This window comes from Ambystoma mexicanum, chromosome 13, assembly GCF_040938575.1.
Source record: "Ambystoma mexicanum isolate Mex_15411 chromosome 13, UKY_AmexF1_1, whole genome shotgun sequence".
NCBI classification, from domain to species: domain Eukaryota; kingdom Metazoa; phylum Chordata; class Amphibia; order Caudata; family Ambystomatidae; genus Ambystoma; species Ambystoma mexicanum.
In genome coordinates, this window is record NC_090938.1 from 679,133,472 (window position 1) to 679,205,560 (window position 72,089).

At 48.8% G+C, this 72,089-nt stretch overlaps 1 protein-coding gene across 1 annotated transcript; it reads left to right on the forward strand.

Moving 5' to 3' along the window:
- Nucleotides 1-19,765: 19,765 nt before the first annotated feature.
- LOC138521697 (P43 5S RNA-binding protein-like) lies at nucleotides 19,766-52,177 on the forward strand. The gene is made up of 9 exons (XM_069634712.1): nucleotides 19,766-20,136; nucleotides 29,352-29,452; nucleotides 30,672-30,756; nucleotides 30,989-31,080; nucleotides 48,473-48,546; nucleotides 49,073-49,153; nucleotides 50,061-50,290; nucleotides 50,790-50,843; nucleotides 51,510-52,177. Exons 1-9 carry the CDS (start codon nucleotides 20,002-20,004, stop codon nucleotides 51,759-51,761), a joined length of 1,104 nt encoding a protein of 367 aa, XP_069490813.1. The 5' UTR covers nucleotides 19,766-20,001; the 3' UTR covers nucleotides 51,762-52,177.
- Nucleotides 52,178-72,089: the final 19,912 nt, after the last annotated feature.

Below are 72,089 nucleotides of genomic sequence, written 5' to 3' on the forward strand. Positions count from 1 at the left end.
GTTGCTCCGAGCCACCAGTACTGCGTAAGGGCATGTGGCCCATTGGCGATCGTCCCATAAGATCATAATGCTGCTCCACTGATTAACACGAAGCAGCAGGTGTCGGGAGTAAAATCCATCTGCAGGAGTGGCATACAGATGGCAGTGGCAAAAGGGGAGGAGATACCTGTCAACCAAAAGAAAAGAAAAAGAACAGAATGGCCATCAGAACTACATTCCAACTACTCACTTCAATGATCACACGAAATCCACAGCCATATGCATGCTAGCCCAACCAAAAGGATCATCACCACCCCAAAACCACTTGCGACTCATAACCATCTATATCGAGGTGCAAACACCATCACAAACGAGTGTACCTGTGCATGCGTCTGTCAAAACAGATTCCATCAGATGGGAATGTTAACGTGCATGGACACAAGTGTCTGAGGGCGCCTCGAGACAGGGAGGGCTCAACAAGGCCAGATGGACGATGGTCCCACAATGGCAGCCCTGCATCACATAGCGTAGGGGAGGCGGATAGATCCCAAGAAGCCCTGTACATGGCAAACTCTGTATCAAATCACCTGCCCATGCATCCATCCATCATTCCCTCATCCCGGGATCAAAATGCCTGAATAATTACTCACATAACATTAGAAACATCCATTGAGTCCGTGCGTTATGCAGCCTGCTAAATCCACAGTGCCCCAGCCCGTAATTCCAGTGTTGTGAAGTAACATGTTTTTGGGAACGGACGGCCTCATCGCCCACGTAGCTATTGCGCATCCCAAACTATTCATATCAATCATTGCTCCCTCGCCATGGGCCCTGTCTCAAGGACATAGAACAATAGAACGTTACATTTGCAGTCAGACCTGTGGGCATCTCCTCGCCGCTAGCTGGAAACCGAAAGCGCCGCCCCTCGAATTCCTCATTTGCAACATCACGTCGAAAAGGCATCTGTGGCCGTTTGAAATCACTAATTATTCCATCGAGTGCGGCTGTGTGTGAAAATGGCAACTGCCTTCACCCACGAATGGGACGCCCCGCCCGTCGTTGAACCTCGGTGCAGTGATGCATGAGGGTCCACCGTTACTCGAGTACTACGTTCCACTGACCCCTCACAAGTCAGTTCGCGACTGCACAGATAGTATGTGAAACAATGGGACCACAGCAGAATGAACATATCAACCAATCTTACACGGCCATCGGGTACAAATACATGATTGCAATAGCAAGATACAATTCCCCGAATTGCAGCGTTGTGCGCGGGACGTGCTCGGCCAAAGGGGAGAGCAGTTTGCACAGGTGGAATCAATCACCACAGGTGGAGGCCATACAGCCTGAAAACACATAAATTGCACAGCCAGTCTCCTCCCACAACCACACCGAAATGCTACCGGCAGGACTCGCGATGTTGGCCCTGGGGGACCTGATAGCACTGCAAGCGCTCCGACTCCAAGAAGAAGACGAACACCAACTACAACCAGCCGCACGGAGGAGACGCAGGAGGAGGAGGAGGCCAAGGCAGGTCCAGCAAGGGCTGCCAGCACAGCCACTACCACCACGCAGGCAGCCCGCAATCCCACGCCTCCGAGCACATCCGTTCAACCTCACTGATGAGCAGATCCACACCCTCTACCGTCTGGACCGGGACACCATAACCGCCATTGTGGACATGACACAGACTGACCTTGTCAGCATGATAGATAGCCCAACCGCCATCCCACCCCTACTGAAGGTGGTGTCTGTACTCCACTTCCTGGCCACAGGCACCTACCAGCACACAGTCGGACAGTTGCATGGCATTTCTCAGCCACTGTTCTCACGGACACTATTGCAAGTGCTCGATGCCCTCCTGAAGCACGCAGACGACTACATCTCTCTACCACGCTCGGAGCAGGAAATAACCAACACAAAAGTGGGATTCCATGCACTTGCCGGCATACCGGGTTGCATTGGTGCCATCGACTGCACCCATGTTGAATTGGTCGTCCCACATGCCATGGAGGCCCAGTACCGCAACCGAAAACAATTTCATTCCCTGAATGTACAGATGGTGTGTGACTCCAACAGGATCATTACACATTGTTGTGCCCGATTCCCTGGATCAACCCATGATTCGATGGTCTTGAGGAACTCTACAATACCACGCTACATGGAGCGACACGCAGGGAACAGATCCTGGCTACTCGGTGAGTCTCATTACATGCATGATGATGTGGGGTATGTGAATTGGCATTGACCTGCCAGGAAGGGGGGGGGGGTGTGCGTACGTATCAATGGCATTCCACATCATACGTTTCTCGTCCACATACAGGTGATGCTGGATATCCACTGAAGAGATGGCTCCTCACACCAGTCCGGAACCCACGGGACCAGCATGAGGAGGACTACAACCATGCCCACTCACGTACCCGTGTAGTCATTGAACAGGCATTCGGCCTACTGAAGACCCGTTTCCGCTGCCTCAGCAGGTCTGGCGGGGCACTCCTGTACCGCCATGAGAAGGTTGCAAAGATGGTGATGGCATGTGTCATGCTCCACAACATGTGCGTACGTAGAAATGTGCCCATGCCCCCTGACGCAGAACTGCAAGCACCTGATGATGGTCATGATGAGGGTGGGGATGTGGCAGCACCTCATGGAGTCTGCGAGGCACCGGAGGCCCGTGACATTCGTCAGCATCTCATTGATGTATGCTTCTAGCACTCACGCCTGGTGGCTGATACATGGACACGGGACTCGTGGCACTGCGTGTGTCTGGGACATGCACAATATGGACTGTACGCCTATGATGGCCTAGTACACAAAGATCAATGTCCACACTTCTCATTGGTTGATCGTGCACTTTTTATGGCATATGTGATATCATGTTGAACACCCTATCGACCCGCCACCCAAGTGAGCCCAACACACCCCCTCCACCCTCCTACCTCCCCCCCGAACACCAGTGCCCAAAGATGCTCATTGTAAGTGGGCTGTCGCTATTGCATGCCCCCTCTGCGGGTATCAGGGGCACCCCTGCCTGTGGAGCGCAGGTTCCTCCCAGATCTACGTTGGGGGCTGCCCTGGACGGAACTTGCAACGGATGATGTGTCTGCCTGCTCACGTCCATGCATGTCCCTAAGGGTTTGCGAGAGCTCAGTGAGCACACGGCGCACTGCGGCAAGTTCGGCACATACGTCTTTGGACGTCGCATGCAGTTCCCCCCTCAGGCTCTCGGTGCTTCTCTCAATTTGTGCCCTTAGCGTCTCTGTACCTCTCTCCATTTCTGCCCTAAGTGTCTCAGTTGATGTTTCTATGTCTGCCTTAGTGCCCCCACATTCATCGGCATGGTCCTTGAGGAGTGTGGCCAGTTGCTGCTGTTGTTCGATCAACTGGTCGAGGGACTGTTGCCTCTGCTGGGCCATGGCCATTTGCGGGGGTGTCACAGAGGGGCTGTTGTCCTCATGTTGCCTTGCCACAGGGCTTGTGGGGGATGGCCAGTCGTCGTCTGGTGGGTGCCCCTGCGTGGTATCCTCATGTTGTACGGGATGGAACAGACAGGGGGATTGGGACAGGTCATGGATGGATCTGACTTCGGCATCCCCGTTTTCTGTGTCCGAGCATGCTGCCATCAATGGGGTGTCACCTATGGTGCTGCTGCCACCAGAGGCAGTGCCTTCTGTGGCATCCATTGGGGGGACCTGTGGTGGTGGTGTTGTGGGCATGCTGGCTGCTGGGGTGCCTGTTGATGTTCCCTCCTCTGTGCTGCCACCTGATTTGTGCTGCTGCCGTGTCTTGATGCGTGCAGCTGAGGTGGAGGGTCTCTGGCCGTTGGTCTTGGCCCTCTTTGCAGGTGTGCTGGTAGGGGTGTCCTGTAGCTCGTCGTTTGGATCGGACCCTGTGGTGGAGTAAAGGAGGGCGAGGGTTATTGATGGGTCTGTGGGAATTGGAATGGCATTGTATCACATGCATTGGGGTGGTACCTGAGGGTGATTTGGGTCGGGGCCTTGGAGGTGCTTTGATTTGTGTGTGGAGTGAGGGTGCAGTTGTCTGGCAGCCTGCAGTTAGGGTGTGCCTGCTGCACGTGTAGTGCGTGTATTAGGGGTTTTTAATTATTTATGTATTTATTGTGGGTTTTAACGTGCGCTTGCAGGCCGATGTGTGTGGACGTTCTCCTGGACATGTGTTTCTGTTGCACTATGTGGACGCATGGTACTTCACATGGATGGACTGTGTGGATTTGGCATTGTTTTATCTGGCCCACCTACCTGAATCTTCGGATGTCTGCACTCCTTTCTCCATCCCTCCGACTCCCTCTATGCTCTCCATTCCGATGGTGGAGGCACAGATTTCTTCCCAGGGGGTCAACTTGATGGGTGATTCAGGACCTCCCCCGGTGGCTGTGGCAATGTTGCGGTTGGCAGAGAGTATGCTGCGGACGCGTATCCGCAGGTCGTCCCATCGCTTGCGGCATTGCTGTGGGGTGCGGGGTGCGGTCCCCACCGCACTTACCCGCTGTGCCACCAGAGCCCATATGGCCTTCTTGTTTGCAAGTGCCGTCCTGGTCATTTGCGTGCAGAAGACGACGGCAGCATTCTCCTGGAGGGTCTCTGTTAGCACGGTGAGTTCCTCACGGGAGAAGTGGACCTGCCGCTTGCGGTCGCACGCTTTCTTCGCTACTTTTCCCATTTTTCTTGGTTTCGCTAGGGTGGTTGACGGGTTGGGGTGTGTTTCAGGGTAGTGATTTTAGTGGTTGTGTGGTTTTAGTGTATTTATAGGTGTACGCCGGGATGTTTCCCGTTCCGGGCCCATGTTTTAACTTCCGTTTCCGTATATTTCCGGCCACCGTACTTTCCGGTAGGCGCACACTGCGGTGACCGCTAAGAGGGGTGGCGGTATTGCACCTAGGGCGCCGTACGGCGGCGGTGTGGGCCGTTTTGGGGTCATTTCCGCCATCGCGGACTTTGCACTTCCGCCATGCCGTGGTGCTCGTGCCCGATGGGTCGGAATGGGCCGCACTTTGCTCCTTCGTGCAATGGCGGAAACGCTATTTACGCTGTGGCGCTCCGGTCAGTCGCTTTCCGCCAGGGTCGTAATGAGGGCCACTGTGTGTTATTGGAGGATGGTTGTAATCCCCCTGTAATTTTATGGGGTGCCTTTGTTAACTATCTCACCCCTTTAGATAGTCCATTAAAGTTGGCCGGCTTGCCCACTTGATGCTGTCCTTCACGGAAAGAGATTCCTTTTCTTTGTTTGCTGATCCGCTTACAGCTTCCTGGGTCTCAGATTGTAGTGCAGTTCTTCTGTTGGTCCAACAATGTCTTTGGGTTCACTGGTTTTACAAAGGTCACTAGTCTCACCACCAGGAGGGGGCTTTTTGATCTCCTTACCAGGCAATGTACTATCCACAAGGGCAGGCAAAAAGAGGGAAGGTGCACACTTCACATGACTGGAGAGGATCCAGATTTTGTGGCCACTCTACTTCACAGCAGTCTGAATAGTTAGCAGCACATGCGCTGGTCCTTTCCACCTGGGCTGCAACCCAGACGTTGACTGGAAATTATTTATGCAGATCCAGTCACCTGGTTGGATGCTGGGTCCGAGCCCCTCCAGTGGTTTTGGCAATTTATCAGTGACCTGTTTGCGGAGAACAGATAATGTTTTAGTCAGCTCCTTACAGTAATCTGTCAACAGAGGATAAGGTACAGTACTCAAGAGTTTAGAATCTGGCACACCCCACCCATTAGCTGGGCTGCCCATCACCACTTCATAAGGAGACAATGCAACACCTGAATGCATAATATTTCTCATTGAGGATAATGCTAGTGGGAGTGCATCTACCCAACCCAAGGTGCTACTCGCACATGTTTTTTCCAATTTATTCTTTACAGTAGAATTCATTCTTTCTACTATTCCGGCTGCTTGTGGATGGTAAATAGCGTGAAATGTCTGCCTGATGCCTAATCCCTTACATACCAAATCCATTGTAGTATTAACAAGATGAACACTGTTATCACTCCAAACTGTGTGTAGCAACTCAAATCGGGGCAAATATTATTTAACTAACACCTTAGCTGTGCTTAAAGCAGTATTATCTTTTAATGGGAATGCCTCTACCCATTTGCTGAACATACATACTATTACTAATACATATTTCTTTCCTTGACATGGACGCAATTCAATGAAGTCCATTTGTAGGGCTTCAAAAGGGAACTCTGGAGGTCTAAAATGTCCTTTTGGTGCAGCTTTTCCTTTGCTCCTTTGCTAATATTATGAACAGCACAAACATGACAATTTCTTCAATACACAATTGATGCTTGCCTTAATTTAGCATTGCTCCATACTGTAGTTAGCTAACTAAACATGCCAGCTGCTCCTTCATGAGATGGACCATGGGCATGAGACAACATTAAAGGAATGTATTTTTTTGGCAACTTCCATCTCTGCTCATCCCGTGAATCCACCCAACATCCATCTATGCATTCCCCATGTAATTTCCAATCCTGAAGCTCTTGTTCAGTGGCCACAGCCTGTACAGTTCGCACTGTTTCAATGGTATTATCAAATATGATATTTTCGGGCTGCATCATATATGTAATATACCTATGTGATACAGGAGACTGTGCGGTTGCCTTTGCAATTTGGTGTCACACGCTGACAGAGCTGCCACTTGTTGAAGCCCTTGAGGTTCGGCCACCATTAGAAGCACACAGCACGCTTCACTGAAACGTGCAGTGCTGGTATAGTGCTCCGACTGTCATGGCCGACTACTGCACCCATAAATATATAGCACTGCAGTCAACCGGCACGTTGCAACCCTTCGAACTGCGCTCTGTTGCATTTGGGTATTATGCTGCCTGTTCCTTCTCGATTTTCCTGCTGCTTCACCGGCCCTCTGCCGGCCTGCCTTCCTTTTTTCTCTTTCTGCCTGTGCTTGTGGCCTCGTTACTGCTTTTCCCTCTCTGCGCATGGTGCAGTGGCTGCTTCCTACTTTGGAGCCTTCCTCTTTCGCGGTGCACCTGTCATCTCTCCCGGTGGCTCCTCTGCTCTACTCTTGTGGGTCAGCCACTCCTTCATCCTTCTTTCCTTGCTTTCCTCTGGGGTTTCCGTCTCCGACGCCCCCCCTTCCTCCTACTTACCTGCTAGGAGACGTTTGTGCTTACCTGGAGAATTCTGCCTACTGGATTCTTACCTGCTTCTTCAAGGGAGTCTCATTCTCTTGGATTTGCCACAAGATCAAGCAGAGATCCCTGCCGGCATCATCCGGACACCTGCTCTTCATGCTAACTACAGTAGCCAGACTGCCAAGAGGTTTTTTCTGCCTTGCCGGCTTTTTCCTCTCTTTTGGCTTTCTCTGGAAGATGCCCATAGCCGGCTTCTTTTCAGGAAGCAGGCACATTGGATTCTCACTGAGGGAGTCCATACCTCTTCAAGACAAACACACTCAACAGAAGGAGACAAAAGAACAAGGACATCTCTTCTACATCTGAGGAATCAGATAAGGAGGAAATGGGGTTGTCAGACCTAAGCGAGGAAGAAGGAGTGTGTGATATTTGGTCAGCTAATACGTTACCTTTCCCTATGTAATTTACAATGGCCTTATGGGCAGCACATTTTATGATGGCCAATTTCTTTGGCAGGGTCAATGCCTACAATACATTTGAAATTAATGTACCATGCTGTAATACAATGCTGTATTTTTGCTCCATCTGATGTGCCAATTGTGTGAAAATACTTTTTGTATTTCTGCCTCTGTTCAGAAAATAACTTTAAGGCAAAATGAAACACCAGAACAGAATGTTGTCTGCAGCTATCTCCACATGGTCGTACAATCTGCCATGTGAACCACCTGCCCTCTCATTATCTGCCCGTGTCTGCCCTCCCTTATTCAAAAGGAGAGCATTTATACATTTTACAGCTAGTGTTATCTTACAAAAGGTCTTTGACCCAGGCTAAATCTGCACTCCGGCCAGGGCGTCAACTTACTCTCTTGCAGCTGTTCCTAGGCTATCCAACATGCTAAACTTGTTCTGTAAGCACAGATTGGCAGCTGAATCCATACATAGGCATTCACTGTTAATGCAGACTCAGAATTTCGAGAGCAAAACATGTTCACTGTTTTTCTGTTTAAGAGAACCTATGTCAAAAACAGCTTCTAAAGCCTACAATATTTAATACACAGCTCACAGCCTGTGATTGTCTGGCTTCTTTGAGCAATGATATATTTTAGTCCTGGAACAAAAGGTGGTGAAGGCCCTCGTGGTGTAATTATTCCTGTACTGTGAACTGTTTGCATTCAGGTACGAACACAGCACATTGGCTTGCTGTTTCCTTCCTGTTGAACATTTTGGCTTTGCCTGACCCTAACATGGCAGAATCAGGCACATCAGTGCTTGAGATGGGATGCAAAGTCGAGGGGTCTAAAAAGGGGTGTGTGGCCTAAGTGCTGGCCATGGCCTAAACTGGCTGTGGTCTGATCCAAACACTGCATCATGAGGCCTTGAAAACATGTATTTTGTGTCACCCTGCATTTTCTCTGGCGGTCTTGTTTGTATTCAGTGTGCATATTGTGAGTACAGGTTCTTTGTCTGTAGGCTGCCAGTTTAAGGCCGTATACTAAAAAGACTAGGTTTTTTAGGGTAATTTGTTGAAGCCTTGAACCATCAGGCAAACGGGCTGAACCCCCATCCCCACCTTCTCCTGCGTGGGTGAGATTTACTTAAAAGTGGGGGTTCCACTGCGACCCCTCCTTTCACTCTTCCCTTCTCCCTCCTTCCTCCCTTTCTCACTACATACAGAATGCCCCCTCCCCCACATACACACATAGTGCTCCTTCCCCCACGTATATACACAGCACACCCTCTCCCCAAATACATATATATATATATATACATATATATATATATACATACACGCAAACCCATGTGTGCACAATTTACCTGGTGTCGTTCTTCTTCCACAGACTGTTTGGGACTGCCAGCTCCTGCAGGCACTCGTGTGCAGTGTGGGGTGGAGTTTGGCCGATTTAGTGATCTGTGGTCTTTAGTATGCTCCTTCTTTTAACCGCCATCTTTAGATTGCAGGCAAAAGAGGATGTACCAAATACACATCTCTGGATTTATTTAAACAAATTGCTGTCTACAGATAAATCACTATCTAGGTAAATTAATAATTTAATCAGTAAGTAAATCACTTTCAAATTGTAAATCAATCACCTATGGGAAAGGGAGGATACATAGACCAATAGCACAAATGTGTATTCCTGACTTTTTTTTGCATAATTTAAAAGCATGTTTTATGAATATAGGAATGACAATAGATTTTTGTATAGATTTGAAAAAGATGGTTGTGATTTTGATTCAAGCATGAACTCCTTCTGAGCATGCAATACACAATGTGATTGGTGCTTAATTCACATGGCACAGCACTCGCTCTAACATTAAAATGTCTACAAACCATGAGCTATGCATACTTTCTTGGACAGGCACAGTTTTTGAGGCTTGACTGCCTCGCTTGAGGAAAGGACGATTTCTCATTTTTAAAAACGCTTGCCTCTTACACTGTGTAAATGCATTGCGCATCCCTGCAATTCAAAATTGCCGTTGTGCAATTGTATGCTGGCCGCGTGCAGGCCGCGCTTAAGCACCACACGGAGCCAAACCACGGTACAACCTTTCTTTATTAATACAAGGCGGCAACTGCAGCTAACTCCCCTGGCCCCTCCCTAACCCAACGTCATGTCCCTTTTGACTTCCGCGCACGTGAGCCCATATTAGGCCACGCCCATTTAACGATGTGGACTCGCAGACATCTCCCCCCTTTTTAGCATCAGCGTCCTTACCCCATTTCTTCTATGAGGCGGAGTGGCTTCACACGGCTCCTCTGTGGGCGCCTTGAGTTTCTAGGGGTTGTCCATTCCCTCGCTGATGGTTCAGTGTCCCGTTCATCTTCGGACTCTTCTCCATCTCCTTGATATGGTTCGTCTTGCATTCTTTCTTCCTCCGGTTCATTGTTCAGTTCCCTTGTCCTTCCTGTGTTGGGTGCCACCTGTTTGAAGTATGACGCATTTCGTGTCACTGACGAGCAGTCACTTCCTAGTGCAGTGACCATGGTGCCTTTTTGTGTGTCACGATGAGTGGGGTAGATGCAAAGGTGGCATCTTCTTTTCTCGTTTTCGGTTGTCGAAGCCACACTTCATCTCCCAGCTGCACAGGCGTTTCCTGGGCTCTTCTTTTGCGGTCTGCAACCTCTTTCATTTTGGCCTTGACTCTCTCATCGTTCTCTTTGGCTTCCTGTTCAAGTGTTGTCAGTGCCGGTGTCCTCGGATCTTCTGGTAATCTCGTTTTGATTGGCCTTCGAAACATGAGGTCCGCAGGGCATATCCCCGTCGTGCTGTGGGGTGTGTGCCGGTATTCCCTCAGCAATTGGTTGAAGGCTTGCTCGAAAGATTTGTTCTGGATGCTGGCTATCTGGAGAGTTCTTTTGATGCTGGCCATGAATCTTTCGACCATGCCGTTTGCATGTGGCCATCATGGTGTGATCTTGCGGTGTTGGAACCCCATGTATTTGGCAAAGTTGTGAAAGTCATGACTTGCGAATGTGGGGCCGTTGTTCGTTTTTATGATTTTGGCGATCCTGTATGCCGACAGCATTCTGTCTAGAGCTGGTATGACACTGGCCGTTGCGCTGCTTTCCACTATCTGTGCGTCTGGGAAGCGTGAGTGTTCGTCCATGAGGACCACTACATGGGTTCCATCTCGGAGGGGTCCAAATAGGTCCACTGCTAGCTCCTCCCACACCTGCTTGGGCAATGGTGACATTTGTAGTGGGTTGGAGTGTGGGGGTGGCACTACCTGTGCGCAGATGTGACATTCCCCCACAACGTTGTCTACCAGCTTGTCCAGTTGGGGGAACCAGACTTTTTGACGGAGGAGGCGCTTGGTAGCTACCACTCCTCTGTGGCCTTTGTGGGCAGGTGCACTGTCCTTTCCCGGAGTTCCTTCGAGATCACTACTTTGCATCCTTTGAGTACTACGTGATCCTCGACCACTGTAAGTTCGCCGCATATCTGATCAAGCCATTTGATGTCTTCCCGTACTGTTTCGGCTTCGTCCTTGGCCTGTTGTCTCATGAGTGCTTTCCTGTTGGACTGTAGGCAGTGCCTCACGATTCGAAGGGCTGGTTCCTGTTCAGAGTGTGTGATCAATTCCGGCCACCCTACCGGCAGTGGCTGTAGGTGATGTATTATATAGTTTATGTAGGCATCTGCTATGGAAGGCTGTGAGTCTGCTGGTCCCGTCGGGTGTCGGAACAGGTAATCTGTGGAATTTTCGTCCTTCCCCGGGCTATGTACCAATGTGAACTTGTAATCCTGGAGGCGTAGACCCCACCTGGCTATCCTCGGGGGCATGCGTGCTCTTGGATCACCGTAGATAGTCAGTAGTGCTTGGTGATCTGTGACTATTGTGAATTGCTTGCCAAACAAGAACAGGTGGAAGTATTCACACGCCCACACTACCACCAAGCTCTCTTTCTCTGCTTGGGAGTATGCTTGTTCTGTGGCGGTGAGGCTCCTGCTGGCATAGGCCACGATGTAGATGTTGGATGGGTCCATGGGGTCTTTCTGGGTGAGTATGGCACCCAGTCCTACTGGGCTGGCATCGACGATAAGTTCCGTGTCCCTCCGGGCGTCAAAGTACGCCATGTCTTCCGCACGTGATATGGTGTTTCTGATGTTCTTGAATGCCGTCTGACACTCCGTGGACCAGGTGAAAGGGGCGTCTTTGTGGGTGAGGAGACGTAGTGGGTTGCTTATGGTGGCGTAGTTATTTAGATATCTGGAACAGTAGCTGGCTAGACCCAAAAATGAGCGTAGGTCTGACGTGTTCTTGCGGGGTGGGGCTGAGTTTAGTGCTTCGACCTTGTCCGGGTCTGGTCTCATCCCTTTTTCGGAAAAGATGTGACCGAAGAACTTCAGCGCTCCTTTGGAGAATTCACACTTTATTTTATTTAGAGTAAGTCCTGCTTCCTCCAAGGCCTGACACACCCTGTGCAATGCTCTATCATGTTCCTCCTGTGTTTTCCCATATACGAGTACATTGTCTGACTAGTTCAGGCAGTTGGGGACGTGTCTGATCACCCTGTGTATCTCCTCCTGGAATATCTTGGCTGCCGACGAGATGCCGAAGCTCAGTCGTTTATACTGGAATAGACCGAGATGTGTCACGAATGTGGTGATGTATCTGGATTCTGGGGCTATTTCAATCTGGTGGTATCCTTTTGTTAGGTCCAGTTTTGAGAAGACTCTTGCCCCGTGTAAGAGGTGGATCATGTCAGTTATCCGAGGTGACTGGTGTCTTTCTCTTTCAATGGCTACGTTAGCCCTGCGCATGTCGACGCACAGATGTATGGATCCATCTGGGGATTTTTTTGGGACGGGGACGATGGGTGAAACCCAGGGTGTGGGGCCAGAGAGGGGCTCGATCACATTCATTTTGATGAGTTTGTCCAATTCCTCCTCCACTTGTCTCTGAATGTTGATCGGGACGCCGCGATAGTGTTGGGCTACTGGTCTAACCTGCGGGTCGATGTGCAGGTGCACCTTTCTGTTTTTCAGTTTGCCAATGCCCCTGAACAGCTTTGGGAACGTGTGTTCTATGGTTGCCGGTGTGGCAAAATACTTGTGGGCCATCAATTGATATAGTATATGCACTAGTCCCATGTCCACTGTGGTGCGAAACCTGAGGATGCACCCGCTATTTGCTTCAGTTTTGAGAATGTCCAAGGGAATCTTTGCTGCATGTTCCTTGTGGGTGCACCAGGCCGTGATCATGCCCTTGCATGGTAGTGGGGTTGTCGCCCCATACGGGTAGATGTCGACTGTGGTCTGTTTGATCTTCGGTGGTGGGGTGAGCGCCTCATATGCTTGTTCGCTTATGATATTTACTGTTGTGCCCGTGTCGATTAGAAACTTGAGTGGGGTGTTGTTGACGTGGAGCGTGAGGATTGGGCTGTGTTGGGTGGCCGTGTTGTTGTTGAGTGCCCACACATACCCCTTCTTCCTCTGGTCGTCTTCTGACGATGGTGTCTCACTGCTAGTAGGGGAGCACATCTCTATGTATCTGACGAAGCGTCTCCTTTGAGAGCGTATGTTCCCTTCACACGATCGTCCGTCGTCACGGGAGTGTGGACCGTTCTGGTCTCTGTCCTCTCTTCGGGGAGGGACTTGTTCATCCTCCCTTCTCGTAGTAGGCGGGCTGCGCATAACTTATCTTCGTCTGTCCTGGGTGCGTTGTCGGTTCACGGCAGGGCACGGCGCATTTTTGCACATTGTGCGATAGTGATCTATGCCCCCGCATGAAGCGCACTGTTGCCCCATGGCGGGGCAATCACCTGTGTGTGGATACTCGAACCCACATCTGTAGCATGTGGCTTCTGGGCACCTGCTTCCTTGGCTCGGGGCTGTGAATAGTTTGTTGATGACATCGGGGTTGCCTGTGGATTGTTGAATTGTGACCTTGCCCAGGCTGTCCAGTTGGGATTCCACTGCCGCTTCCATGCGTGCGAGTGCTAGGATTTCGTCCAGGGATCTTTGTTTCTGAAGTAGTAGTTTGCGGAACGGTTGTGAGAGACATCCTGCAATGACCTGCGACCTCAGTGCTTCCTCATTGGAGTATCTGTGAAACTCACAGTGCTTCAATTTGATGCATAGGCGCATGACAAAATTGTCCATGGAATCTCCTTTCTCTTGCCTCGTGGTGTGAAATATGTGGCGTTCATAGTCAATATTGGTGTGAGGTGTGAAGTATTGCGACAGTTTGTGGTGGAGCTCACCGTAGGTTACTGTTTCCACATTCAATAGTTTGTCCGCAATGTTTCTCACCGCCGGCCAAACAGCCATGAATAGTGTGTTTATGAGTCTCTCTTCGTCTTTCAGGCCAATGGCCCCTGCATAGAACTTGAAGTCCCGTAGCCATGTGGTCCATCGGGGTCCTAGGTTTGATGTGTCTCTAATTTCGAATGGGCTTGGCATGTGCATGACCTGTGCCGCGCCGCCTGCTGCTTGTGCCTGTTGGTCATCTCCTTGGGTGTTATCCGCGCTGCCTGATGACGACGCGGTGGCCTGTGATGTGTCAGACATGGCGGAGCGTGTGTTTAGTGTTTGCAGAGATATCTTACTGTGGCTTGGAGATGTCCTTTAGCAATGGGTGTTACTGTTTTCTTCTTCAACTGTCTTTCCTGCCCCTGGTGCCTGTGGGGCTGTTCTTGGATTGGTTGCGCACTAGTGCTTGACTGTGCAGGCCGTTATGAGCCAGCAAAAACAGCGCATGTGTGCTATTTGCCTTGATCCAGCAGGGTGGGGGGCAGCACGTGTGCAGCAGCAGCTGGGTGTGTCGCCGCTGCGTGGATCTGCCTCTGCTTATTTTCGTGGGCAGGTGGTGCCGTTGCAGGGTCCCCCGTACCTTTGCCGGCTGTTGCGCTGTTGAACTGGCGAGCGTCATGGTCCCGCTCGTGGGCCGTGGCTGCGTCGCGTGTTAATACTCTCACACGAGCGCATCTTCCGCTCGCGCTGCGATGGACCGGCCTCCGCTGGGCTCCGATGCGCGTGGGAGGCGCGCCGAGGCGCTGCACTGCCCGATGGCAGACCTCCGCGCTAGGCACGGGTGGGTTGGGCACCCCTCGTCGCCATTCCTTTCAGACACACACACGTGAGAAATCATAGCGGCTGCTTATTGACGGGCAGCAGAGGGAGCCCCTGGCAATGCCCCAGCTCAGGAGCAGTTTTTGAAGGCCTGCAAGGCTCTGCCCTGGCTAGTCCCGGCCCACTTAAAGCCCTGAAGCACATTCTGATTTGTTGACTACTGAGCACGTTTTGTCCCAGAAGGGTTTTACAAGCCTTGGGGGATTTCTTTATCTGCTTTTGGAGATTAGGCACATTGGAAAGAACAGCATATGCACTATAGGTTTAAGAGGCACTTCCAAACCTTTACAAAAAACAAAGCCTGCCGCCTGCCTCGTAGTTGTTAGAAAAGTTAGCCATGAAATATTTGCCAAATGTATTTGTGTTTTCACGTTTGGTTTTCTACGGGAACTTCGTTAAAAAGGTGTCAGTCAGACGGATCATTTCAAAACGCGTTTCCATTCAAGTCCATCGAAAGGAAGTGTGGCTTGATTTGAGACGATCTTCAACTTCAGGGAACACTGTCCATTAGGAAGCAAGAAGTGGTGAACTTTCCGAAATGCTGCTCTGACTGTCGATGTTTTGAAACAGTATTTAACCTCAGTGAGTTCTGTTTATAATAAAGCACGAACCAGGCACTAATTTCTGAAATTCGTGTGGTCAGGGCCGGATTGGCCCATCCGTCACTCAGCCCGTGATCGTGCGGACGTCATGTGTAGTCCCTGGGGGCCGGTTTCTGCCCATGCCTGGGCCGGTTTGAACAAAATAAAATAAAGTTTGAAAAACATTTTTTTTTTAAACAAACAAAAATCCCCTGCAACGGCATCATTCATTAAAGCGAGGGGACATGTTGATGATTGATTTGCATGCATGATGTGTGCATCATAACATATGATGCATGCATCATTCACATGCGGCTGCAGCATGCAGACAACTTTTCACCAGACCTGCAGATGAACTTAACTGGTCTGCTGTTAAATCTCAGTTACCAGTTTAATGGTATCCACTATTGAATAATTTCTCATTTTACTATAGCCGATATGATAGCTCAGTGGGTTGAGTGCTTGCTGTTGCGATGTATGTGTGATCTGCAGGTTGCAGGTTTGAATCCCAGCAAGGCCATCTCAGCCTTTTAATCCTTCTGAGGTAATAAATGAATACCAACACAGGTTGGGTGATATTGTGTGCATATTTGTTCTATAAAAAAAGAGCTGCAGCGTAAGTGCTATATGGCCTTGTACGTCTGCTTGCATTCACAGTAATTTGACAATATGGATCTATACACACAGATATTAATGATACATATGGTGATCCATTCTTGTATGAAATGTATATCACATTAGTGCAATCATAACCATATTTTTCGTGGTGTACTTAGGAACAATGCTATTTGATGCCACTTCCTGTTTTGTCAAGGGATGAAAGGTCGTGTTTCATCGCTTCCCGGGATGTCACTTTCAGGTGGGGTCAAATGACATCACTTCTGGTGATGTCATCAGAGTTCAAGGGTCGTGGGGCGAGGGGAGGCCCACTTTTTTGAGTCAAGGGATGGGCCACTTTTTCTTGGGTGTCCGGGCCTATTTCTTGTCCCAGTCTGACTCTCTATGTACCAGTGCACTGGCTCTCAACTCAACCCATGTCCCATCCTGTATTTGCCTTTGAATTCTGGGACTCGCAGTTTTGCCTTTACTATTATAAAGCCAGGACCACCTGTCCCAGAATGCAATGGAAGAAGCAAATATAGGTGTGTGTGGCCCCTGTACAGCAGCAAACCGGGCAAGCACTCTGCTGTGTGAATAAAACAGAAAGATTGAAATGCTCAAATATTTGAGAAACTTAACCTTAAATTGTTATTTAAAAGCACGTGGCAGGCCCACCTTTGCAAAACACATCTGTTTGTTTTCCCAGGGGCTATGTAGTACTAAACACATTTTGGAAAACATAGCGTACTTGGTGCTTGTTAATTAATGGGAGTTGCCCCTACCACTGGGCACCTACTGTAAACACATTTCTGTTTTAACATAGTTTCCAACATGACCCATTCCATTCTGTAGCTGCATATCCAGTACTGTTTTTTTCCTGTGCATTCTGGGACTTGTATTTCAACTCTTCCCATTATAAAACTCGGACTGCAAGTCCCAGAATGCAAAGAAAAAAACAGGACTGGATAAGCACCTATAGATTGGAATGGATTATGCTGGCAACTATACCATTTCAGTATCCTGCTTCTGTTCTGCCTTAGGGGGTTAAATGGGACATTTGAAGGACAGACACATTTCCTTTACAAATAATCACAAATGTGGACTATAAATACTCTTCTGGGTCTCAAGTTTCCTGGTTTGCTGTTGAACAGAGCAATTGGAATGCGCACCTTTTTATCGCTGATCACACGGATGTCTTTGCAATATTGCACACATTTGCTCATTGGGGCTTTGCTTATTGCATATGTGGGACATTCTTTCTACAATTTAGGCTGCTTATAGGAATACAATAGCTGCTCCCACAAACCCAGCCACATGCCAGTGGCGTAACACAACATGTGGGGGTCCCCCTGCGAGCCATTCTGAGGGCCCGCCCCAGCTCGGCAGAAAATCACAGGTTGCCCCATTCTCTGGGCCGGCCTAGATTACCATGCTTGCTCAATACACACAAATGTGCAGCTGCAGGGGTTAGCCGCACACTGCACTAGGAGTAAGATATTAATATGTGTTGTAATGCATTATTGCAGCACACTTTCTGAGAAAAATTGGCTAAAAATGCCAGAGATTTGCAATTCTTTTGTATGGTAAAACCAATCAAAAAATCCAATACATGCAAGTCACCAACAGTGCACAGGGACATTAATGCTTTAATTAATATAATGCTTTGCTATTAAAAATGTCATGCCACAATGAAAACATGTCCAACAGGCTGCACAACGTAAACCAGTCTAGACACGTAATAACATATTACAGTAAAGCATTCCAGGACACATTTAGACATACCTAGACTGACTGCACCAAAATGCCAGTCGAAGCAATGACACTTATCATGGTTATTTTATCACAGATGGCCAGAAACAAATACAATGCTTCAGTAAGAAACGGCTAGACAGGCAGTACACAAATGCCAGTTTAGCCAGGTAATTGCACTTAGTAGGACTGCTTTATCAGAGATGTCCAGCTAAAAAGTCAAGCCAAACTAAGAAATGACTAGACTGGCAGCACCAAAATGCCTCTCTAGCCACTAATAACACATATCATGCCTGCTTAGCCTGGACATGGATGACCATTAGGATTTATCACACAATCCCCATCCGACCCCACCCCCCACACATTCCCTCTTCCTCCCACCCCTTTGCCAACCCCCAAAAACAGCTTCTTGACCCAGAATTACCTCCATATCCCTTTTCCTTGTCCCAGTGCTTAAGTACGAGGCTCCTTGCCTCACAGGTAAGTACTGCGATGAGGAAGAGTGGGGCTAGGAGTAATGAGGATTACAGATAACTAAGCCAGGCATTGCCTCCAAGTCCCTCTGTGTCATCCCAGTACTTGTGTATGAGTCAAAGGTCCTCATACCCAAGTAATGGGATGAGGAAGAATAGGGCTATAAGTAATGAAGATTACCAATAAGTAACCAAGGGATAAGTAGTGGTACAACACCATTGAGCTGACTGGGCTTCAGCCCTCCCCCCACCCACCCCTTGACATTTTGGGCTATGTTGACTTGACCTGTCTGACCTACAGAGCCTTTGCCCAGAACAGGTCACAGATGTTAAATGGCTTGGTTTAGCTGTTAACAATGGCCCAGCAATTACTAACCAAAAGCATTTCACTGTTAGTGCCTGCATTAAAATGCATAATTCTTTAGACACTTGAAATCTTGATGTGGGTTTAGTACTTGCATGCCAGGGAAGTGATTGGAAGGGTAGAGAGGGGACAGGAGACTGCTTATTCTCACAGCAATCCATACGTGAGTGCTGTCAGACTTAACTGAGAGAGTTAACTGCTTGTAACATTGAAGCTGCACTATCATAGTCTCATTAGAATGCATAAGGAAGTTAGATGCCCCCATACAAATAAGTTTGCTCCTCCCCCACCGCCCGTGAAGTTAGCACCTCTCCCAACATTTGAAGGGGTAGCACCCTCCACCCTCTTAAATGCAGGTTTTTCGTTGCACCCCTGAACCCAAGCACACACACCTTTTAGCATGCACACACATGGAAACACCCAGCCACCCATACATGTAAGCGTCTACCCTTTCACCAAACAGGCACATCCAGGCAGCCACCCATACATGTAAGCGTGCACCCTTTCACCAAACAGGCACAACCAGGCAGCCACCCATACATTTAAGTGTGCACCCTTTCACCAAACAGGCCAAGCACACCCAGGCAGCCACCCATACATGTAAATGTGCACCCTTTCACCAAACAAGCACACCCAGGCAGCCACCCATACATTATGAACGCAGAGTGACTTCAAAAAGAAAGTATTTATTTTTGAAGTCATAGCGCCCCCCCCCCCCACCCACACACCCCATGACATGCAGGCCTCTAGCCTAGAGGCTTCCATGTCATGGGGTGGGGGAACATTCAGACTTTAAAAAGCAATTTGTTTTAGTCACTGTGTTTTGCAGAGTGACTACAAAAGATATATGTTTTTTTTATTCATAGGGAGTCAATATATGCCACCTGCCAGAGGACAAGCAGAGCAGGGCAAGGCAAGGCCTGACAGATGATGGCACTTCATGGGCATGGGTTGGCAGCCCCCCTATGACGGCCTAAGGGGTACTGTAGAGTAACCGAGAGTAACCCGTCACCCCCATCCTGGGCCATCACTGGGGGCAATTACAGAGCCACGGTTCACCCCTTGGCCCTCACACGCATACATGCCACCGGAAGGATTGATAGGGCCACGTGCCACCAGTTTGCCCATTACAGAGCCACATGTGAGCCGGGGGGGGCGGGGGGGGGTACGTTCCACCCCAGGGACATTACAAAGGCACATATTAGCAACTCACCGGCTACTATTGGGGCGCAGGATTTATGCAAGCATTGCAATACAGGTGATGGTCTGGGGGCGGTGGGAGCGGCTGCACCGCTCTGCTAATTACAGGGCGGGGTCCGCAGGTGCTGGCAATGGAGGGCCCCCAGGCGGCGCAGCTGGGCTACGCCCGCGGGATAAATTCAGCCGACGGGGGCTAACTCTTCCTCCGCGAGCCACGTTCAGAACAGCGCTAGCCAACCCCTGAAAAGCGACTCACCCGCGAGCAATTGACGCGAGTTCTAGCGGACTGAAGCCAGGCGTCGGGGAGCGCTGCGGTCGGAGTCCATAACCGCCGAGCGTAGCTACCAGAGGAGGCCCGTCGAGATGCAGGCGCAGGGCCCAGCTGCGCCCGCGGGGGCTACCCCCTCCAAAAAGATCCCGTGCCCCGTAAAGGAGTGTGGGGCCTCGTTCAAGAAAGCCTGGCGGCTGAAGGAGCACGTCTGCACCCATACCGGCGAGGTAGCGTTTTAGACGCAGGAGGGGAGGGGGCTAGAGTTCTACCGCCTGCTCTCGGGGTTCACGGGCCCTTGGTGAAGTGCCCCTCCATCGGCTCTAGGGCCGAGGGTCGCCTGTGCATGGCCCTAAGCCAGTGGCTGGTTTTTCTATTGTACCGTTTCACATACAACTGACTCGTGCCTTCTACAGAGCTAGGCATGTATACCAAAAAGCTGCCATCTAGTAAGATAGCTCGAGGGTTATGGTCGTGTTGTAACACGGACGATAAAGCCCACCTGATATTTGTCAGACCCCCTACTAAAAATGGAATTTAAAACCTCCTAGTCTAATCCTTCTAGGACACGTTTGTTTGGCTGGCTGGCTGGCCAGGAGCTTGGTAGTGAATTCCCTGTCGGCCCTAGGCGGCGTAGTCCATGTTGGGGTACCATCTAGAAAGCCAGACGGCGCACATGCCTGGCCTGATTTATTTAAAGCCAAGGAGTTCCTTCTTACTGTCACTCCTCACTTCAGAAAAGCGCGTGTCCTGATCAGACTTCCTGGTAACCTGCATTACTCAGTCCTGCTCTTCCTCGTCACAGTACTTGCAGTTGTCTTTTATTGCAGCTGTTATTTGGCACAAAGCAGACGCAGAATAAAGGGGGAGGCCACTCCCCAGGGAATGGCACCAGTTTGGTTTGCAGGTTGTTTTTCTACCATTGTGCCTTTAGTCTCCCGTGCCACTTGAGAACACAAGCCTACGAGTGTATGGGTGTGATGTTTCTGGGGGGAGGAGTTGAAAACGAGCAGGTGCAGAAAAGCGATTTCTAAGGGGTTGGCACAGGACGTTTTGTAATGGGTCGTTTTGAGTTTCTCACTTGTACCCAGTTTTATTGACCAGCCTAAACACGAAGCATATGTTGCAGGACAAGGCATGGATGTCAAAATACACGGGCAACCTTGGCCCAGGTCCACTTTGTTTCCTGTTACAAAGGGAACTCTGTTCTTGTGGACGTACACCTGCAACCAAGGCTCAGGCCACCGCAAGGCAAGACTCTTGTAGACCATTGGGTATCCAATACCCCTAGGATTCAATCCTATCCTCTACGTGGGAAGCTAGTGTGACGAAGCCACCTGGACAGCCCGAGAGCTTTCGGAAAGGAAAGATTGAAACCAATCCTCTGTGGGAAGCAAGTGTGACAAAGCCACCTGGACAGCCCGAGAGATTCTGGAAAGGAAAGACTGAAACCAATCCAATACCCCTAGGATTCAATCCTATCTTCTACGTGGGAAGCTAGTGTGACGAAGCCACCTGGACAGCCCGAGAGCTTCTGGAAAGGAAAGATTGAAACCAATCCTCTGTGGGAAGCTAGTGTGACAAAGCTACCTGGACAGCCCGAGAGCTTCCGGAAAGGAAAGATTGAAACCAATCCAATACCCTCCCTTTGCCAAGCTAGCAGATGGAATGGCAAGAAATGCCCCATGGTCCACTGCGCCTCAAGTGTTCCATGCCACTGACTGAAAACACTGCGAGCAACTCCCCCGCCCCAAAAATACACATCATTTTGAAGCAAGAGCATCGAAGTAAATTACTTGAAAGTGGTCCAGCAGCACAAGTGGGCACCAAGTTATCCAGAGTTTTGCGGGTTCGTTTCTGTGTTGGGCTGTGGCCGCATGACGTGACGGACTGGGAGCACCGCAAATGATCCTGGGGCTGGGTAACTGCTTCCTGGGAGGTGCACTGGGAAATGGAAGCCTTGTGGTGCACTTTTGCTTCGCCCATAGGCCTGCTGCCCGAGCCTGGTCGGCAGTGCTTTTAAATCGGCTGGGGCTTAGTAAAGTGCGGGAGAACGCTTAAACGCAACTTCACCTAGTCTGGGCAAGTTCTTCAGAAGAGTGATTTTCATCCTGCAAGTAATGGGCTTAAGCTCTCCCAGGCGTGGTAGGACGCAGGGGAGCCGACATATGAATTTCCCCGGGGGGGGGGGGGGGCAAATACAGGAAGTGGCATCACAGGCAGTTATAGGACCGCAAATTTGCATGTAGTCGCCAACTTGGTGCAACGGCGCGGGGGGGGGGGGTGGGACGTGTAGGCATTGGCTAGCATGTACTGCATATACTAAAGTCAAGTAAGGAGATTTGAGCCTTCGCGTTGCATTCCAGTGGGCCATCACTGCCCCTACTCCACCCCTCTATAAACATCCAGGTTGTAGTAGCCCTCAAAAGGCAGAGGAACACAACTAGGATGGGAGAACGAAATGCCGTCCCATCTGTGAGTGTGTCAAACCTCAGAGCAAAGACTGTGTGCGTGTGCCTCCTACCTTGGAGCATAATCTCACTAATTTGGTGCGAATCTCGCAAGTGGGAGCATGGGAATCCCCTGCTTGTTGAGGGCTGCAGACCACGGATCACATGCTCACTTCTTCAGTGTGAAACTCTGGCCAAGGCTCTTTGGGCAAGCATTCAGGATGGGTCTCACACCTCTAAACAGTGTGATGTATTGAATGGGCACCTCACTCCTTGGAGCATAGTATCAACTGTTGCTGGTAATCTCACAACTGAATGTACAGTTTCACTCTTGGTTATCTCAGTGACCCCATGTACTTTAATGGAGTCAGTCTCCCATCTGGGAAGACAATTATATTGAATTGTCACTCCAGTTTTCTCGATCTATAGATCCATACCATATTCATTCAATGTGTGTGCAGGGGTGATAACTTGTGTCTGAGAGCTCATTCTTTCATTCAGGGGAGATAAAGGGGTAACCACCCCCTGTATGTGGGATCAGGGTAATTTTGCCCCATGGCCCCTCCAGAAGGAGTGAGTAGGTTTTAAGACCCTGCTGATTCTGCTTTTGGACAGGCTCAAGCCTTCTATCCCTTGCCCCATCACGGCTTCCAACATCCTGAGCCAGTGGAGAAACTTTGCTGAAAATGTTGGGTGGGACATGACCTCTGAAGAAAAGGTGCCCCATTCAAATGAATGGGGACAACATAGTGTGCCATGAAAGTTGGGGGGCGGGATGACAAACACCCCCGTCCCCCCCTAAAATTACGCCCATGTCCTGAGCAGCAGCTTATGGACAGCAGGCAGCTCGGGATATGCCTGTTGCCAATTGAATGTAGCTATCTACTGTTTAGACACTGGGAGAGTGCCATGAACCCACATTGGTGGTGAAGAAGCACACAACATACAGAACACATTGGTATAGTGTTGCAGTCCTGCTGAGAAATGACAATTCTGAGCATGTGAGCAGTAGGCTGGATCAGTGCTGCCCCATAAAAGGTGTAGAAGCCTCTGTGAGAAGTGGCAGTACTGTCCCAATGGTGAGAAGTGTAGTATTTTCACATTAACCATGCTTAAGAAATTTAGGTTACTGAATAGTGCTGCTAAATTCTGAGTAATTCATCCCTTTAAATATGAGCTCTTGTATAACCATGACAGTGAGTTATTCTGATGATGACAGACTTGCTCAATAGTTCTGGTTCTGTATCATTAAATGTAATTCAGATCTTTAGAGTATCGGAAGGATAGATAAGTGGCAAAGTGCTTGCCTTGGAAGCAAGACAGAGCAACACAGGTACGCTCCCTCGGTCCGCGCTTAGAAACCTCTGGGTAGTACACGCATTATAAATAACTAATTAAAATAAAAAGAAATACATCTGTTGAGAAGTTCTGGGGCCTTGCCAATAAGATTGTAGCGGCTCAAATGCTGATGTTGTCCCATCAAAAGTATAGCAGCCCCACTAGGATGAACTAGCATTGCCTCAACAAAAGCATACTATTATCGCTGAGAAGATTCAACGATTATAGAAGCCCTGTTACAGCAGTACTATCCCATCAAGAGTATAGCCAGCTAACTGAGGAGTACCAGCATTGCCCCATTTCAAATATGGCAACTCTACTAGAAAGGGCTGGCTCATACGCCTCCGCTCCCCGCCCATAGCATTCACCCTCTCCGCGTGCACACTCGGACATGCAAACAGTCATTTGCCCTGCTCCCAGCCCCCTCGCTTTGCATCTGTACCTCCATTTCTAAAAATCCTCTTGCCAACAGGGGTGCACAGATGTACAAATACACAAAACCCAAAACGATTTTTAGTAACTTGAGGGACAGATGCTAAGCAAGAGCCTCTTTCTTTGCATCTGTCCCACAATTTCTAAACATCGTTTTTACCCGGGCCGCCAGAGAGATCCATATGGATGGAACAAAGGGCCATCCATACTGTGTCTCTTCTCTGGAGGGGCGGGCCCTGCAGCCCCCGTACTCGGCGCCCCTGGTACTAGGACATGTGGCAGAACAAGGCTGGGCTCCATTTGGCACGCTTCTGAACCCCATGCGGAACAGCCCAAGCCTTAAACTCTGTTGCTGAGCTTCTTCTTAATTATCGGAGGCGTGGGCGGACCCACGCAGTTGTTGCTGAGCTGTGTAACTGGCTGTCTCTTGGGATTGGCAGAAACTTGTCTGTTAGGGTGAGCATTTAGAGGGCGAGTATTGAGACGGATGGAAAGAGCGGACCCAGAGTGCAGTAGTTGATCAGAAGAGTTTCTTTCATGCTCGGTCACTATCCAGCATATATTTAAAATGTGGTCATTCTTGGGTTCCCAGAATACTCTTTGCTTTTATGCAAATCGCCAAGATTGGGGAACGTTTTATTGTAAAGGACTCCCGTGTGTTGTGACCGTTATTTTCCTATTACCCCTGATCACTAATTGCGTGGCTTTTTACGCCGGCGGTGTGCTGCAAAATGCTAATTTTTAGGCAAGACTTGTTCATCACTCTGGCCCCCCTGTACTATGCTCGGCTCAGTCTCTCGAACTTGTGGGACATATTTATCCCCCTTCTGTGGCTAGCGACTTTTGCCAGGGCCTCTACGGCCCCCGCCTCCCCCCCCCCCCAGCACAGAAAGACGCCCCCACTGCCGGCATCTGCATATGGCACGAAGAGGGGCGTTGCTAGGGGGGGCTATAGCCCCTGATCTTTTGGTTGTAGCCCCGGATAGAATCTCAGGAGCTACAGCCAAAAGACTAGCTAGCCCCCAGCCCCAACAGTTCCGACACCAGCTTAGCCCCGACACCAGCTTAGCCCCGGGTCTTTTCCAGACCTAGCAACTCCCCTGGGCACGAACGTGCAGTGGCGGCTGGTAAGTCTGGGAGCCAGGAACTGGGTGGGGCAGGGTGTTTGTCAGCCAAGCTCGCAGGACCCCCCCACACATTTATGCCATTGGTAGGGTGTAGTGGTGTGCGTTATTTTAGCAACAGAGGACCCCCACATCCAAGCTTTACCCATCAAGGTAAGTCCTCATTACAGAGTAGTTGGCACTCGGACTACTGGCCATCCACGCCGTAGCCAACCCCAACTGTACTATGCCTTCAAGCATTCTGCGTGTGTGACGCCTCCTACGGACATCACAACCATGGCAGCCCCCAGATGCACGAGACTTCAGGGCCTCGGGTAGTACGAGGTCTGCTCCAGGCGTGAGGGCGGGGGTGGTGACGTGTTAGGGGGAAGCTGCCCAGGAATCCAGGCCCTTCTGCAATTCAGCAGAATTAAATCTGGTGTTCCATCATCTAATGCGCTTCTTACAAAATATCCCTAACTGATATACAGTGTCGTCAGTCAATGCACCTGTTATGTAACTTTGAGGCTTGCTGAGGACCATGTTGGTTCAAACACGTGTTGGCAAATTATAGCAACTGATGGATTGATTTGGTTATTTTCAGCAATTGATGTATTGATTAAAATGGAGAATTCAGTAACTGGCCACCAGTTGGGGATATTTTGTAAGAAGCGCCTTAGACGACGGCACGACATGTTTAATTCTGTTACATTTTTAGGCAGGGGCTTAGCATAACTAGCGCTGGAATCTGCAGCTCCTTCGTCTTAAACATAGCGCTATGTCTTCAGCCAAAGCGCTCTGATCACCTGGAAGCCTTCTGCAATTCACACACTGCACCATATATAAGCAATGCTTGTGGACACCAGCTCACCAAAATGCCAGGCGTAGCGTAAGTGACATACGACCCTCGACCTGACATCACAGGAAGTGATGTTGACCCCACGCCAAGTGATATCATGGGAAGTGATTGTCCCACTAACTAGTGGCATCACATAGCATTGTTCCAGTACGAAAAATATGGTTACAATAGCACTATAATGCTAAATGTAGAATTAAGATCTTTGTGTATAGGCCCATATTACCAATGCCTGTGAATGCAAGCAGACGTCCAAGGCCAAATGATAATGTGTTATTATATAGCACTTACGCTTAAGTGCTTTATATAGATCAAATATACCTACAATATCACCCAACCTGTGTTGGTACTCATTTATTGACCTCAGAAGGATGAAAGGCGGACTGGAGGTGTTAAGAACAGACTCAATCAGTGACTCACCCCTGAAGTGTGCCTGAAATAAACGAGCCTAGCAAGTATTGTATAGAATTCCAGAAAGAAAATTATTTGTTATTCCTAGTCTCTTATTTAGGATCACTGCTGTGGAACCCCTGCTTTTTAGAGGCCTGAACAAGAAAGCCAGCCTCTCCAGAAGCAGAGCCACATGGTGCTGGCCACAGCCCTGGAGCTTGCATATAAAATAAACGTGGGTAGCAAGGAAGACCTCGGGGGTCGCGGTTACTAGACATCCCGGACCCCAGCAAGAGTCAGTCAGCATGTGTGTGGTTTGTGCCCCCCCCCTTACAGAGACTTGCCTAGCAGACCTTGTATGGAGTGTCCTGGTCGGCCTGCCTCTGCCTCTGTTTCCTGTTCTATTCGCCCCTGCAGCTCCATTGCTATTCTGCCTATTGCAGGTAGCGCGCAGCACTCCACGGCCATCTACGGCTCCTGGGCACACCTCCAAATCTGCATAGCAGAATCCCAGATGTGCCACACTTGGCAACATTTCCAAGACCTGGTTACACTAGGGAATTTAGCCCAGCATTATATTGCACGGGGAGGGCAGAGAATACTAAGTCTTAGAATGAGACTGCTGTGAGGAATTTGCCCATCCACGGATGTGCACTCGTCGGTTTTTTTTGGGGGGGATTTTTAAATGACACTTATATGATATATGAACCTCTGGAAAATAAGCTGACTGCATGACATGTACACAGACCTGTGTACTCTGGCTGGGCGGACACTTACTACAGGTGCAGTCACCCCTGTCCTATTTGTTTTTGATCAGACGAGTGGAGTAGACAATGTCTCTGCAGAAGGGGGACGGACAAGCCTTACCCTGGTCATGTCCAGTCTAACAGGCTCCATGGATCTGCCCTTTCCTTTTGGTCTCTGTAGCTGGTGGCAGCGTTATACTAACCCATTTATTCAAACAGGCTCCCATGGGGCCTGGCTGCAGAGGATAAGAAAGGAGGGGGTGGGGGGGGTACCTTTCATATGCAACTGTCAACCTGATGCCAGCTCCCGTTTTAGTGTTTATTGACAGGGAAATGTAGGGGACTGCGTGTATTACAGTAGTATCCCTGCAGTGGGACCCATTCAGAAGTTGCATGCATGAGGTTTGCAGGAGCCACAAAGTCTGGTCCCGCCGCAGCTTCAAGGACACCTGGCACTTTAATCAGGAACCACAGAGGCCTCTAGACCCCTTCATCCACACGACAGGAAGATGGGTGGGACTTATTACATGTTTTCACCCCTTTACCTTTCCTGTTGCAAAGCATTCTGGGTATGACCTCATGCATATAGGAGATTGTTAGTGGGGACCCATGATTGGTTCATTAAGGTAGGCTTAGCCGACACCAATCACTTTGGCCCACTTGGCTTTAAGAGGAGCCAAGCCCCTCTTTGGCAGATCTGAAGGCTTCACCTTCACCAGAAGCAAGAACTATCCTTGTTGGCTGAAGGTGTACAGTCTGCCTTACATGTGGCAAGCATGAAGGAAGGCCAGAACCTCGATTCCCTCCCCTAAAACAGTGGGAGATGCCAAATCAAGAGTATCTTCAGCTACTCCAGAACCAGTACCCAGCCAGCCCAGTGTTTGCTGCTAGGCTCTGCAGCTTCCTAAGTGGGTAGTGCCAGAGTTTCTGAACCAAACCAAGGACAAGGTAGCTGCCTGCAACACTCTCCTCAGCTTTGGGCTGCCTGTCCTAAAGGACAAAGCAAGCACAGCTTCTTCAATCGGCAAGAATCCACCGACGTCTGCCTTAAAGGACATTGTTGTGCCCCTCAAGCTGCAACAGACTACACAGCTGACTGTTACGCTGCAGTTGCTAAAGCTGTCCACCTCGAGACCACGATTCCTGACCTTGAGCCAGAGTTTAGGCCAGCCTGCAGCCATCCAGCTTCGCTCGCCAACTGCCTGTTGCCTGATACCCGCTATTAGTCTCCCCCCTGGAACACTGTCACAGAAGCTGCAAAGCATCCTGAAACCGACCCTGCCGAGCCCCAAGAACACCTACAAGCACAAGGTCCATTGTGGTTCTGTCCCTCTGGTCCTTCTTCGAGGGCCACGAGTGACATTTTACGACCCATTGCTTCCTTTGTGTTGAAAGCAAGTATCCTGGAACTATTGTGACTAACATAGTGCATCCCCTTCCCTTGTCTCTGTCCTGTGCATTCCTTGACGGGGTGGGTTGTAATAATGTGACACTTTAACCTTGACTGCAGTCCCTTTAATCATTGGGTAATATTTTCGCTGTTGCCACTAACCAACGACCCACGCCCTTTCGTTGATGAGCCTGCAGTTACGTCCAAGTTGCCAAAATTGGACAAGTTTTATAATTTGCTTGTGTATTGTTCGGATCCCTTCTGGTGTACTAGAGGTTTGGGTCTGAGCTGATGGTTTAGAAACCGATATTTATCCCATGACCTCTGGTTGCCCCAGAAGTTGATTAGTCGCAACTGGCATCTCTCGAAATGTGACATGTATGCCGGCACTGAAAAGGTCCAGGCCTGGTGGGGACTGAGTTAGGGTGGGGGCGAATAGTATCTCGGGTAGCTGATATTTCAAAATCCCAGCAGCAGGGTTGTACTTTAGGTAAACCTGGTCCGCAAGCTGGACCCTGTCCAGAGCACCCAGTGGAACATGTGGTTCTGGTCATATATGTATTCTAGCCTGAATGTGGCAGGGGGCGTATCTTCTTTGAGTAAGAAGTGGGGTAGTCATTCCGTGTGTGGCACCGGAATCTATACCCCAGTTCAGCTTGGCAGAAAGCTTCCCTGCCCCTGGGCCCTGCTGGGGTGTTTCAATGAATTTCTCACACACTTGTGTGTTTTCCTCCCTGCAGAAGCCGCTGCGGTGTGACCAGCCTGACTGTGGCAAGTGCTTCACCCGCAACGATCACCTCCGCCAGCACCGAGCCAAGCATATGGCCCAGAAGCCCTTCAGGTAAGCTGGGGCAGGAGAACCTACTGTGTGGAGGCGGTGGGCAGGACAGATGGCATGGGTAGATGAGTTGGGCTTTCATGTTTTTGGATAGCCGTCCCTTTCCATGTTCATGGCTGCTTGGGGCGATGGCCTCGTAACATACAAGTGGAGGCTGGCACTGCATGCATGCTGGCAGACCCTGATATCTATGCAAGTGGTGTCTGGCACTGTTGCTGACTGGCCCTGTTGAATGCTGGCAGACCCTGTGGTCTTGGGGGTTATGTTTGGAGGCATCGGTTAGTGATCGGCTGATTTCTTTTTGCTGTGGTGATCACTTCGTGTGCGTGGATTTCTTGCTCTTTGAGATTGTGGTTGGCATGATGTTCACTGTTCTGCTGGTGTGGAGAGATCGTGTCTAGTAGGTGAGGCTAACTCTCATGTTTGGGTTGGGCGCTTCCAGGAGGTACTGGTACAGGTGCCCATCTGGTCTACAGTGCCAGAGTAATGTCTATACTTTACACTTGCATGCAAATGGGTATCAGGAATGCATTGCATGCAGAATAATGTAACCGTCAGCAGAGTGTTGTAGGCTGGTAGCTGAGCACGAGGCCTCTGGGGGTAGTTTGGCTGGAATGCAAGGTCAAAACTTGACGTAGGGGGTTTGGTCTAATTAGGTCTGGCTAGAAAGCCTTGGCTGTGCCAGACGTTAGGAAGATGCGTGTTGGAAGGGCACCGTTATTCTCCGATGCAGGAAGTGCATCCTGGTGAATGCAGCTTTTACAGGCTTGTTTCCCGGCGCTTGCTCCATTGCTGCACTTTTCATGTTTGTGTTGCACGTATGGCTGCCACTGTTGGTGTGGTTGCAGAATGCAGGCGTGATGGATCGGAACCTCATATAAGCATCTTCCTGCTGGGCTGCTCACAATCTGCTGTCATAACCACCATTTTCACAGCCAATGGGTCATGACTTGCACATGAAGGTTTGGGGGGTGGGGGGGGATGACGTCTTGCGGGAACTTCACCTAGTCGTAGCCGCTACATCTGCGGTGACATGGCCTTTCCTTTTTGGGAGGGGTTGGTCCTTCATCTGGGTCGGAAGGGTTTGGGGTTTGCCATCTGAAGTGGCTGGTTTGCGCCAGTGTGGGGGACTGGGTTGAGTCCAGGCTTCAAACTTCTCCACCACATGGCTGCTCTTGAGGAGCTTGATCCAGATCATTCACCTTGCTCATTCTTGTTTCAGGTGCCCAGAGGGGGACTGCAAGGCTGCATTTGTGACGGCGGGCCAGCTCCAGAAGCACAGAAGCCGGCACGGACTGAAGCTCAAGGTAGGCCCTGATGCATTGTGTTCCTAGTCTATGCATGCACTAAGATTAGTGAGCAATTTTTTTTTTCTTCATGTGGCCTGACCAACAGTCTCCCCAACCCATGTTCTGCTCACCCACCCTCTGACTTGTCCCCCTTGTGAAACATCACTTGCATGTTAAACTGTGTGGAATCTTTGGCTTGATGACCCTTCCTCGGAGTCATGTGATCACTGACCCACCCTTGTTTCACCAGTGTACCTTGGCTGGCTGCCCGAAAACCTTCTCCAAGAAGAGGGCCCTGAAGACTCACTTGCTGGAGCACGGCGGCGGCGGAGCCTCCTTTGAGTAAGTGTCCAGAAGAGTTCACCAGGCCTGCTTTTATTCTGGGTTAGCAGAGTTTCCTGGAAGCTGTAAGCTTTCCCCACATGCTTGCTGCGTACCCTGGAGCATCGATTGAGCGAGTCAGTGTGCCCTAGCTGGTTGGTTGTTGCCCTAAAATGGGCAATGTCACGGCTGGCTGCCCTTTGGTATGCAATACTAGTTGGTGAGCATTTGGTCAAATGGCAACGCTCTGTTCCAATCAGTCCTGTGAGCGGTGGTGCATTTATTGGTTGTGGTCCCAGGACGATGGCGGCCTAAATCTGAGCATATGCGGGTGGTGGTTTCTGTAACCTTTACAGCCTGGATGTTTCGATTTGCCATTGAGTTTGCTTGCTAGGACTGATGGGAGTTGTTGTCCAAGGAGAGCCGAAAGTTGTAGACCTGGTCCAAATTAACCAGATAAACGTCCTACTTCTTGGTTTGGGTTGTAAAAGGAAATATCGAGGCCAAGTACCCCAAAAGGAAATGCACCAAACACGGGCTTATAAAGATATTCTAAAACTGTACAGTTACAAAGAAAGAAAGTATCGGATACAGATAGCCATCTGTCCCTCAGTACATCACAGCGAATACCGGTCCTTTCGTTGTGAGAAGTGAGAGGTACTGAGAAGTGAGAGGTAATGTACATTTTAGACATTTCCAATCATAATGTCCAGCCCCTCTCCAGGTTAATAATACATAGTTTAGGGTTCGTGCCGAGTTCACTTCTGGCTTGTCTAACTATATGCATATGGATCATACTCGGTTTCATATGGACAAGTCACAATGGCAACAGTGTATTCACGGGATTAACAATAAGCCACACTCGTGTCCTATACAATGCAGTTCAGCTAGTGTCCACATTCAGTATTCGTATAACATTTTAGTTAATGGATGTCCGCGGATCGGACTTGTTGGTGCAGACAATCCTCTCTACAAGTTAGACATGGGACAAGGTCTCTTTACTCAACCCAAACATTTGGCCAACAGACAGTTTACACATTAACTAACATACAAAGTGCAGGACAGCTTAGTTACAAGTGGGAAACACTGTCCACCATTTTAGAACACAGAATCGCTCTTGAAAAAAATCAAAATGGTGGACGGACCTAAAATGGCGGTGAAGTTGATCTAAGATCGAAACTTTGCAACGCGGTTTTCTTCGTAGAGCGACTGGGCTTATGCTAATATATACAATAAAGGAGGCACAATATGATATCCTGTTTAACAAACCCTCCTTTTGGCCTAAACCAAGCGCTAGAGTAACTCCACGTCTTAATGCCCATACATCCTGAATCACTATCAGAGATATCAATTGCCATGAGGTCAGATGCTGAGATTTCCTTCAGCACGAATACATTAGATAGTTTCTCTGGGGCGTATACCTTGTGTCCTAATGTACCCATCGCTTGTGCACAACATCCTCCTAACATCGAACACATCCCAGGAAGACATTGTATACAACAGCAGAAAAATGTCAGAATACCTACAATAATAATCAGTAAGACTGATAGCTTCCATCCCCAAGATCACAAGAAGTCCCAGAACCAAGCGCTAAGATCCCAGTTTCCCTCAGGAACATGCACTTCTGAACTAAGGACGTGCAGATTTTGTATTGCTCTAAATTGTTGGGAAGGAATTTGGCACGAACACACAGCAAGCAGACCCCACTAATTTACATACCCCACCACGCTCAGCCAGGGTGCCCTCTAATGCCCTCCGGTTCTGTGCCACTAACCTTATTGCTTTTTGTTCTATAAGTCATGTTATTGAGTATGTCAGTGGTCCGGTAGATGGTCCTCTCGCTATCTTCTGATATCTTCAGTATTTGCCCCCAATGGCACAACAGATTTAGCTACATCGCCCTGAAGTATCGCCATTCTCGTCCCGCCGTGAATGAGCCTTTGAAATTTCTACAGTGCTAGCAATGAATCCCATGGGTAACAGAATCCCTAAATAACAGGTTCCCTGCCAATCACTGGGTAACCATGGAAATGCTACGTTATGTTGTTTTGCATTTATATAGTGCCTTATATACCATTGGTATGGTCTGAAGGCGCTGGTAGGTTGAACGCCCTTGGGAACCGAAGTTCAGATCAGTAGAGGGAGTCAAAGGTGCGAGTGAGCACCGGCTATGTGTGCAGCTGGCACAGTATTTGTGTAATGGCTGCATTTTAGCGGTAGGTGTGCTGGTTGAAGGATCGGGAGTATGTGTTCGTTCTGGCAGGATTTACCCAGACCAAGTATGGCTGTGTTAGGCCTGATGAGAACACCTGGCTGGGGTTGTGTAACCAGCAGTGTTTTACTTGGAATGATGGAGTATGCGGCGGATGTTAGTATGAGAACAGTTATACCGAATGGTGTCATAGTATCTGTGTTCTAGTTGAATGGTGGTGTAGAGGGGAAAGTAAGCGTGGTGGTGTGATACGATGTGTTATATGCTCTTTCCGAACATTCTCTGCATTCAAACCATATTATATACGTCACGCATTTCTGTGTGCTCCAGTCCGATCCATGCACTCCTATCCACTCCACAGTCTCCGCCACCCATTCCGGTTCGCACGATGCACTCACGTACTCCAGTCTGCTCTGCATGCTCTACTTCACTCGATCCATCAGCTCTACGCATTGTATCTCTAAGCAACTCGTATGCTCAAGCAACAGGTCATTTCCAAACAAAGACAGGTTTGACTTCATACAAAGGTCTGTCCTCACTAGTCAAATTCGCAACATTGGCGCAACCCTTAATCACCTATTGACTGAGTACCATTCCTCTGTATGCAGAAAAACTGAATCGGGGCTGTGGTTAACAGTATAAGGTGGCGTGGCATCCCTATTGCCTATAGGAGCCATCTTGAAAGAGATCAAGATTGAAAAGGACGGGACAGTATCAGAAGGCCTAATAAAAGCAACATTAGGCTTGCTCCTATTCGTGAGTGAACATCCCAAGGGCGTTAGAACACGTATGTTGGTGCCATCGCAGTTCCCTGAGATGCTATCGTTCCATCGGCCAAAGAATAGTGCCCTTAGAGAAGCATAGCATGCAGTCGTCAAAGGTAAAGGATGAATATACCAACCCAGCCTCTTATCCCTGTGTTACAATAAATGCGAGCAGACACAACAATTGGACTTATTACAAATGGCATGTGTGGCATTCATAATGAGTAATAGAGTATTGTTATGGTAACTGTCTGTGCTGAGGGTCTCTAGGAGAAAGTGTGCATATGCACAAAAGGTTTAGAAACAGTGGGTACATTTTCAGTGGGTAACAAATTCAAACAGATGTACTTCCAGATACCGGAATCCTAAGGCGATGGGACTATTGTGAAACCAGTTACATAATCACAAGACCACAATACGTTTTCAGGGCCCACGCATTCGATTGTTCATTTTTACGATCGGTCACACGGTCTCTTATCTGTTCCGTACGAGTGGGAGCGGTTGCAGGCATTGTCTCTTCAATGAATTCACCAAGTTAATTTGCTGGCAATCTCCAGATCGAGCGTTTTCTTGTCTTTTTCCCAAAGCCCTAGCCAACAGAATCCCCTTATGTACAAAAGATCGGGCCAAAGAGACAAGCCCTTCGATTATTTTCCTTGATGGCACAGCCGAACCGTGCAGTAAGTCTACTTCCTCAGACGCAGATCGTACCTTGTGATCCCTGGTACGGAGTGATCTGTGAACGTTTTACTTCCTGATGGAAGCGGTGAATTCAAAGCAGGATCCAACACAAGTTTCAAAAAAGGAACTGTTAGAATGTGGAGATGAAGTGGCTGTTTCCCCCAGGCCCCACGGGCTCAGGGAGAGTCTGACGCACTCTCGATGCTGTTTGATGCTTCGTGATCATTGGTTACGGTATTGGTGAGGGGGTTCTGTGTCTTCTGTATCATGTGGGAAAGGAATCCTCTTGATGTGGGACGCGTGGATCCAGTGCTTCCTGCCCTCCACTTGCACTGTCTGAGACCAGGACAACTTTGTAGGGCCTGCCAACGAGGTGCGAGACAAGATCATTCGTTCAATCGACGTGATGAGGACCCAATCTCCCGGCCGTATGCTGTGGCCTGGGCCCTCGTATCAGACAGGTAAAGCTTCTCACACCTGGTGGTAAATCAAATACAGATTTTTAGTTACTGTCCACAATAGTCAGAAGAACATGCTCAACATCGCTACGTGAACGGGGCTTTGGCAGACCCCAAATGTTAGCTGGCCTACCCATGGCCACCTCAAATGGAGAGAGCCCAGTCTTAGTTTGAGGGGTCGTTCTCATGGACAATAACACGATTGGTAAGGCGTCCGGCCAGTTCAGTTTGGTGCCGGCACACGTCTTGGCAAGCTTGTTCTTGATGATGCTGTTATGTCTTTCTACTAAACCAGCGCTCTAGCATGCCTAGCTGAATGGAACCGTTTGTCAATCTGTAATCCCGTGCATATCTGCAGAATTACAGCAGCGATAATGTGGACCATTGTCCGACCAGATGGCATCTTTGACAGGAAAGGCTTCAACCCATTTACTAAAGGCGCAGATAACCACTAGTACCTACTTGTAGTTATTGCAATGCTCCATTTCAATAAAGTCGAAATGTATAACCTCAAAGGGGACAGAAGGTGGACCAAAACTACCCCTAGTCTATGTGCCCTTTCCCACATTATGCTGCAAACAAATCATACACCCTTGGACAAAGCGCTCAGCTACCCCATTTACATTTTGGTAGCTTTTCGTGCACAAATATGGCTGGGACCATGAGCCATAGCGACCATTGTAATGTATGCATCAGGCAGTAACCATTTCCCTTCTACTTTAACACCTGTCCTCCAATTTTCCCAAACCCTCAGCCCATTTCTGATTCCTCTAAAGTGGCATCAGCTTGAATATTTTTCACAGATTCAATTCCCTCAGGCATTTGTGGCTTCCCTTGAAGTATACTTTTCTGAAGAGATCAGTGGCAGTCTGTTAGGGAATGCTTTTGCTGACCAGATAGCCAATCTATGATCTTCTGATGCGCTGCGCATTTCATATTTGCTAGCTGAGTAGGGAGTGCAAGCGCTGAGAGTAACCGTACTATCAAGGAGCCATACTGGATTTGTGTCATGTGAGGTCAAGAAACTTCGTTCTGCTGAAGTTGTGAACCACCCCAAAAGTGTACTGACTTGTCCGTATATATATTTACAGTAAGCCCTTCAGAAAGTTCACAAGCTCGGGTCAATGGTATAATATTTGTGGCCTGCGCAGGGTAATGCGTGATTCTTTTGGTCTCCACGACCATGCTCAATGTGGTGATTGCATAAGCAGCCGTGGATGTACCATCCGGGAGTTTGAAAAAGGAGCCATCTCAAAACAGCTCCCCTTGTGGATTGTTCAAGGAGTAGCTTTTAGATCGATTCTGCCTTGTTCTGTAGTGTAAAGGCAGTCATGTGACTCTTCGTCACTGCAAGCAGTACCTTGTGGGAAGGTAAAAGTTCAGCCAGATTCAATACACAACACCTTATTTGAATATGCGGTAACAAGATCATTCATATCTTGTTAATCGTGCGGAAGTGAGGTTTTGCGTTTTTGTTTAATAGAACATCTACAGAGTGAGGTACCATCAGGGTTAAAGCATGGCCTAGGACCATTCCCTCGCTCTGTTTTACAGACGCAGCAGCAGTGACAGCTCTCAAACATCTTGGCAAAGGACATGCACCGGGATTCAGGGGAGCAAGAAAAGTAGCTGCATGGCCTATTCTTCCCACCATGTTCCTGTGTTAAATACAGCCAAAGCACATCATCACATACAACACTAAGACCTTTTCATAGTTTGGTGTGACCAAAACTGGTGCCGAACACAATGCAGTCTTGAGCAGTTCAAATGCTTGCTGGTGTTCCAAGTTCCACAGTATTGGCGAAGAAATGCCCTTCATCAAAGCCAACATTGGTTTAATCTCTAAGAAGTTCGGGATCCACTGCCTACAGTCAGAAGCAATTCAATTCCTATCAAGGCTCTGACTTCCTTCTGTGTATTTGGGACAGACATGCTAGAAATGATTCTGCTCAGGTGTCAACCACCTTCCCTCCTTTGACAGGAGATAGCCTAAATAGGCGACCTCCTGTTGACAATACTGAAACTTTGTGTCCATGTCGTGCTAGGTGAATTGGGCAACGACACGGTGCCCTCAGTCAGCAGCTAAGAGTAGATCGTCGACATACTGAAGCAGTGTACAAGTGGTGTGGTGGGCAACTCCAGTGTCGCGATGCTCTTTCAAAGCCCTAATGTAAATGCTAGGACTCCATGTAACCTTGCGGTGCACGGGTAAAGGTAAACGAGCGTCCCCCTAAGGTGAACGCGAACAAGTATCTACTGTATTTGTGTATAAGAATACGAACGGTGTTCTTTAGATCCACAACACTAATGTGAGTAGCTGAAGCTGGAATCATAGTTAATATTGTCATCACATCAGGCACAATGGGAAATTGTGCAGCAACAATCTTATTGAGGGCACGTAAATCAATAATGAAACGGAAAGGAATTGCATTATCGCTTTTTTTTGTACACAGGCAAAATCGGACTAATCCACAAATTACTAACTGCAATTTCCACCCCATGATGCACAAAATATATACTGGGGAATACATGGCAAATTTACTCCATGTTTCAAAATAATCTTTACAGGCTCAAGTTGCAAGACACATTATCAATTGCCCATAAACACTGAACATCACTGAATTCCGGCGGCAAAGGTCTGGTCAAAAACTGAGACAGGAAGTTGCTGTGGTGAAATAGTCAAACACACTCCAGAAGAAAAATTAATTACAGCATTTAATTCCTTAAACAGATTCAACCCCAACAAATTCTCTCCACAATTCGTAGTCAAGAGGCATGGACAGTGGTCCATAAATGGACCCAAGTAATCGGTACTGGCGAAGAAACCGGACAGACTACTGGTGTCAGAAAACCCTACTGAAACATTGGTTTGATGTTTGGAACCCGTGAATGGAACACTTCTGTGCCCCTGCATCTATCAAGAATAGATGTTTCCTATTTCCCACTAACATCTCAACGTAGGGACCTTTCTGATTAACGGGAATAGGCGTCGGTTCCAAACCCTGCTTCAGGCAATCCTAACAAAACAGAATGTCGTCAAAAGGAAGTTCTTCAGAGAGTAAGCAGCAGAAGGATGATCAAAAATGTTTCTATTATCCACACTTGCTGTGAATCCTGCAAAAGCAGACTTCTACCAGGACCCCCTGCCCCAGGGCGGCCTCTGGATCGTCTACCCATGTTACCAAATGCGTTATTCAACCTCTGCTGGAGGATCGGGCATTGTGCATGCCAATGACCCTCTTGTCTGCAATAAGCACACTGGTTTATGTTTACAGGACCCAATGGCGCATTTCCCTGTGGAACATACTGTCCTCTAAATTGAGAATTACCCCCTCTAGGTCCTATAACAATTTGCTGTAATAGTCACCTTTTCCCTTTTCAACTCTTTTGTTGACACGATTCTTATAGTATTGAGCCATATGCAATACTTCTGACTTTAGCTTGCCAAGTGCTCTCTGAAGACATAATTTGCGACTGGATGTCAGGCAGCAATCCACACACCAATTTGTCCACAAATAGTTGTTTCCCAGACTCCGTACTTAAATCCTGTCCACTGAAATCGGGAAAATACTTGTTCGAACCGAAGAACTTGGTAGCACCCTTGGACACAGGCAGGAAGCTTGTCCCAAATAATCCTTTCAGGAATTATAGCTTTCAGGCAAAGTCAATATTACCTGTGGTGGTCTCTCGCCAGCTGGCCTTTCTCTAGCGAGCCTAACCATATTATCCCATGTATCCGCCTAACCCTGGTACATCGTCTACAGTCCTAGTCTGTTTGGCAGGAGTACGGGAAACAACATCAATATCGCATAAGGTAAATACTGATGATTGCAAGACAGACTATCTTTGTAGAACCCTGTCGGATTCTTCCTAATATCAGGAACAGATTGTTTAATGGTGTTCACTTCCTGTCTCAAACGGGACATGAATGAACTGCGACACATAATGTGCAGTGATGTCTTGAGCAACTGCACCCATTGCAGGATCGTCTGGAATCTCAACTTTTGGGACAAATGTCGGTTGGAACCTCTCTCATAGGCAACTGAGAGGTAGAACACTTACTGAGCAACAAAGCTAGATCGAGCGCTAAAGCAGCTGAAGTGTCAAACGAAAAAGACCTCTTATAATCAGTAATTCTGCGGGACAACAAATCTTTCTTCTTATACATTCATCCTTCATGTACTCTACCATTACCTGTATCACTTTCCTCTGCATTTCTGGCGTATACTGACTATGTGTCCTACTTCAACGGGAGTTATCAACATGTCTGAAATACACCTAATCGCGTCTTTTGTACAAATTCGTATTTCCTCATTATCGGTTTACGACAAGGAAAGAACCGTTTCTGTACTAACATAGTGCCCAAACTATCACCATCTACATCCTCATTCCGTAACCTTTCCAACCCCCTTCTGTACACAAAAACCCTCTTGACGTAGTCATGTACTTTCTCCACAGTATCTCTAGAAAATGCTAAAATATTCAGATCCCTTAACCCTTTTAACCTGTTCCACATATGTAAATGAACTCCCAATCCTTCAATGAGAACGTTTTTCTCAGGAAAATTGTCTTAAGTTCGAGAGTGTGGCAAAAACATCAGCTTGTTCACCCCTCTCCATGCAATGTCTAGCCCATGCAGTCAATTCATGCTTTCTCTCTGGCGACACAGTATTACGAGTTATGACCCTCGATCCCGCTCCCCGATCTACAAGCAGCACAGAACCACTTGGAAGGGGGAGAGTAGGCAAAAAGGGTGCTGTTACTGGAGCAGCAGGCAAACCCACCGGACCATAAAAGCAGGCAAAGGTGGAGACACAGGTGGAGGAGCAACAAGAGGAGGAGGAACAGTAACATTAAGAGGAACGATGGTAGGAGCAGGAGCAGCTATGGGAGGAGGAATAACAACAGGAAGAGGAACATACGGAGGTGGTGCAGTGGCACCAGGCCTACGTTGATTTAGGAGTTTGATCAGCTCATCAGATACATGAATTTTCTGGATACCAAGTGAAAAAGCCCTATCCATATTCCTAACTGACTCTGGCTGTTTATAACAACGCTTTTTCGGCATTCATCATGACGGCCCCCATGTTTTTCCTCTACTCTAGTTGTTGCATAGCTTCTTTCTTCCATTTTTGTAAAACGTCAAATGCTGCAGGTCTCGCATTAATATGGATTTTTTTTTTTTAAACATGTTTTTATTTGCATTTTCAACAAGACCATTGCAGTATTGGTCACTTCAACAAAAAACCCCTGTATTATTTTCATACAACGTGTATATATAAGGAACATAAAGAGGGTAGAAGTGTACTGCGATGATAAACTTTAGTCCTGTGTTTCTGATTTCCCCCCCCCACCCCCTCCCCAGCCTCCCCCCTACCCCCCTCCACTCGACATTATTGCTTCGGACACAACTTTAAACGAAAAATCAACACCACTTTGGGCATTACAGCATTGCAAGGGCTCTGCAAGTTGCTACTGCAAGAAAGGGACAGGCTCTCACAGGGCTTGGAGCAAGCAATCGTCCAGCGGCATAGGGCATTGCCCTGATTCCTTTGCTTGGCTGAAATGGTAAGCAAGTGTTCTTAGTCTGTGGGCTCCCAATATGTCGTGTAGTATTCTAGAAAGGGCGACCAAATCATTTCGATATTTCTGCGGGATTCATTTATCGCTGCCGTTAGGCTTTCCATTTCGTATATTGCGTGGGCCTTAATTAACCATTCTCTCTTTGATGGAAGGACCATCGATTTCCATTTTATAGTCAGGCACACTCTGGCTGCTAATAGAAGATTGCGTGGTAAATACATTAAAGATTCATATGTTTCGTCATCTTCCGACTCTACTCCAAACAAAACTAGTGTGGGCGTTGAGTTTCTGGGGATCCCATCTATGTCTCGAATCCAGCCCAGCACTTCCCGCCAGTACACTTGGACTCTGTCACAACCCCACCACTGGTGCCAGTAGTCACATTGCTCACCACAACCCCTCCAGCAGTAGGGAGATGTCCCGGGGAACATTTTGGACAGGCGGAGGGGAGTGTAGTGCCATCTCATCAGTAATCGCACGTTGTGCATTTTGTATTGCATGGAGACCGATGATGACCACACCGCCCTATATATTCCTTTCCATACCTCCCCTTGGGTTTCTATGGATAGGTCGGTTTCCCATTTCACTTCTGAAGGTGGGCGTGGACTGTGACCCCTCGTGACTAGTGTTCTGTACAATTTTGATACCAGGCCTCTCGATGTTTGGGGGGAGCTTAAAATTTGCTCGAATGGTGTCAAGGGGCGCTTTAACGAATTACCCCACCTTGGGTCATGCATGGCACTACGCAGCTGAAGGAAAGACAAAAGGGAGACACTTGTGCCCTGCAAGTCAGCCTGTAATTCCTCCCGGGTTGTGAACACCTCGTTTTTCCAGAGCTGTCCTGCCCGACTCAGGCCTGCCTCGTACCATGACTGTGACTGCTGGACTGCTCTCAGTGAGTTTTGAATAGGTGGGGACCAGATGCAACTTAAAGGAGAGGGCCATGTTGTGATTCCCTGCATGGCTCGGGATGGGCGCCAGAGAGACCATAATACCTTCAAAATGGGGTGCTGTTTAATCCTTTGTGTCATGGCTGATCTCGGGACCCACAACCACTCTCCCAGGGTGACCGGATCGAAGATGTCATTCTCTATTGCCACCCATTGTTTCTCTGGGTTTTCCCACAAGTGGTCCGGGAGTATACGGAGTTGTGATGCTCTATAATATTCTCCCAGGTCTGGAAAGCTCATGCCCCCCATCTCTTTGGGTTGGATCAGTGTGGAGTATGGGATCCTTGCTCGTTTGTCTGCCCATAGAAATCTTAATAGTGTGCGCTTTACTTCTACTAAGAAGGAATCGGGAACAATGACTGGGAGGGACTGAAATAAAAATAGAAATCGTGGGAGTATGTTCATTTTGATGGCAGTAAAACGCGCCGCCCATGACATGGAGAGTTTGCGCCATCTGGAGATGTCTTTTTGGATGGCTACCCACAGAGGTGTATAGTTAGCATCGAAAAGGTCGGGCAGGGAGACCGTTATATTAACCCCTAGGTAGCGGACCAAGTCGGTTTGCACCTTAAAGTTCCAATCTGTCTCTAAACGTAGTGCTAAGGCAGTATTGTCTTTCAAGGGGACAGCTATGGTTTTTTGTAGATTGACCCGGAAGCCTGATAGGGGGCCGTATCGTGACAACTCTTGGAAAAAGGCTGGGATAGAAGTAGTGGGTTCGGTCAGGTACAAAAGGATATCGTCGGCAAACATCGCCAGTTTGTACTCCCTACCGCCTCGCGGGATTCCTCTGATGTTCGGGTTGGACCTGATGGCTTGGGCAAAGGGTTCAATGACCAGGGCATAAATGAGAGGGGAGAGTGGACAGCCTTGTCTTGTACCTCGAGTAAGGTTGAAGGTTCGCGATGAGATACCATTGATCGATACCTTGGCCCTGGCAGATCGGTATAGTGCTTTCGCTCCTTGTGTCCATGCTGCTCCCAACCCTACCCACTATAGGACAGCTCTCAAAAAGGTCCACTCTACACGCTCAAAAGCCTTTTCGGCGTCTACTGATAACAAGAGGGGGTCCTCACCGGCCTCTCGGAGAGTTGCCATGAGGTCTAGGGTTTTTCTAACGTTGTCTGCCCCTTGCCGGCCTCTTACATACCCTACCTGGTCGGTGTGGATTTGTTGCGGGAGAATCTGGGCTAGGCGGGCGGCCAGTATACTGGAGTAAATTTTTGCATCTACATTTATGAGCGAAATTGGCCGGTATGATGAACACTCTATGGGGTCTTTACCTTCTTTGGGGATTACAATAATAATGGATTCAGTGAAGGAGTCGGGAGCTCGACCTGATTCTAAGATGGAAGTGAATAATTTGGCGAGGAAAGGCGCAAGTGTGCCGGCGTTTCTCTTATAAAAGGCTGGCGTGAAACCATCCTGTCCTGGGGCTGAGCCTACCTTGAGGGCTGAAATCGCTCCCTGCACCTCTGTTGCGGAAATGGGGGCATTTAGCATTTCTAGGTGTTCTTCCGTGATGGGAGGGCGTGACATATTGGTTAGGTATTCTTTGATGTCGGGGGAAGTACTATCAGTCTCTGCAGCATATAGGTCTGCATAGAAATCGGAGAAGCGAGACACTATGTCTTGGGAATTTGTAAGCGGGGTGCCCTGTTCGTTGTTTACTTTATGGACTGCTCTATCTGCCCTTTGTTTGCGGAGTCTATTCGCTAGCATGGTGTGCGCTTTGTCTCCCTTTTCATAGAACTTCTGTTTGAGGTATTTAATCTGAGTGAGGGCTTTACCTTTCCATATATCTTTTAATTCCTCTCATTTTCCTAATTTTCATCTCCGTTTCAATGTCGCTAATGGGGAGATCCCTAAGGGAGCGTTCTAGTCGGGTGATCTCTTCCTTAAGTTTTTTCTCCCTGAGTAGCCGGAGTCTTTTTTTGGCGGCTCCCTCTGATATAAGAATGCCCCTTACTGTGGCTTTACCTGCTTCCCACACTGTGTTCAGTGACATACCGTCGGTGTCGTTGATGTCAAAGTATTCTGTGATGGCTTCCGTGAGGAAGTCCTTAAAAATTGGATCTCTGCATAACAGGTCGTTACATCGCCACCGGCGGTCCAGGGCTGGGAGTGGGCCCAGATCTAATTCTAGACCGCACAGGTCGTGGTCTGACCAGGCTACAATTTGGATGGATGAATTTAAGATGTCACCCTCATTTTCCGCTCCCAGTAATAGGTAATCTATCCTGGAGAAGGAGTGGTGTGGTGGTGAATAAAAAGTAAAAACTTTTTCCCCTGGATGAGTTACACGCCAGGTGTCTATTAAATGATGTTCCCTAAGCTGAGTTGCGAATCTGTCACCCTGAAGCGTGCTTGGGGGAAGGGAATTTGGTCGAGCCGAGTACCAGTCGCATTCACGATCTATAGCTACGTTAAAGTCACACCCGCAAATTAGTGTGCCCTCCCTCCATTCCTCAATGAAATCGAACAGGGGGTCGGTGAAGCTCGCCTGCCCCTGGTTGGGGGCGTAAACTGCACACAGTGTGATGGTACGTGTTCTCAGTGTCCCCTTAAGTGCGATGTATCTCCCGTGCGTGTCTCTGTGTATATGAAGAACCTGCATTCCCAGGGACCTACGCAGCAAAATGCCCACACCCCCCTTCTTCACCAGACCAGACGCCCAAAAAGCTTCCCCTATGTCTCTCCCCAGGATCTTTCTTTCTCCACCCTTAGTGTATTTTGTTTCCTGTATGAAGAGAATGTCTAGTTTGGATTGCGCGAACTGTCTCGCTAGCATTGATCTCTTTTGCGGGGAATTTAAGCCCTTGACATTGAGGGAGCCGAAGACTATGCCCTGTGAGTTAGCCATAATCTAGGGTTTGGATTGCATTTTTTGTATTGTTACTTGCTTGACCCCTTTGTTTCATATTAGAGTTAGTGAAAAACTGCCTTGTGTTGTGGTACTTTTGAAATGGTTCTTTGTGCTTCTCGAGTTTACTTTGTCGAGTGGTTATGTGGTTCCCCCCCGTCCCCTCCGCCCCTCCCTAGTGTGGAATGCTATACGGGGCATCCTCTCCACCCGGGAAGGGAAAAGAGTAAAGAAAAAAGAAAGGAGACGCCCTCGTCCAAAGAGGGCCACTTTAGGAGATACCCTCTTCAAGCCCTTGTAGTAGCGTTGATCTTTGTGCAGGGGCAGAGTGCACAGGAGACCGTAATGGTGGACAAAAACCTAGAATGTCTCTGAGCCCCAAGCCCCATCTAGGCAAACGAGCTTTAAATGGAAAAAAAGAAATAAAAAGGAACTTCAATGGAGCTCCATGGCAAGCATTTCAGCCAGGGTTAGAGCACCCAAGCAGTATACAGACACAAGATGCAGTGTTGGCAGTTCAAGGAGTGTTCAAACGTTTAAATTTCCATTTCTGTTGCGCACGGCCTCTTCTCGAGGGCTTTTCAGTTGAATCTCGGCGCGGGCCCTTGGGTTCTCTTCGGCCCTCTGCGTCCGAGTCCTTTGCTGGGCCTTGTAGGTGACGACGAGCTCGTTCCGCTTCTTCCACCGAGGTAAGCCTGTATTCTTCGCTGTCGAACTCGAATGTGAGGGAAAATGGATGGCCCCATCGGTACTGCACGCCTTTCTCTCGGAGCCAGATCGTGAGGGGACGACACCCTCTTCTTTTTGCAAGGGTCATTGCTGAGAGGTCCTGGTATATTTTGACTGTTGAGCCACGGAAATTGATCGTGTCCTTTATTCTTGCTTTTTGTAAAATGTCCTGCCTTTGCGTGTAGTAATGGCATTTGATTAGGACCGATCGTGGGCCTCTCGCTGAGCCCCCTGCCCTGTGCACCCTGTCGAACTCGAGGGCCGGGGGGGGGCGGTCTCGTCATAGAGAGACAAGATTAAGGATTTCACCGCACTCTCAAGGCCTGACTGTCTCTCCGCGCTCTTCTTCCAGACCAATTATGCGGATGTTGGAGTGTCGCTCCCGATTTTCAAGGTCGTCCACTTTTGATTCCATATCCCTTTCCTTCTGCTCGAGGTCTAGGAGTCTAGCCTCGTATTGCATGGTGGCGATGTCTCCTGATTGTTGGTTGTTTTCAACTGCTTCCAGCCGGTCCTCAACTTTGGCCACTTTCGTTTGTAGGTCTGATACTATTCCGGTTAGGTTGTTTCGCATTGATCTAATCTCCCCAAGCAGCAGGCGGATGTCAGACTTTGTCGCACTGTCGCCATCATTGCCTGGAATGTCTGAAGTGCTTTGGGCTTCTTCCGCTTCCATGGTTGCGTTATTGCGTCTAAACTTTCTCAGGGTCGCCAGGGTTTGTGGATCCAGCTTTGTTACCTATGGAAGCTCCAGTGAGCAAGGACCGTCGTGCTAAGGTGTGCTTGTGTCCACGGTCGTGTTTCAGGGGTTGGCTAGTTATTCGGGTGGGGTCTCTCTAAGCTCCGTGGTGGTCTGCCCCGGACTTCGCAGCACGTTACCAGCGCTTTTGCGGGAGAGTCGGGTGCCCCGCCACACGGCTGTCTCTGCGCTCCGCAAGGTGCCTGGAGGGTCCTTGGTGATCTTTAGGTTGGCTGCGAGTGGCTAGTGGTAACGAGTTTCAACAGAGTTTGGTGCCCGTGGAGGTCCATGGTGTAGGAGCGGTGAGTCAGAGCTGTTGGGGTAAGTTCCGTGATAACGGGAATGGCTGCTTGCGCTCTTGTTGCTTGGTGGGGAGGGGGGGGGGAGCCTCGGTTGAGCCGAGGAGGCACAGGCCTTATTTCGCAGGAGGCTTAGTGTTCGTGGCCGACTGCCGCGTACAGCCCCCCCGGAGAGGAATGGGGAGAACGTCCAGCGGCTGTGCGCCCGGGCCCGCGAGGGCTGCTGGACGGAGGTGTGGCGTGGCCGAGTGCGCTCACGAGTGTTGTGAAGCGGCGTGGGTAGTGGGATAAGACCCTCGCTTACGGTTTGCGTGGAGTGTAACCGCAGGGGCCCAGGAGTTGGCTCTGATGGAGGGGGGGGGGAAGGCAGGCACCTAAGCCTGGGGCACTGCTTACCCGCACCGGGCCGATCACTCCGGTCGTGGCCTGCCTGGCCGGTCGCCCCACCTCCACCGGAGGGCCGGGCGCCGCGGACCGCTGTGGCTGATCTCGCGGCTGCCGCGCCTCGTTGAAGGGCCGGAGTACTCCTGGGCGCTGGATGTTGCTGGCGGGCTGGTTCAATTCCTTGTAAAACTTCCTCTTACGCGCGCGGTGCGTATTTCAGATGGCGGCGGCCATTTCCCCCCCCCCCCCCCCCCCCCCTCTCCTATTAATATGGATTTTAAGTATTCTATACGAGGCATTTCAAAACTACCATTGATTGGCCACTGAAGTTCGGAAACATGTCTAGTTTGTCTGTGCCAAATATCATTAAACACTATACCACCAATGCCGTGCTTACAGTACATAGTACACGCCGGCAACCCATTCATTGGCGCCAGTCGGCCAAATTCCAAAGATTTTGTCTGTCACTGCGGAATATGAAACGGGCAGACAATTTCCCAGGCAATATCAGAATACTGGTGTTACCTGGTCAATTAATAATTGCACTTGCAAGTGTAATGTGCCAAAACAAATTCAGGATACTTAAGAACCGGGTCACGACTCACCTGATCAAATCCTAAGGATGTCTGATCAGATTTCATGAACTAACAAAGGTCCCACGTGGTTGGTGATTTTGGCAAATCTGCCCGCCTCAATATATGGACCCTCGTCAAGATGCTGTCTCGGACCATGTGCTCACCGTCCAGGGATTGGGTCGTGCAGCGCTGCTGAGATATCGCTTCTCATTCAAGAAAGGGGCCCCCTTTTACACCGTCCAATCCTGGTCCGATAGCTGCGTCAACCTTCAACGAGATGCATCAATCTTGAGGGTCCCTATTCGGGTGCCATCTGTAAAAGTAAAAGGAAATATCGAGGTTAAGTACCCCCAAAAGGAAATGCACCAACACAGGCTTATAAAGATTCACAGATCTTTAACAAAGTATCAGATGCAGATAGCTATCTGGCACTCCACAGCGAATACCAGCCCTTTCGGTGTGAGAAGTACTGGATGTCTAAACAGTCGTACACTTTATACATTTCCATCATAATGTCCAGCCCCTCTACAGGGTAATGATACATAGTCTAGGGTTCGTGCCGAGTTCACTTCTGGCTTGTCCAACTATATGCATATGGATCATCCTCGGCTTACATATGGACAAGTCACAATGGCAACCATGTATTCACAGGATTAACCATAAGCCTTAACACATGTCCTATACAATGCAGTTCAGCTAGTGTACACGTTCAGCATTGGTGTAGTTGATGGATGTCCGTGGATCGGGCTTGTTGGCGCAGACAATCCTGTCTACAAGTCAGACATGGGACAAGGCCTCTTTACTCAACCCAAACATTCGACAACAGACAGTTTACACATTAACTAACGTACAAAGTGCAGGACGGCTTAGTTACAAGCGGGAAATACTGTCCACCATTTTAGAACACAGAATCACTCTAGAATAGAATCAAAATGGTGGACGGATCTAAGATCGGAACTTTGCAGCGTGGTTTTCTTCAGAGCGACTGGGCTTAGGCTAATATACAATAAAGAAGGCACAATATGATATCCCATTTTAACAGGGTGGGAGAAGATTCAGTGCGTCTACCATAATCTCAAATGTTAATAGCCTTACTTTGGCCTGGAGCTTTGGGTGCACAGGGCTTCTAGCAACATTTTGGGCTTGTCCCCATTGTAACACTTTGCTGTTCTCCAGGTGCCAGCGCCCAGGCTGTGGGATGAAGTTTGACAGCTCTGCCAAGAGGAAAGCTCACCATAGGAAGCATGCTGGTAAGGAGTGAGGGCTGTGTCGTGTTGGTCCAGGTCATTGAGAGTGGGTGCTACGATACATCTTATACTCTGCTGGATTGGTGATGCCTCCTCTACCCCTTAATATAACGGGGTGGAATGCAACACTACCCTTGTGTAAAATCTATACAGACTGCACCATGGCTGCCCGTTGAAAATGCCCTTGGCAATGGAAGCCATGCCCCTTATTCTGAACAGTGTAGTGATTTCTGAACCTGCTGGCATCAGGGGGTTGGATCTCGAACCTGGTAAGGGTGCCATTGTACATCTTGTAAACCAACCTTGCCAATGCACTTGTTGGTTGATGGCTTCTCAGGTCTCCTGTACTGGTGCCTTTTTGGTCGCCCATCTCTGCTTTGTGGAATGAGTGTGAGTTGTGTGTTTGCACACAGGATGTCCGCTAGTCTTGGTTGGTTGAATGTAGGTCTAGGAATCGGCATTGCAGGTTTTGGCTGCTCTGATTGGACCAATGCAATTGACTAGCTAGTCACGCTTTGCTGTCTCCTAGCGTACCCCTGCCCCATCGATGACTGCAAGACCGTTACGACTACCTGGACCGGGCGCATGAAGCATCTGAAGACCCATCCAGGTAAGGAAGGGGCTTTGCCTAGGACCTGCTGCAGGTTGAGGTGCTTGGGTGGCTGGTGGGGTTTGCTTTGCAGTTCCTCTTGGCAACTCCTTCCTAGTAGATGGGTTTGGAACCCTTGTGCTTAGTGGCCAACAGTTGGACTTTGTTGGCACCAGCCATGGCTTGCGTCCTGTTTTCTGTAGAGGTATGCGTTGCGTCGTCTCGCATGTGATTAGGACCACATTTATGTAGGAGACCACTCTGAGAAGATGGATTATCTCTTGGTAGGGGCAGAGTGGTCAGACTCCTTACTTTGGTGTTTAACCCCCGTCTGGGTGCAGGCCGGTCATGCACTGTGCAGGTAGATGGTTTTGTCAGGAAGCGGGTACTATTGGACGGCCCAGTTTGCTATTTCCATTTTAAATATCTGGCCAGGCCGACATCTGGTGCACCTCAGAAGGGCGAGGATGGTGTTTTGGTTTCACTCCCCTTCCTAATGCAAGACCCTGGATATGCAGAGTCTTCTACTGCTAGTCCGTGTGGCTAGTGTTCCATGGTAGTTGAAAGTTTGCATTGGAGCAGAGTAAATCCTGCTGGTGTCAATATTTCAGATGGCTCATGGGCAGGCTTTTGCACCCCTAAAGGATCATAGACCTTGCACGCCAAGTGCGTCCTTTCCGATTAGTACTAACTATTAAGGGTGGTGCCCTAGAAACCTCACACGCCAAGTGCGTCCTTCCCTGGTAGATTGACCTGGGGAGTTGTTGGTGCCACTTATTGGTTGCGCAAGGGCGTTGTATGTCATCCAGGTGGTGATATGAGGTGCAGGGTGGGGGGGGGTGGTAGGGGCTTCATGGAGATGGAGGCTTGAAAGCATGAATCGGACATTGTCCTAGTTTTCATTTCTCCCCCCCCCCCTCCTCCTCAGTGGAGTACAACTGTCTACTGTGTGGCAAGGTCTTCAAGAAGCAGAACAGCCTCCGGAGACACGGGCTCTCGCACGTCCCCAAGAAGCCTGTGCTGCTGTGCCCCCGCGAGGACTGCAAGGCCTTCTTCACCACGGACTACAACCTCGAGCACCACATCAAGAAGGACCACCTGCACATCCTAAAGTACCACTGCTACTTTCCAGGCTGCGAGAAGGCCTTCGCCATGCGGGTGAGCTGCTGTCAATGTGGTGGGACCTGAATCTGCCCATGCTGTAGTAACCCTTGGGCAGTGGCTGAAGGTTTTCCATGCCAATTCAGCAATGGCTTGTTTTGGTCTAGCTTCGCAGTGGCGCTTCCTATACCCTCCAATCCCCCCACCAGTCCAGCTAATAACCCATGCAAAACGACGACTCGGTGGAAATACTGCATGGAAGGCCTTTGAGGACTGCATGTGGGGTGGGTGCAGAGGGATTGGGGGGTGTGCCTGACCATGGTTTAATGGAACTCATTAGCAAGCTGTGACTTTGGGGATCTCCTTGTAATCGCAGCCGTGCACCACCGGCTTGTGCAGCGGTTCTCCGCCAGTGAGCAGCCCTGTGGCCAATGTTTTGGCCTCACTTGGCTTTCAGGCTATTGGGCTCTATGCTTGGCCGTGGATTGTTTCTTGGGGTGCTGTTGCGTGGATTGTTTCTTGGGTGTGAGGTTTATGCAGTTTTGTTTGTTTCTAGGCAAGCCTGACCCGCCACCTTGTTGTCCATGATCCAGACAGGAAGAAGTTGCAGGTAAGCCTGGATGATGGTGTGGCTGGAGGCTGGATGTGCTTTGGCGATACGTTGGCCTTGGATGCTTAGCCGTGTTTCTGGTGAGGGGTGGGTTCAGTAATGGAATGTAAAATCTTTGTGCCCACTTTCAATACGCTGCTGCCAAGAAGAGGCCTGGTGGCAACTGAGCTTAGTGATGTTCCACAAGGGTCTGGGTGAGCGTTCATGAACTGTGATCTCTAACTCCATGAAAAGTCTTAATGCGCCAAGTGTAGACCCAATATGGGCAGAGGGGGTTGGCTCTGTATATGGAGGAGGGTTGGCCAACTCTGGGCCGACGGGTTTTCAGGATGTCCGTCATTAATATTCAAGAAGAAAAATGTGTATCCATTTAGAATCATTGTATGCAAATTTCTCATGATTATAGAGCAGTATCCTGAAAACCCGACATGGATCTGGCCCTCAAGCCTGAAGCTGGACAAAGCTGAGGGGGAGGTTGTGGTAAAGCTGTTTTGGATGCATGGTGTACCCAGTTCACAGCTAGGCATGGTGCCCCTCTGGCCAATGCCCTCCCTTTGTTGGGAGGGTTTACTATGGACTGAGCTTGTGCATTGATGTGCTGCGTTGCATTTTGTTGGGGGCATTGCAGCTTGAAGCATTCACTGTGCTCCACTCTTCAACTTTCAGCTGAAGCCACCCCGCGTAAAGAGGTCATGGAAGAGGCGCTGGCAAAGCCGCTGCAGTGAGTTGCCACTGGTGGAGGGCAACTTGAGCCGCCTGTTCAACCACAAGCTGTCCTTCCGCTTCAAGACCAAGGTGGAGAGTGACCTGTCGGGCCTCTTCAATGAGCGCAAGCTGCGGCCCACCGCTGCGGCAGAGGTGAACCTGGAGAACTTATTCTACCTGCCCAGTGGCCGGAAGGCCGAGAAGGCGGTGTGAAGCGTCTGCTGGCGGCATCAGCGGGTTCTGGTGCAGGCCTTAAGAAGATGCACTGATGGCCACTCCTCTGCCCACAGCACTCTTTCATGGCCAGTGATGTTAATGTAGGTCTCCAGATGGGAGTGTCTTTGTTTTGTTTACAGCATTCTTTTCTTGTGTAAATCCAGCTTTTTGGGCGGTTGGTGGGAGGATCAATGTGCTGGCCAGCATGACTATTCTTCCCTCCAGGAAGGCCTGTAGTTTGCTTTATACTGTACCAAATGGAGCGCTAGGTCTGGCATTGGCAAGGGGCACTTGGCCTAGGGCGCTCAAACTGTTCAATTAATTTTGCATAGCCTTGGCCTGGGGTAGGAGTCTATACCCTGAACTGTGCCTCGTTGTGCATTTAAAATGGAATAAATAGACTGTCATGAGAACGGGTTTGCCTCCTGTTTTGGGCGTGTCTTAGGATTTGAGGTGGAGCTGCTCTCTGGAGAGGGCAACATGAATGTCTGAGATCAATGGGACAGACGGGTGAACTGTTATGGCTCTTTTAAATGAGGTAGTGCATCATTAGATGGGATGCAGAATAACTCTTAACACCAATAATAGGACCGACTCAGGAAGTTGGCAAAGTAGTCTGTTTTAATCTCACTTGGGTTTTAATTTCAATTGGCTAAAACGGGGAGTACAACAGATGTCACACAGTTTTTCATAAAAACACTCTTCTAGTAAAAACTCATACTACATGGCAAACTAATAAAAACCTACTTTGGGATTGTGGTTGGTCTACAGGGAAGAACTGGGTATACTTTCTGTAGTGGATTGTGATTGGATCTCTTATAGTCAGGTGGACAACTCGTGCCCACCCCTAGTGCAAGTCGTCCTCCTTGACATTTGTTAGACACACAATATATCATTGGCTCTCAAACTATAGGGCTCTTCAATACATGGCCCTCTATAGTTGGTTGGCACGCTTGTACCCTTCTGGAATATTCAACTCGCTAGCAGCAGGGAAGATGGTACCCAAGGAGCTGGTGGGTGATTTGACCCTGCCTCTCCACCAAATTAGCTGATCATCCATCACTCATGCCCTGTGCCATTTGAATCTTCTTTCAACTTGGCCTTGCAGTATCACTGCTCCTGAGAATGGAAGGGAGTGAGCACGTTCTAATCTTCAAGTCTCGTTGCTTGCCCATTTTCTATTTCCATCCCATGTGACGGGAGACTGTTTTAGCTCCTTTGCATTTCACAATATTAAATGAATTTAACTTGGCACTTGTAACAGGAGCTCGCCTCACTTCTCACGTTCTTTGCTTCTTTACGAATAGATAACCAGCTTTTGGCTTACTTGACACTGGGCCAAGCTTTCTCGATCCTGCCTTCTCAATCTATCTTCAGCGGTTTTCTCTGCTGCGCCACATTCTCAGCCCTTTTCTTCTCGGGTCCTGGCGTACTAAGTTGTGACATTGAATATCCAGATTCTATGTGTTATATGCGGCACCGCTGTCTTTTCCTCTATGTATAGCCAGCCTTTTGATTACTTGGTCTACTTGCGTAACTGCATCTGTATTTCGGCAGTGCTCTTTGCACGTGCAATCTTCATTCCGCACATGGGTTAGTCAATTCTTTGTTATCAGATTCTAAGGTCTAGACATTCTCTTCAGTGTCATCTGAAATTCGTGTGACGCCACCAGGCTTCTTTCATCTTTATACGTCTGGAGGGTTCTCCCTTAAGAGATCGTCATCTTTCCTGGGGTACATCTAATAGGGCTTTCTGAATGGATATCTTGTTTTGAAGATGCTTTGCGGTATAGGAATCATTACTGGCGTTCATGTCGCAATTTCCAGCTTCCAACAAATGGGCGGGACTTCTGGTAGAGGTATCTGAGCCGCCAGCTGTGGCATTTGGGGCCTGCAAAATTAAGCTGGCCCTTTAACGGAGGACTTGCACACTGGTCTAGAGGTCCTATGGACCCTGGTAACCGCAGGCTAATTGGACGCGTGCGTGCACACATTAAAACATGAAACCAGATGTGCTGTAGTTATCCTGATGCGGAGTCATCTGTGGCTTTTTATTCTGTTTAACGTGGCTCTGAAAAGGCAAAAGCAGCTGGTGTGGGCTTTCCTGGCCCACGTGGCCCAGGCAGTGATCTTCAGCCATTTTAAAGCGCACAGTTAGGACTGCACAATAGCGGGGGGGTGACATGCAGGACAGCTTTGGGTCTTTTCACTGATGGTGAGGGTCCCAGCGCTACGGATTACAAATGTGTGACGCAGCCTGCCCCTTCATCACGGCGTCTCTTAAAGGCAAGAACTTGGTTTTTGGAGATCGCAAGAAGCAGTGCAGATGAGCTGGTAGGTTTCAAAAGTAGTTGGTGGATGTTAGCTTCTGCATGCATTTAGATTTTTAGGTCAGTATGTGTTGTGGTTGAACGATAAACCTGCCACACCACACATGGGGTGTGCCACTGTTGTGTGGTGGTAAGCGTTACCTCTTGACAGCAGATCAGAACCATCGCACACCGCCTTCCGCAAAAACCTAAAACATGGCTATTCAAACAAAGCCTCTGAAAATCTCCACCTTCCTCTGTATGCCTGCAAACTAACTAATGTGTGCTGCAGCGTTAACCTCTTTGTAACCAGCGTTCGGGTGTTGCTAGGTCTTGAAAAGACCCGGGGCTATGCTAATGTCGGGAATCTGGGCTAGCTAGCCTTTGGGTTGTAGCTCCTGAGATTCTATCTGGGGCTACAACCAAAAGACCTGGGGCTATAGCCCCCTTAGCCCCTCCCCCCCCACATCCCCTGAAACCCCCCACCCCCCTAGCAACGCCTCTGGTTCATATGCATCCAGGACTGGTGCGCCATGCAAATAAATTAAGTACATCTTAAGTATTGTTCATATTAAGCCTTGCAAGAAACCAGGCAGGTGACAGTGCGTAACTATAACCTCGCGCTAAAACTGACCCAGTTAACGGGCGCTGCCAAAAGGTGTGTTCCCGCGTGCGTGCACCATACTTATGGTGCGCAATTTCCAACTGCATGCATGTGAAGTGCTTACAACACATGCAAATGGGCTTCTCATTTTAAATATTGACATTGCAAACTTGGCCAACGAACAGCGGAAAAGAAATGTGCTCCCAGAGTACTTGTCGAAATTCCCCTCTAACTGCTATAGAGAAAGATTAAAGAAAATTCGTCTGGGTGTCTTTACAACAACCGAGTACAGAACCGAACGGGCAAAGAGGCGTCGGTTACGATACGTGTCGGTTCTGTCTGGAACGACATTCCATCCTCTACTGGAATGAGGAGCAGTAGTCCAAATGCGACGCCATGCTGAGCAGCCATATGCCACCTTTGAAGTACCAAGTGATGGGACTACTTTACACCAAGTAGTACATCACAGATTTTCATGCGTCGGAATAAACTTTTTGAAGACCACTCTAAGAGTGGACAACGACATTACAGAACTCCAAGACTAAAACATAGAAGTGCGTCACATTGAAAAATGTAATGCGAAGGGAGTTGTACAGGAAATGGTGGTGTGAACATATGTAAAACATGTACACATTGACTTTGCATGTAGGGAAGAGAACACGCTTCTGCCATGTTAGGGGGCTCTTCTCCAGGGCAAGGTACCATATTGCTTCTGACAACTATGCCATAACGGCTCAGGGGCAATGCTCGCCTTGGAAGCAAGAAGACAGGAAGCAACATGGGTTCGATTTTCCACGGGTACGCGCTTAAAAACCTCTGGGTATTTTAACGTGATATATGTAACTAAAACAAAAAAAACCCCGTAACGTCGCCTTGGTGCCCACAGGATGTGTGAGCGCTTAAAGGCATGGTCTAGTAAAAATGTTTATTGTCCCTACGGGTCGGCCATGTTTTTTTAAGCCTAAGTGGCTCGATTTTAGAAAACTTTCCTATGGACCTTACCCGAGTTTTCGTCCATTAAACACACGCGAAAACAAGCACCAGGGAGCTGCCATTTTCTGATAATCGTACCTTTTCCCCGATCGCCCTGGCTGACCTGCTTTTGCGGCACTAAATCAATTCCCCCGCCCCTGAGCCTGACATTATCAAAACATTCATATTCCCTGCCTCTCCCCGTGATGTTACTGTGCTGCGTAGGCAAACGCGCCCAGTCGTCTTCTGCGCGACTCCACACAGAACCCGGAAACCAACACAGATCAACTCACAACACAGCGTGCCACAATTCGGAATATGAAACTGTAATTTAAAATGAACAGCAACACGGTACAACCAAAAGTACATTTATTTGACAAAATAGTTTTCCCTCGATCTTGCACTACCGAAATGAGACGTTTCCCCTTTAAAATGTTGGTTAATTTTCCCCAGGGTATATAGTGTAGTGTCCTGACTGCAGGTTCGATCCCCGAGGTCGGCTTTATTTCCTAAATTTCAAGATGACATTCAATGTTTCTCATCTTCGCTGTGGGTGTGGGGGCGCGAGACTACACTTGCATGCACCCTCGACTTGAACAGGTGCATCACCGAGACACTACTATCCAATCATGGATAAAGGTGGCTCGTGCCTCCTCCTTGACGCCTCTGCTGCATGACACATCACCCACTGCATTGCCCCTCCGTGCCAACAGGATGGAATTCTCTGGCACTGCCCAGGAGGCAAACCCGTTTTGGACTGATGCCAGGCTATCCTGGTGGACACTGCTGAGTCCTGCAAGGCTTCGTATCGGAGAGACCTCATGGAGCCTCTTTGCATGTGCCTCAGATCCTGATGTAGCCCGTCGCAAATACGCGGCTGATACGGTTTCATGTGGAGTAAAAAGCATACAGGTCTGTCAGTTACCTCGCCATCATCCAATCCTGGATGTTGACTGCCTACCTCAAACTTTTAACCCATCCAAGACCAAATAACCTTAATGAACAACCTGTCCCCCAAAAAAAAGGCTCAATGATGTGCGCCTAGTGTACGAAGCTCAGATTCTGCCAAATACTTAGCCTTCGCCATTGGCAGCAGCCTGTCCTTCTAGAAACGCACAGGCAAGAAGGCCTCAGCAACCTGATTCCACATAGCACCCCCGCTGCAAAATCTGACCCTGTGTCTGCCGCAAGACTTGGGTTGGGGGGGGGGGGGAAGAGGAGTCTTAATTTCATTTTGTGGGGGGAGGCTAAGGTTCCCAGTCGCTCACTTGGCTCCCCTAAAATCAATCCTACGTGCTGCAGCGCATCTTGTTACAGGTGCACGGATGCTTGACTGATCACCCCATCCTACATTGGCTTCCTCTCCAGGCCAGAATACTGACTTGCATGTGTCCAGTTGCGAGAAGCGCGCCAGCGTACGTGGGGCTAAGCTCCACATATCTGTTGGCGCAGGCCCCTCATGCAGCAAATCGACCATCTGGCTAATTTCTAGAGGACCCGCAAACAGTCCTCCTAGCACTCAACACTCTGGCATGCTATGCCCCTCTTCAATTTAGCAAATCTCTCTCAAATCCCAATGGACAGACAGCTGGTAAAAGATGGCAGTTCAAACGCTGGCTGACCACACCCTGTACAGTGCTCCGATGCCCTCGCAACTTCTGCTATTTCTCATGCAAAAAGGTACTCTCCTCTATAGGAAACAGACCTGTTTGTAGAATCCTTCTTCGTGGCTTTGCATGTTCATGGCTGATTGCGCTGCGTGATGGCGGCAGCACACACCGGCCCTGGCCTTGTTTTGCTCGAGCAGAATGAGTGCGGTGCGCGCTGGCTCCCTTTGCTGACGTCTTGGCTGGTTGTGAAGACTTATCACATGTGACTGTTTTGGGGTTTCTTTTACTTTTTCTGTACACCACGTGTTTCTGGTCCATCTTGGCAGTTTGCCCCGGCACTTAAGCAGTTCTCTAGCCACATAGAAGGCCAGCCTTGTCTTCACCTGGGAGAACATGTAGCCCAGTTGGTCGCAGGCTGGACTCGGTCCACGCCCCTGTCACAGGCACATCACTAATGCGACCCCCGGCACACTTCTGTGACGCTGGGGAGGGTCTTTGGCAAAGTTGCCTCTTTATTAATCTAATGTTATTTAGCTGTGAGAACAAGAGTACGTTACTTGTGGGATCAAGAGCTTTAGTTGGTGCCCCTCCTCACCACCCCCAATTTTTTACACCTGCTAATGTGCAGTGCCTTTGTCCTGCTTGAACCTAGGACTGGTTAGGGGAGGGGGGGGGGGGTTAAAAGGGTTTTGGTGAGGGCTCAGGGCTGTTACTGGCCCTGTCCACCACTATCAAGGTATCAAGGGGGTGGTGGCGGCTATCGCACCCTGTAGCTCCCTCTGGACTTTTTTTTTGGGGGGGGGGGGGAGGGCTGACTTGCATGAGCCCAATATCTGTTAAACAGATGGGCGCCACCATAGCAAATGGAAGAGGGACGGTCTATGGTGGCCTGGCACGGATGCCCAGCTGTGGTGGGGGGCACAGGGGACAATGGTGGTATCTGGGGAAGCGGTGATGGTATACTGGCAGTATCTGCTTGTGATCCTTGAGTGTCAGTCCGTGGGTGTAATTATTACACTTAGAAGATGCCTGCCATGGCATTTGTTGAGTCCGGATTATTTGTGTATGGGGTGTTTACAACGTACAAAAAACGCATGTCTGTGCTCCCTTAGCCTTTTGTCGTGTGAGGCCCGTATATTGAGTACCTTGTGTGACACATCCCAAGATGTGCTCCAGGAGGTAATGCTGCCACCCGATACTCCTCCTGGGGGGGGTGCTACTCAGCGGGAGGATCTCATGGGGATGGAAACCGTCTATGGGACCAGTGACTAAATCATGGGAGAATGCGGTACGTGCTCCCTCCCCGTCTGTCCCCTTATCATCCTACCACACTGCAATATATTTGTGTAGAGTAGATCTACCCACACGGCTTATTGCGCGAGGTAGATTGAGGGCTACCAAGATGAGTACATGGCTGAAAGAACTGCAAAGGAAGAAAAGGCCTGCAGCGCAACCAGCATAACCTGTTGCGGTCGATAGGAACACTATGTGGATATAAAAAGGGAAGGAGGAGGACTACACATTTTGTCTAACCTGTCCTGTAGGAGCTGTGACAGCGAGGTGAGAAGCCAGGACACAGAGCCTGGAGGAGGCTTGTGTAGAACAGGGCCAGAAGCGGGAGACTGCTCGCCGAACACGCCAAGTCCCTGCTGTCGCTACGCTTTTGTCAGTGCGGAACACTGAACCTCAAAGAAATTCCATTGCAGAGTTGCTGCAGCACAGAACCCAAACCAGAGGCATTGCCGAGGTCCACGGGCGCGAAGGCGAGCCAGCAACCTGCAGAGGATGAGACACCAGGTGCGCAGGTTAGTGCGACGGTCATGGTAAGATGAAAGCCCCACAGGCAGGAAGAACACATGGGCAAGGTCTGGGATGCAAGTTGGGGAAGCCCTGCAAGAGCCATATGCAAGGGTCAGTGACCCATATCAACTAGTCCTGAGGAGCATGCAACCGAGGGTTTGGGACCCATACAAAGTCTGGGGAAACCCCATGAGAGCCATATACAAGGGTGTGGAATGCATCTCCAGATGGGGGGGGTGGGTAATGCTGAGAAGCACACCAATGGGGTGGTGGGAGGGAGGGAAGACCCTGGGAACCACACATTGGTATGTGAATGTTGACCAAGAAGTCAGAACCGTCTGAGACCCATTGTTAAAAAGACGGTTCAGAACACTCTCCATTGACCAGTTTGGTGGGATAGGGAACCAGACGTGCTGCTACGTCAGTGAACCTGAGCATGGTCATGGGAAGTGAGACATTTCCCACGATACCTGAGAACTGTTTTTGTGAATCAGACAGACTGACGGGCAAGGGGAAGGAAGACCTTTCCCCATCGAGCCGTTTGTGCCAGTTTTGGGAAGCTTGATAAGGGTGGGGGTGGTTGGCCGCACCCTCCCCCACCAGTGTGAACTTGAAATGGAACAGCAGGCCGTTTCCTTTCTACATATTTAGGGGATTCTAAGTGTTGGAGAACCTTTTGATTCACTTTTTGTTTGCCCGTGGGGACATTAAGCTATCATCTAGGAGGAGGGTTCCCTCGTTCTGCACCAAGAAGATGCTCGGTTTTCCTTGGTCTAGAGTGTAAGGGACGGAAAAGGGTTTGGACTTCTTACTTTACAGGACATCGCGACAGAATCCTTAGTATTTGTGTTGAGGCAGGGTAAACCCTCTTAAAAATGGGGCAAGATTGTTTTCTTTCCACGCTAAGTCTTGCCAAAAACTGTGCCACCATGTGTCACTCGCATGTCTGCCCCCTTACACTTGGAAACACAACCTGTTACTACAACTCGTGAAATCCAGTACGAAGAAGTGTTATAGACACGCAGCTCAGCTCATTGGGTGCACATAAACTGCAGTCAGGCTTTGAGTTCCAACTGGGCTGGCTTAAACCTTTTTTGTGCAGGGGGGGGCGAGGGGGGGAGACATTAATTACAGTAACACCCGTGGGCACGTTTCCTTCAGCCTGGCACTTGTGTCTGGACTGGCTGAGCACAGAATGAGGCCAGGGTGGTGTAGCTTTGGTTTGAGTGGCAAAGATCCCCTCTGAGGCCTTCTGTGGACTGTAAGATGCCGGGAGCAATGAGGAGTGGACTTAACCAGTGGGCATTCCAACTAGCCCGCCATGAAGGATGGTGTAAGATTCCTCCTGAGTAAGCTGCTGTTATCCTTGTACCAAGAGCCTGTTGGTTACCACTGCTGTTAAAGCAACTCACCCCTTTCTGTTCTTACGTAATCCTGTTCTGGTGTCTTGGAGCATCCTGTGTGAGAGAGGGGTGGAGCTCCAGGAGACCGGGGTGGAGCTCCAGGAGACCGGGGTGGCTTGGCCACTTCCGGAAGTGGCCTGCAGAGAGTAGATGGAGCTGGATTCTCTGCTGTCTACAACCCCTTGTACGTCCGACCCAGCAGCAGGTGGAGAACCGTAGTTTGAAGGCTGCAGTTCTGTAGGAAGTTCACCCACCAGCTCGAGAATTATTATGGTGTAGGGAGAGCTGTGGAGGACAAGTTGCCCTATGGGCTTTGGTAGACCCGAATGGTGCAGAGCAGTATCAAAGATGGCGCTCACCATGCCGCTCGCCCGAGAAGCCTTGCACACTGCTAATGGGGAAAATGAGATGGGAAAGGAGTAGAAGGTTAACAAAGCTAGTGTTTTTTTTTTTTTTTTGTAGCAGCATTGCTGGTGTGGTTGTGATTTTAAGATGCTTCTAGTGCCATAACCTAGGAGTTTTAATTGGGCAGCAGGGTAATCGTGTCATGAAACGTAAGATGGAGGGAGACGGATGATGGGATTTCAGATGAGTGTGAAAAAGAGATTAGAAACTAATGGAAGGAGGAAGGGAGCTCCAATGGAAAGGTGCGAGGGGAGGAAACAAACGAGAAGCAGCACCGGGAGGTTTAGGCACCGCCAGAAGAGTCCAAGTTAAGAGCTCTATTAGGCATATGGAAAGGAACAAGAAAAGGAGAAGGACCAGGAAGACACTTTAAAGATAGTAAGTGAAACTGGAGTTGAGACTCAAAAGCTAGAATAGCAGCAGAAGAAATGGAAGCTTGGGGGATAGTTCAAAGAGTAAACGAATAGCCGCATTATAGATGGCGCGAAGGAGAGCTGGACGAGAGGCGGGTAATCCATCAACGGAGGAACAATAGTGAATTTGAGAAAAAGTAAAGAAGCAGTCGAATGATTTCAGTCCTTTCTAACACAGAGTATCCAGAATACATTGTGGGGGGGGGGGGGATGCTCCCTCACCCCCAGCTCCCATCCATATGGCATGCCACAGGGACCCTGCTTATCGCCAGTGGTGTATAACATCTATATCCTACCCCTCTGCTTCCTCCTGGAGAACTCGCACTTATTTTATTTACCAATTGTGCAGATGATATGCAACTGGTTCTGGAACTCGGTAATGTCTCCCAAGACTCGCCAGAGCTCCTCCACCTATATAATCTGAGTCTTGGATGTGCCTTAATGGAGGACAACCGAGTGTCTGATTTTTGGCTCGCCCCAGGCTAGATCCAACCTTCGTGTAGAAGGATGGCTTTCTTGTTAACTGCATCATTCCAGTCAAGAGCAAGGTGACACATTGGGTGTCGTCCTAGAATCCTCCCTTAATGCCGATGAATGCACATCTGATTAGCAGAAATTGCACTCACATCAGGCCCCTCCTAACGGAGGCTAATTGTGCCATCATTGTCTGCACCACCATCCTATCGTGGCGGGATTACTGTAAAGCCCCGTTACTAGGGGCAACTCCTCCTGTCTAAATAGAAAAAAGAAAATGCCAACAAATCCAGAATGAAGCCATACGGATTCTCAAGAACGTTCCATGGATGGAACATATATCGCAGCGCAGGAACTTGCACTCTTGTCTATTGTTGGCCCCTCCTACCTGCAATCTACTGTTACTCCCCATCTTGATCGATGCAGTTGTCTCACCTTGTACACGTTTCTTGTCCTGTATTTGAATGTTCTAGAGGTCTGGGAAGATCTTTTCCAGTTCGTGCTGCCCAGCTCTGGAACTCCCTTCCTCCTAAACGGAGACTTGAGGAAAACCTGTTATCTTCTGGAAAGTCCAAAAAACATTGCTCTGGAAATAATAGGTTTGCGTAGTTCAGCCATTTCTACACTGTACTGATCTGAAATAGCCTGTCTTCCTCTTGCTGTCCTTGTATTTGTGCGCCACAATGCCTGTGGGCTGCTAGTGTGTTCGAAATAAACAAACAAAGATCAAGAGTTCAGTGGTGTGAAAAGAGGAAAAAAGGATGTATTGTAAGATTAGAGAAGAAAGCAACCGTTCTGAGCCATTGGAGGGATGAGAAGAATAGGAAAGAGCAGGGCCGAAGTGGACCCCACGATTATGAGCAGAGGATGAAAAAGGAAGCTGAGCAGGGGGAAAGAAAGGAAAGACTGGTTGCGGGTTACATGGGTGGGAGAAGCAGGAGGGGTTTTGGAAGGATTTAAGTGGAGAAAATGGTCATCCACGCATGAACAGCAGAGACTAGCAGAAACCTGAGAATGAAGACCTTCTGTAAACCTGGAGCAAGCAAAGATTTGAGAATCATCTGCACAACAATGGCAGGGCAAATTAAAAGAAGAAATAAGAGAAGAACGAGGGACAGTATAAAGTGAGAATGAAAGGGGACCAAGAACAGAACCTTGGGGAACTCCATTGAGGAGGGAGTGGCAAGCTGATTGCTGGTTCACCCAGGACACCGAATATATGTGACCAGACAGATGAGACTTAAACCTAGGCAAGTGCTGAACCAGAGATGCCCAGAGAACAGACTAGGTAACACTGGGGTGCTCAACAGTGTCAAAAGCTGCAGAAAAATCAAGTAGGATAAGAAGAGAGGAAAGTTTATTGTGTCAGGCAGAGAGAAGAGAAACTGAGATGTACAAGAGGGCCGTCTCAGTAAAATAACCAGGCCTAAATCCGGATTACGTGGGGGAAGAAGAGAATGTAGATTAAGATGAGAAAGTCCATAGAGGAAAGGAAGTAAAGAAATGGGTCGAACATTCGAAGGAAGCAAGGGCCTTTTTAAAATGGGTATTTGTGACAAATCAACTTACAGGGCAACGGTGGTCCTGGGATGAATGAGTTTCTAAATTATCAATTTTCCCTGCTCCTCTAGTACACCAGAAGGGATCGCAGCAGGTTGAAAAACAACCTTGTCCAATTTTGGTAATGTGGATGGAGTGGCAGGCTTATCTCTGCATGGTCGTGGATCGTTGGTTAGTTACAACAGAGCAAAAATAAAATTATCCAATGATAAAAGACAGTCCAGTCATGTTTGTATACAAATAGCTAATTTTATTATCACAACAGACAGTTCTAGCACACTACAAAATACAATCCACCCTGTAAAGGAATGCAGAGGACAGTTTCAAGAAGGGAAGGGAATGCCCTCTGAATACTGACGGGAGGGTCGGCGGTAAAGTAATATTGCAATAGTTCCAGGATACTTTGTTTCAGCACAAAGTGGGCAATGGGTTGTAAAATGCCACTAGGGACCTTCGGAGAAGGACCAGACAGAACCATAATGTACCTTGTGCTTGTAGAGGTTCTTGGTGCTCGGCATTGTAGAGTTTGTTTCAGAGCACTTTGAAGTTTCTGTGACAGAGTCCAAGATGGGAGACTGCTGCGGGTATCGGGTGGCAGGCAGTTCAGCTAGCAAGGATGGACAGACAGTTGCAGGCAGGCCTACACAGCGGCTTGGAAATCGTCTCCATGCTTTACTGAAGCACTGGTCGAGGAATCTCGGATGAGGTTCACGACTGCAGCATGACCACAGTAAGCGGTGCTGTCTGTTAGAGCTCGACTGGCTCAAATGTCCTTTAAGGTAGACGCTGGTTGATTCTTGTTGATGCACTCCTAGCTTCTTCACTGGGCTTGTGTCTTCCTCTAAGGCAGAGGTCCTAAAGCTGAGCAGAGTGTTGCAGGCAACAGCCTTGTCCTTGGTTTTGGTTCAAAGACTCTCTGGCACTTCCCACTAGGAAGCTTGCTTGCAAAGCCTAGCGAGGCACGCGGTGTGCTGGCTGGGTACCGGTTCTGGAGCTGCTTGAGGGTCCTCTGCATTCAGTATCTCCCCCTGTTCCAAGAGGGATGTTTAGGGGAGAGATCTTGCTTCCCTCTTTGGCAATCCTGGCCTTTCTTCACTGGCGGAAGCTGTAAGGCAGACTGTACCTTCAGCTAGGGTCCAAATTCTTCTTGTTACTTCTTAAGTCTTCAAATGAGCTTCCAAAAGAGGAGCTCAACAATGGGCCCCAGTTTTTGTTGTAGGGTAAGCCTACTTTAATGAACCAATACTGGGTTCCCACCAACAATCCTCTGTTATGCGTGAGGTCATAACCAGAGTGCTTTGTAACAGGAAAGGTAAAGTCCCACCCATCTTCCTGTCTGTTGTGGATCAAAGGGTCTCTCTGGTTAGTTGAACTCTCTGTGGTTTCTGATTAAAGGCAGGTCTCCCTTGGAGTTGTGGCGAGAACAGACTTTGTCTCATCAAATCACATAATTGTACCCTCTGAATGGGGTTCCCCTGCAGGGGTTGCCTACTGTAAACACATGTACCAGACATGACACTTCACTGCCCTTGATACTGAGGGGTGGGAGCTGGCTTCAGGATGTTACAGTGCATATCAAAGGTGTTAGGGTTGACTGTCTTTTGTTAGCCCTGTGACCTGGCCCCTCGGTGGCCTGCTTAAACTAACTCATCAGTATGCGTCACTGCCACCAGCAGGACCAACAAAGGATAGGGTGGATCTATGGAGCCTTTGTTATTTAATTAGACTGGCCATGGCAGGAGGAAGGTTTTGCCCTCCCCCCACTTTTGAGATGCCTTGATATACTCCTGGGTGTCACGTTCCCACTAAATGTGATGGGGAGGACTGCACCTGTAGGGTGTGTCCATCCAGAGTACAAGTCTGTGTATGTTAGGAAAATGAGGTTGATCTACCATCATTCAATATCATATATAAAAAAAAATAATGTAAAGTCCAGGTGAGCGCACACTCACTGTGCGGATGGTCGTGTTCCTCACAGTATTGCAGTTGCACGTTTGAAAAAATCAGGAAAACGCAAAAGAGAGAAATATTAATGAGCATAGAAAGATATCGGAGTGTTTGAGGATAAACTAAAGGCATTGGGGCAGTCAACCAGGCACTGACTTTGGAATGCAGGCATGTACGGTCTACAAGATGCTGATCAATCGGAAGGTGGTTTCCACACCCCACAAGGACCGTGGAGGCACCATGCAGGGGCACCATTCTACTCTCATTGCTTAGGTAAGCGGATCGAGAAAGTTCATACATGGTAGAGTATCAGACTCTGGGTGGAAGCCCTGAAATATTGCATGAGTTGTATGTTCTTGGGGGAAGTCATTTCAATTATGCGAGATGTTAGTCTGAATGATTACAGAATCCTCTTGCAAAGGCTATTGCTTTGCACGGGGGCAGTCAATCATACTAGGCAATGGAAACTGCAACACTGCATGCATAGCTGCAGCAGTTAATTTAGAATTAGATTCACTGAATCCTGTTGTTGGCCTGCCATAGCACATGGCGATCTTCTCTTGTAATGTCTTCTGATGGTAGAAATCCAATGAAGACTCTTGCGTCTGTTCTTGGGTGCTTGCAGTTTCCATTCAGAGAATACAAACCACTGCCGTTTGGGAATGGGCCCCTTGTGTTATTCTTCAGTCATGGATGGATGTCCAAGCATATTTGAAATGGTGGAGATTGATGGAAAATGCCTAAAGCCAAGGTTAATGCTGACCGGGCTGAATGGAGAAGAAACCATACAGGTGCCATTTGGGTTTTTTGGGTCCATTCAGATATCTCACACGTATTAGTTTTAGTATCTTTGCCATTGATGGGGTGTTATTTTTTCTGAAGCAACCATCGCAAGTTCTTGCATTTGCACCTCACTAGGCCATAACCCAGTGGTGACTGGTAAGTTTAATAGAAGGGGCATAAACCTTTACCACAAATATACCGAGTGAGGAGTGTAGCGAGGGAGTCCAATCCATCCAAAGAGGATTCAGACGTGTCCCTCTCCAGAATCATACCAGACCCCTCCACCCCCCAAGATAACCGTTTGAATAATTGTGCATTATACAGTACACTTTCTGTGAAAAATTGGATTAAAAGCTTATGTTTGGAATTGTTTCTTTGGGTAACTCCAATAGATGCAAGTTACCGAAGGTTCACAGGAGCATTATGCTTTGCCATTAAAAATGCAATGCCACAATAGGAAAACTAGTGATTTTGGGCAGAACAATGTAGGCCAACCCAGACCCGCAATAACACTTATGTTTGTGTTAGCCTTGATGATGCCCAGTACAAATGCCATGCAAGAGTAAGGCATACCTAGACTGTCTGCACCAAAATGCTGGTCTAACCACCTAATAAAACATATGCTTCCTTTATCATAGATCCCCAGAAAAACATGCAATGCCACAGTAAGCAAAGGCTAGACTGGATGCACCTAAATGCCTGTCTATCCAGGTAATACAACCTATCATGCTTGCTTTATCAGAGATGCTCATCAAATAATGGCTGTAATGACTGCACCCAAATGCCAGTCTATTCACATATTAACACTTATCATGCTTGCTTTATCATAGAAGCCTAGCAAAAAAGTCATGCCACAGCAAGAAATGACTAGACTGGCTGCACCAAATGCAAGTCTATCCACTTTTATCTCTTACCATGATTGCTTGATCATGGATCTCCGTTACAAAGGTTTTAGTGTGCCCCCTTGACGGCCCAACACATTTCCCTCTCCCAAGCCCCAGAAATCGGCACCTCAGCCCAGCATTCAACATAAGTGCATACATTTTCACACACCATTCACTGGCTCATTTACATGGGCACCCGTTCATCATACTCGGACCCAGCCAGCCATACTCGTCCATTCACACTTTTCATATACATCTAACCTTGGCGATAGACACAGAAGTAGGACACAGTTTTAACGGACATAAACACACACGATGGACTAAAACACAAATAGGACTCCACTAAAACGGTAGTCCTACTTCTATGTCAGTGGCCTGTTCAGATGCAAAGAATGGGGTTGTGTTGCAGGCACAGCACTTATTAGAGGAGCAAGGCCAGGGTGTAAATGGGGCGAAAAAAAGAAGTAGACAGAGCAGCGTTTCTTGAAAAAACCAGGATGGTAGCAACCAGCCCCTCAAATCCTGGGACAGAGTTTTAAAACTAAAAAAAAACTGTATGCTGGGAGCAAGGCGAAAATACTGTCACAGTCCTGTCAAAACTGGGACGTCTGGTCACCATGCATCAGACATGCAAGGTGTCAACTGTGTTTCCTTTCTCTCCTTTTAGTTAAAATAGGATCCGTCCCATTTCAATGTTCCACCTCTATCTCCACTGTTCTAGCCACCTCCTGCTTCTGCTTAAGACCGATCCCGCATTTGAACAATATATTCCCTATTTATATCATTTTAGCCTAAGCCTGTTCAACACATTTTGCCTGAACTCTCGATGGAGTTTGAGAAAGCTCAGTTTGCAGAAATCGGCCTCGACTGTGCCTCCGTGTCAATGGAAGGATTTTCACCTTGACCGCCAGCATCCATTGTTCTTTGAAATGAATAGCTCATCACGGCCATTTATTGTGTGCCTCATGGCGGCCCGATAGCTGAGCAGTTAATCACTCACCAGACATCTGCATTCACAAGATAGGCCAGGCTCAATTCTGCGATAGGGCTGATGGGGGCCATCAATCGAGCCTGCATTATTAGGATGAAGAATGGCAAGCATTGTTGCAATGCCGCTATGCCTCCCAGATAAGCCCCCTCTGAAAATATACATCTGTGCCGGATGGATCACTGCGACCCGCCTCGCTCCGATCTTATCTTCCGCACCACCAGCTAGCGGAGGTAGCCGGCACGCGCCCACTTCTATTTAGCCACTGCTGCCCCACACATCCTCACTGCCTTGCAAATTGTGTTGACTGGATCACAGCGAAAAAGGGAGCTCGAAAACATTCTAGTTCAAGGCGTGCTCACGCTGTGCTCTTATATAGAAAAGCTGCTCATGATATTTAATTGCTCATGAAATATGTTTGTTATGTTTATTAGGTTTATATAGCGCTTTACAATATAACAACAATACAAGAGAAAGAAGCATATTTACACACTTGAAACAAGCCAGTGGAGCGGTACATAGAACAATTTACTCAAAGAAAGAACAATTTCCTCAAAAGGAGCGGGGGGGCGTGGGTGTTCCCAGATGGTCGTGACACTCGCGGGTAGTTACAGCAGCCAATAAAAGGAGATCAGGGAGAGGAGGAGTGGAGAGGGGGGGAGGGGTTTTGAGGGGAAGAGGTAGGGAAGGAGAGTCAGGGGGAGAGTGTAGAAGAAGGGCTCTCGGGGAGGAGCGGAAAGATGGGTAGGTGGGTGAGGAGCGGATGGGGAGAGGTAGGGAGTTCCAGTGGAGGGGGGCCAGGAGTTGGAAGGAGCGGAAGCGTGAGGAGGCACAAGGTGCAGGGGGTACAGTGAGAAGGTATAGGTCAGCTGAGCAGAGAGAGTGGGAGGGTGAGTAGAATGAGAGGAGCGAGGAAAGATCGGGGGGCGAGGTCGTACAGAGATTTGTAGACAAGGCTGAGGAATTGGAATTTCAGTTGTGAGAGGAATGGGAGCCAGTCGAGATGGGAGAGTGAGGTGGATATAGAGTCTCGAGGGCCGAGGAGGCATAGAGTACGGATGGAGGAGTGGTAGATGCATTTTAAGGGGGACAGGTGGGAGATGGGGAGGCCAAAGAGAAGAGAGGAGCAGTAAAAGAGATGGGAGAAAACTAGGGAGGAGAAGAGGAGTTTAGAAGCATGAAAGGTGAGAGAGGGGCGGATCTTGCGGCTGTTGAAGAGGTGGTGCCGACAGGCGCGAGAGGTTAGAGAGATGTGGGAGGAGAAGGAGAGAGAGGAATCGATGTGGATGCCAAGGTTGCGTGCGTGGGTAGAGATGGGAAGATTGGAAGGGGGAAGTGGATAAAGGGAGGAGGGGAAGGTGCGAGAGTGTTTGGGGGGAAGAAGAGCATTGAGGGAAAGAAAGTGGGATGACATCCAGTTTTTTATGGCCGTGAGGCAGGAAGAGAGAGTGTAGTGCCTTCACAAAATAAAGTTCCAAATGATTTTGCAATTATGTAATTGCATGAAAAGGCAATGCGCATCCAGATGATGTGTCCCAACATTATTTGCCAATGCATTTTGGACAAAGTCCGTCTTCAGGGCTTGGACACTGTGTGTTTTATTAAATTTAAAACAACCAGATGTAACAGCCGTCAAAAGTAAATCCAATCAAATGTAAGTCATGTATAGATACAATACACACTGCACATTGTTCATATCATGAGTTGAAAGAAGACGAAACAAAGCAATACCCACATATTAGAAGATGCATAACAAATAAATATAATTTATAACATAAAACGAATTATTCGAAATATCATCCGAAAATGCGTTGAAAAAAGAGTTGTTTACCTGTCTTTAAAGCCTTTTTAAACATCTGAAAAACAATGGGCCTCGTTACAACCATGGCGGTCCGGGAACTACGGTGCCATAGTTCACAGACCGCCATACTACGTGCTCTGCTCCCGGGTGCCGTTTCACCCGCCAGGTTTTTCCTGGCGGGTGTAACGGCACCCGTGAGCAGAGCATGTCGGGTGCACCGGTACCATTATGCACGGTGCCGGAGCATCTGACCTCCCCATGCCCATTCAGCCCTATGGGGCAGAATGGGGGTCGGGAGGCCCTTGATTCCGGCACCCGCAAATGGGCAATTATCGGGTCCGCCAAGCTCGGCATGACCCAGTTCTTGCCCATTCGCGGGTGCCGGAAAAAATGCAACTCCGGTGGCAGCCGTGCCCTTAATAACGGCACGGCTACCGCCAAAGTTGTAATGAGGCCCAATGGGCCTCATTACGAGTATGTAGGTAGCCATGCCGCTCTTAGCGGCATGGCTACCCCCATACTGGGTACCGGGTTCCAGGAATAGGGAATTACCAGGCCATGCTGACTTTGGCGGGCCCGGAAATTCCCATTGTCGGGATCGGGACCCGGTACATCCCCATTCCCATTTGAGCCCCCATAGGGCTCAATGGGAATGGGAAGGCCCGTTAATGACGGGCCCGTTGTTAGCATCCTGGACTGCTAGCGGGTCCCGCTAAGGACGCCTGGTCTGACCAGACGTCCTTAGCGAGACCCGTTGCAGACCTCGTAATAGGGCGGGCCGGAATGAACAGTGCCGGTCCCTTTACCGGCACCGTTCATTCCGTGGCCGCCTTCCTCGTAATGAGGCCCAATGTGTGGAAATTAGGGATAATGGAACGTAACTTAATAGAGAGTGTAACAGTTATCACATTGAGTTACCTGGAGAGATGTAATCGTCCTCATAATATCAAGGTCAAATTCTTTTCTATATATAAAAAATAGGTTTGTGAATTCTTAATGGGGTGAGGGCGTATAGACATCTACTTAAAGAATAGTGTTTGTTCATTCTAGAGGTCTTATCTTGCTGTAGCGTGAAGAACGCGCATAAAATAGAAAAAGACACGGAGCGCGTGTCTGCTGAGATATATGTTGATACATCTCAGGTCGCTGTTGCTAGGTGATATGACGTCACGCGTACAAGTATGCAATGACGTCACATACGCATCGTGTCCCCCGGGCCCTGCAAGCAGGGACAACGGGATGGTGGCCAGGTTGGGTATGGCATACAGAGATGCCACTAAATGGTTGGCAAGCATTGTTGTAAATGTATGATACCTTCACAGTGAGGTATAGTTACAAGTCAAAAGACCAATAAAAGTACAAGTATATGGGGCTGCCCATCATAAGCATGCTGAGAATACTGAATCGAAACATATTGAGAATTTATAACGGAAAATTAGAGATTAGCCTAGACATACTGCTGGAACGTGCTATGAGGAATGCATGTAATGAAACCATAAATAGCCAAATGAGCAGATTCAATATGCAAATCCCTTTACAATCCTGAAGTCCAATTGGGCCCACCCAAGTGGGGACGGGTTCTCTCATGGTAGTGGTTACAATCACAAGTATGTACAAAAGACAGTGTTTCAAGGTAGTGAGTACTAGAGACCACAATCGCAAGTTTGTATAAAGGTAATAGTGTCAAATGGTGTTGCGAATATTAGGAGTTCAAAGGGTCATACCACCTTGGGTTATGGCATCCAGGCGATCTATCCAATAGATTTTTCAGCCTTCAAAGCCATTATAGAAAGGGAAAGGCAATATGCCAATCGATCCTCGTCCCACCTCAAAATGGGGAGTCCAGCCCGAACTGCTAGGTCACATCCCTTCTGCACGAGACCGCAAGCATCCCCAAACATGTTTCAGCCTCATTGGGTGTCATCAATGAGATGTAGCTTGGGTCTTCCGGCCCATCAGGCACATGACCCACACCTAAGTGTACCCATTGCACTGGGGGTGAATAAAGAAAAACAAAACAGGTAATGGCTTTGCAGGTGAAGGACAATGGTCTGCAGGGTTGCCCAGAGCAATGCCAGAGTTTAAGATTACTTCTAAACCTTCCAGCCATCACCTCGTTTTTGTTTTACTTGCAGGCAAGGGGATAGGCTTATGGGTCTGATCTCTTGGGTGTCCTGCTGGCCCTCATGGGGGTCCCACCTATCCGCTCGGCCTTGCTCATTTTCCTCACTCTATTAGTGTGTGTCTGACATCGCTGCATCCCAGTCATGCACCGCATGACCGAACGCCCTGCTTTGTTATTCTTGGGGGTACGTAGGTTGAAGCGCTTGTCTTTTCTAATTTAACTTGGGGCAGGATGTCCTTAGCCTTGT

Coding starts and splice junctions, on each gene's coding strand:
- LOC138521697 (XM_069634712.1), top strand. CDS start 20,002: ATGCAGGCGCAGGGCCCAGCTGCGCCCGCGGGGGCTACCCCCTCCAAA. Junction 30,757..30,988: donor GGCACGGACTGAAGCTCAAG/GTAGGCCCTGAT, acceptor TTGTTTCACCAG/TGTACCTTGGCTGGCTGCCC. Junction 50,844..51,509: donor CAGACAGGAAGAAGTTGCAG/GTAAGCCTGGAT, acceptor TTCAACTTTCAG/CTGAAGCCACCCCGCGTAAA.